The sequence below is a fragment of the Vicia villosa genome, linkage group LG1 (genome assembly GCF_029867415.1).
Source record: "Vicia villosa cultivar HV-30 ecotype Madison, WI linkage group LG1, Vvil1.0, whole genome shotgun sequence".
NCBI classification, from domain to species: domain Eukaryota; kingdom Viridiplantae; phylum Streptophyta; class Magnoliopsida; order Fabales; family Fabaceae; genus Vicia; species Vicia villosa.
Window position 1 is genome coordinate 111,796,044 of NC_081180.1, and position 68,976 is coordinate 111,865,019.

Genomic DNA, 68,976 nt, shown 5'->3' on the forward strand with positions numbered 1-68,976 from the left:
AGTCTAGTCCACCCTACCAAGGTGATTTCTCCTTGAACTGAAGGACTTAATCCACTATAACCAAATTAATTTCAATCTGCACAAATAACTTCTGTGACTAACCACCACTATGACTACCACCTTAGTCTTCCTAAAGCTTTTGACCTAGCCGGTCCTTTGAGGAATATAATACCTTCCTAAAGCTTCTGACCAACTGGTCCTTTAGAAGAATTGTTGAGAACCTTCCTAAAGCTTCTGACTAACTAGTCCTTTAGAAAGAACAAACAACTGTTTGTTTTTTACAAGGTTTATTTACCATATAATGCTTCTACACAAGCATGTGTAAACTCAATTAAGTACATCAAAAGATCCTAATACACACAAAGAATATTACACTGTGTTGTAACTTTCAATGCATGGTCTTCTTTTCTTCAAGTAGGTTCTTCACAGACAACAACTCAAAGCACTTGAAAATAGAAGAACTTATTCATCTTGATTCACCTTAGAGTATTCTGGACAGCAGCCCTTGTTCTATTTAATTCAATGATCACTTCAGAGCACAACATTTATGTTGTGGATTTGTAATTGAAGCCTCCATGATCATCTTCATTATCTTCAACAGCTTAGCAAGCTTTTTGAAGTGTATGATATTAAGCTCATTGTGAGCTAGTGACTTAATTTTTATCTTATAACTATCAACAACTTGATTCAAGAGCCATTTGAACAACAGTTGTTTTTGTTGTTGTTATACTGGTTGATGGTTAGGTTGTGTTCCAACAGTGACAACTTCCATTTTGACATTGAACACAACACGACAGCCACTTTAAGCATGTGATTCTCTCCTTATATAGACAAGGAAAATAGAGCCATTGAAGAACAACTGGCTATTGAAAAAGAGTCATTACACAAGGATTGAGAGTAGTATTGTCCCGTCTTTCCTTTTCCACAATTCAAACTAGTGGAGAGGTAGTGGGATAAAGCTTTTTCGTACTGTGTACTTATCATTGCTAATGATAACATTTGTCTTCTAAACTTCAGAGGCTTCTGATGGTAAAAGATTGAAGCATGAGTTTTTAGAACTTGTTTGCTCCGAACCTTGTCTTCGAAACTTCAGAACCTTAAGTCTTCAGAACTTCAATCTTTAGGACCCTTAAGTCTTCAGAGTCTTTCTGCACTTGGTTCTTCTGAATATTATACCTTCAAAATCTTTGTTGGCTTTAGAATCAGAACCACTCTCAGAACGGAATTCACAGGAGCATTGCAACACCAATATCAGACATCCTTGAATATTTTTGATTATGATCATATACAAAGGCATACTCGCTTCTTCAATATGCTCCCGACTTGTGTTACACAAAGTAACTCAAATAAGATTTTCAACGCACATCTTGATAATGTTTGTTTGATCTGGTAATTGTAATAATCACGGAAACGAACATCAGAACATAAAATAGTTCTTTCACAAATACTCCATTGTTATCACCAAAACCTAGGGATTATTTACTAATACAATTCCTGTTCTTACAGGGCCAATTAACAAGAAGGCTTGTCTGATAGCAAGAGACTTCCTACAATCTATCTAGTACATAAATGATAGTGATAATTACACTTGATATGCAATCAGAGGTGTAAACAAAATACAACACAGAAAACTCTAAGACTTAAGAACTTCTAAGAACGTAAATTGGCAAGAAGTTTTAAGCTAACTTGTGCTCTTTGTTTTGACAGAGTAACTTCTCTTTTCTTGTCAAGGCGCAGTGTTATGTGTTTCTCCAAATCTTCAGCTCCTTTTATAGAGTTCCATGAAAGATTCGTTGGAGAGAACTGCAAGCACAAGAGTGTCTTTGAGAGAAGCATTAACATATCCGTTGCAAAGCTTCATGATATGGTTAATATCATTGCAATCCCATTTGAAACTCCTTTTCTACAAATGGAATTATTGGTTGAAAATATTCAGGCTTCTGCTGTAACACCCCGTAAATTCTTATTTATTAATTTAATTAAGTTTTAAATTAATTATTCGAAATTAGCATTTTATTGGAATTATTGGGAAATTATAAAACGTTAGTCGTTGGGCCGAATGGTGATGTTAGTAATGTAGGGGTGCTAAGTGAGTGAGCCCATTACTAATTTATTTTATGTTTTCATAAAATAAAGGAAATTAAGAAAAAGAGTTAGAACGTGAAAAGAAGGGAAGCTGAAGGAGAGAACTGAAGAACGTGAAAAAGGAACCAAAGAGGAAGAGGACCAAATCAAGAACTTGGCTAAGGTAAGGGGGGACTCTCCGATTAACTTCTCTTATCGTATCTTAAGTGATGATATTGAGTAGGCATATTAGTTAGATCAATTGGATTGTATGTTTAGGTTTTGGGGTTTTGGGAGATTTAAGTTGTTTTGGTAGAATTGATGAAATTGATGAATGATTTTAGAGTTAGATGACCTCTAAAATGTGTTATAATTGTATTATGTTATGTTATTTGATGATATTTTGGTGTGGGAAATGTTATGGTGCGATTGGATTGAGATTGGGGGAAGAAAGATGTCAAAATCACAGAAAAAATTCTGTATCAACGCAGCGTGCGTCGACCTATGAGATGTATGCGTCGACCTACAGGTTCCCAAAAGACCAACATGAGTCGACTCACGGGTCGACCTGAGCAAACCCGAGGGGAGAATACAATTCTATGCGTCGACCTATGGGATTTGTGCGTCGACTCACAGCATACAAAATTTTTATAAATTTTCCGAAGGCCATAACTTTCAAACCGTATGTCCGTTTTTAGTGTCGTTTCGAGCACGACGAACCTTATGAGAGAACCTATGTGTTTAAATGATGGGATGAGGTGTAACTTCAATTATTTTGAAACATGATTTTATTTCTTGTTGAATGATGTATTGTACATATATGTGATGTGTTAATACATGCTATGTTTGAAGTAATAATCATGTGATGATTTATGAGTTGTATAATGATGATAATTGGATGATATTCGAATGATGCTAATATATATTTAAACATACTTGATGATGATGATGATGATGATGGTATAAGTATGTTATATATGTTGCATTCATTCATAATCATTTGTTGAGGGCTGAATCCTGATGATGTGGGGATTCAGTGAAGGGCATAATTCCCATTGTGTGGAATTTGTGCTGGCAGGGCCGTATCTTAATGATGGTGGACCGGTCGGTGGGTTATTCCCATTGATGATGTTTGGTACCACATGTATAGTGTCAGTTCATTCATATGCATGATTTTCATAATATGATTGGATGTGTTTCAGTGTTATGAATTGATGATGTGTTGGTTGTATAGTTGTTGAATTGTCTAAATATGATACAATTGGGTGATTAATATAACTATGATGTGTTATTATTTATGATGCTATAATATTTGTTAATTGCGATGAGACTCACCCTTACTGTTGTCATTTTCAGATTGAGGATAGCGGCTTTCGACTTGGTGAGGATTAGCTCATGAGTCAGTGCATTTAGTTTAGCGTCAGGTGTCATGCTCTGATATTGTAACACTGGGGACGCGATGTTTTTGAGTTTATGTTTTATAACTCTAGTTGTTTATTTTGATGTTTAAAGGATAAAGTTTTAAATATCTTGAACTTATCCGTGCGATTTAATTTCCGCTGTGTTAACATGAAGTGTTATAATTTTGTGATGAATTTCCCTCAGTGAATGCATGACATAGACGTATGATGTTTGTTTTTAAAATTTGAATTGTGGCACCCTTGTTTTCATGTACTCTGAATAATTTATTTAATTGCAGCGAGGTTTAGAAGGGTGTTACATCTGCAACTTTCTACTAAGTCTTCACGTGACCAAAACTGAAGATTTGGAGTCTATTAGCGACCTGTCAGGAATCATCGGTTCTTGATCTTTGACTGAGTTTAGGCTCTGTTCCTTCAGAGTCTGAGTCTTAGCATATGATCCTCCAGACTCTAAATCTTTAGAGGCTGACTTGATCATTAGAAGCTGACTTGATCAGAGTCTGAAGTCTTCAGTTTCTGATCATCAGAAGATGACTTGATCAAAAGTTGATTCTTCAAAGTCTGGTCTTAAGAATCTTTCTCTTAATAACTTCTCTTTGAATTTCCAGTATAATTTCAAAACTGACTTTCAATCAATATATTAACCTTTGTACTTGCACACTTGAACACACATTAGTCTTTCTAATTTTGTTTCAGCAAAATTCATTCTCACTATCACATTACTTCTTATTCTCTCACTTACTTGGATGTTGGAGTGCTAACTTTGCAAGTCAGACATCTTTGTGTCGCACCAAAAACTTGCTCATTGATCCCAAATCTCATATCATCATTTCACTTAACATTTTGGTTCTATAACAGAATATATCACATTATATATTTTTCATGTTTATTCCTATATTCATATTTTAATATAGTTTTGATTTTTGAAATTTTAAACTTCTAAATTGAAACAATTGACTTTGATTCTTAAAAATGTTTAAAACTTAAAACTAAAACCTATCATTTTAATATCTTAAAATTCCAAAACATAAAACAAAAAATCAATCTGAACTTAAACTAATTTTTTTATTAGTTTTATTTGTAAATAAAAAATAATAAAATTTTAAAATGAACATTTGTACACATTTTTTTAAAACAATAAAAATACCAAATATTATTTTCTCTATTTGTAAAATTCGATTATTTCTAACTAATATTTGTTGGATCTTGTGTCGTAGATCTGTTACAAAACATACACAAAAAGAAAATAAAAATTGCACAGAATAAATTACAAAGTGTTTATTACACTAACTTTATGTTCGATTCATCCCCTACCAATTTAGACAATTTAATTGTAAATGGATAATCCGACGAATCCCTTTCAAAATATTTTGAAAACTTTAACATGAATCTCACATTCGCATCTCACATTTGCCTGTCTCTATGCCTCAAAAGAATCTCTATTTATTGAGAAAGTCATAACAATTGGTGAAAGGGTACGGCTCTTTGATATGAAGTAATATACACTTCTAATACTTAAGAGATATAACATAGGTTGCAATAGTTCAATGGTAACCATTTACGATTCTTTTATTTCCTATTGACGAGGTTTTTCCTATTTGTCGTAAGGCGTGTTTCAATATATTTGGAGAACACGTGATTTATTGTAGGGAGCTTCCAGACTTCAAACACCAACATGAATCTGTTAGGAATGTCCTATTTGATATATTTCAACCGATCGAAGTATCTGTGAAGAAAGATGCACCAATGGGTTTCTTGAATAATCTACACGAGAGGAGGTCGACACTTAAGCCAACAGATGTTCTAGTGTATGGCTGGGTAGGAAAGAAACATGCTTGTGTGAACTTGACTCAAGTTTATCCGCTGAAGGGTCTGAGGATTGGAGGTTTTACTATGAAACAATCAACTCCAAAAGCTGCTTAAAGTAAAGTGATTAAACATGAGAAAAAATGTTCCGACAATCAACATACTTATATATCATTTGTTTTTGACATTTTTGGTTTTTTAACACCAAAAACAGTTGATCTTTTACAGAGAGTTCAAAGACTTATAAATAACAATGTTATATCTCATAGGTCTATTAATGTAATTTTTAAAAAAATCGATTTTGTCATCTAAAAATAAATAGCGATGCAACTTATTACCTGCCATTTTTTTTTGATATTATGGAGGACCTAAGCCCGAAAAACAAAAAGACTACAACAAATCAAGCAAAAAGCTACTGATCCCTAGAGAATCCGCCGCCAAAATGGGACTTAAGAAAACAGGCGCCTCCTTATGAACAATGAAGGCCTTATCACTATAGCTGCACTTAGCAAGTGCATCCGCACACATATTAGTGGATCTGTAAGCATGAGAAATGACAACTATCTCATGTAAAGCCATGATATCCTTTATCTTACGAAGGATAGCGACACACTCAACGACTCCTGTTGTCCCTTCATCAATGGTGTTAACCACCTCCTTCGAGTCAATGTTCACCTCAACCCTCCTAACTCCCAAAGCCAAAGTGAGTTTTAAACCTTCATAGACTCCCCAAAATTCTGCAAGGATAGCGCTGCATCTCCCCAAGTACTTGTAAAAACTTCCCTTCCAGTCACCATTATGATCTCTAATAATACCTCCACAACCAGCTTCCAAACCTCCTTTGCTAGTCCCATCTGTATTAAACTTTAACATATTTAAAATAGGCGGTTTCCATCCTATGTATTCAGTGCCCGTCTCCTCATACCGACACCTCTTTGTAAACCGAACAGCCTCCTCATACTCCTTACATCTTCTCATTATATGCCAAATAGGATAAGAAGGTCTAACATAGTGTTCTTCATGCTCCTCCATATTTCAGGGCTAAGTCACACACTTTAGCTCCCCTGCCATTTTTTTCTCTTTATAAACTTTATTATAAATCAATAAATACAATATTAAAATTATCTAAACTGAAAAATGTCAAAGCCAGAATTTTGAATAAACAATTCAATCATTAATCCATTTACTTCCCCAATATAAAAAATGTATGTATATTTACTATATTTTATTCACTTCTAAAAAAATATTTTTTTAAATGTTATATTTTAGAAATTCTCCAACAATATTTTTGTCTTCTTTCTATCACAATTGTTTACTTTATAAATATAAATAATAAAAAAAAGGATTAACTTAACTTAAAGTCATTTTCATGAATTCATATCCCTTGGTCGACTCATATGCAACACACAAAGATAAGTCTATAGGCAAATAGCATTAAACTAATATTAAATTATTATTTTTTTAATAACCTAAACTTAACTAAGGGAGTTATAGTACTAGGAAATAAATTGTGAAAAAGACTATAAACATTGACTTCGGAATTAATTATAATAGAGGACCATATAACTAACAACTTTCCAAACCAAATCCATTTCCAAATTTTCATCGAGACGATGAACAACAATAACAGCACCTCACAACCCCAAAACAACAGTTTTAACGCAAATGGATTCCCATATATCCTAACATTTGTATTTAGTCTTGTATTCTTGATTCTTACAATAGTTATTGCTTGTGTTCGACTTCGTATGTCACAAAATCGAAGCATGCTCAATATTTTGTCTGGTTTTCCACTACATCAGGAAGACTCAACCATGGAACAAGGACTTGGTGGTAATAGGGACAGAAATTTTGAAGGACACCCGAAGCTATTATACTCTCAAATTCAGAAGAATATTGGTGGCTCTTCAACTTCAAGTTGCTCTATTTGTTTAGGGGATTACGAAGAAAGTGACATGTTGAGGTTGCTTCCTAATTGTGATCATCTTTATCATGCTTCTTGTATTGATCCATGGCTTAGGCTACACTCCAATTGTCCCATTTGTAGAAAATCTTTGCTACCTTCAACCTAGTGTTTCTCTGCAATATTAGGAGTTTGTAAAGTAAATCAAATTACTCTTAAATTTTCTGTGTATATATCCATGTCTTAATTGATAGATTTAATGTGTTCTTTTCCATTTCAAATAACAATTAAGTGTATAGTGTGCAATGCTTTTGTAAGGGATATGACATTCTAAATGCATATTGTTCTGTGCGGGAATCAAAATTCATGTTGATTGACCATGTTGGATTTTTGTAGCGGTGATGTTGGTCTCCGAAACAAAAGTGTAGAGTGGACTTGCAAGGTTAACACTGTAACGCCCTGTTAGTTATAGAGTTTGAGATGAATAAAGTGAAAAAGTAAAAATTAGAAAATGTGTTTTGAATCTCATGCGTCCTTGATTATATGTGATGAATCACTTTTCGTGGGCTTTGTATGGTTGGGCTGGATACATAGATCTCACCCGTCTTGGATCATTGACTAGCCCATAACAGTTGCCTCCATGGCTTTTCGGGTGTTTTATCACTCAGGTAGTCTTTCCAAGCTGGGGTCAGTGTCTTGTCACCGAAGCCAATTGTTGAGGGAAGTGGAAAAGCCACGAGGAAGTTGCAAAAGTGATGGGGGCATGTACATATTTAACTTTTTTCACATCATTGAGATGTTTCACTGATTTCTAGACACATATGTCTTATAGGTTCGCAAGCTAGGGTGTGGCACTCCTTTCAAGGGCACTAGAATGCATCTAAATCGTTTATACTTCTAAGAAATGATCGAGTCGTCAACTTTGAATACCCCATCTACTTCTGCTATGGGTCATTGATTATCTACTAGTTTTGAATGTTCCGTTTACTTCGCTTCCCACTCGAAATCTACTCCTTTTTCCTAAGTTCATTGTATCCTTCGCGAGTTCCGGCAATTCTAGTCACTTAACGTCTTTTTGCAGAAAGACATTTTTTTCTCGCCAAGATATTACTCTATCTCCCTTTTCTTATCATTGTGGTTAACCCATGGGATGTACTTGCAAATGCGGCTCTTAAACCTGATAGTGACGAGTCTTCATCATTTGCTAAAGTCGAGAATCTAGATCTTGTGGACACTTTTTACAGGGTAAATTCTCCTATTTCTGTCCAGAATGCGCCCAGCGGTAGCTCATGGTCAGGGTTAAACTCTTTAGGTAATGAGGTTGAACCCCTAACGTGATAAGTCTCAATTTGTGTCGCCTCTCTCACCCGTGCCAAAATTTAATTTGGGTTTTACTTTATATAGGGTGACGAAGCATGAAACTGGTTGATTCATCTAGTCTCTCGAAAAAGATTCTCCTTGTAGGCATTTTAAGGCTTGTGATTCCTTTAAAAAAAATCAATTGTCGGTTATCAGGATGGCTATGGTTCGACATGAAAGCTTGTTGGAGTTGATTGATGCATATGAGTATCGTTGGGTATATCATGTATATCTTGGGACGATTTCCTCCTACATTTAAGAAGGTGTCGTTCAAAATGTCTTCGTGGAGGTATGGTGATCTTATGATTGGTCTATCTCCCCCCTCCCTTCCGACAAAATAATCTGCAACATGTTTGAGAGGTGATCTATTTCCTTATACGATTGCATCTTTTAGAAATTGCGCGTAAGGTTGCCTCTAATAACTTTCGAGAAGGAGGTGTTGGATCACCTACACATTTTCTCCTCTCAACCCCGTCCAGTTGCTTGGGCTTTCATAAGAGTATTTCAATATTGGTATAAGTATAAGGGGAAAATGTGTTTTGCTTCAAAAAAAATATATTTTTTCCCCTTTTTTCAGTCAACCGTACTGTGGCGAAAAAAGACGCGTGGCCATGGACTAGTTTCCCTCTGTTAAAATAGTTACAACAAAGTATTCTTTATCTACATCGAGAGCTGGAAGAATTTCAAACCTCATTATTTCCTGGTAACTCCCACCTATTCGGTGGATCATTCAAAATTGTGAGTTTTCAATTTCTACTTTGGGGCCTATAGCTTGCACGGACAGAGCTTGAAGGTTTTTAATTTTTAATCTCTCCTTTATGGATTCTTTACTGCTGACGAGAGAGATATAAAGGCATATTTGCTTTCGTTTTTGTCAGGACCTTGTATATGCAGGTTCCATTGAGGATAGGAATAAACTCTTTGGTAATTGACCCGACTCTGATGTGTTTTATAAGTGTTAAGTTGTGTTATCATGGATTTACCAATCTCTTTGTTTTCTTTTTAAATGATATTAAAGGAGATGGAGAGGACAAATTGTCGTCCTCGACTGAATGTACACCTTCTCTCGTTAATACGCCAGTGGAGATACCCATTGTGCGTGCATGAGAGGGCGAAGCTTCACCGTTGAATCAAGATGAGTGTTCTTAGGATTGACATAACAGTCCTATGAGCAGAAAAGCAAGAAGAATAACAAGATGTATGCCTCCTTGGTCGGGACTAGGAGAAATTATGGTAAAGATCTTGTCCGATAGAAAACCTTGTCATACCCGAAAATTTCCCCTCCATATTTCAAAATATTTTGGCTCAAGCAGTCTCCTCAAGCTCCAACTGCTCAAGAATACACAAGAATTAGGCACACCTATCTTTCTCCTAAGCAACAAATCTCTAATTAGGGTTTTGATGCTTTCAAAGAAATTGAACTTATGAGATCTCAAGTGGACTTCATAGTTTCTCACATGTCTCAAGGTATCTCCATGCCAAGTTTTAAGCCTTACAGCACAAGATTGCTCAATGAATTGCTCAAATGACCAGCAATCGACTAGGTTGACCTAATAGTCAAATATGGTTAAAATACAGTCAAACTTCAAGGTTTTTGGTCAATATCAAGTATTGGAGGTTACATTCATCATTTGATCATGTTTCATCCAAAAAAGCTCAAAGATCATCAAAAACCAAAGTTTCTAAATTAGGATTTTTGAACTAAAACTCAACTAAACTTTGACCAGACATAACTTTCACATGGTTCATTAAAAACTGTCCAACCAGATCTCATTATGAAGGAAATTTCATTCTCTACAATTTTGTCTCTCTAAGGACTTGGCCAAAAATGCTTCATTTGAGAGATATGGGCCAAAACATTACAGGTCCTTTTGAAAGTCCACAAAAAGTCACTTTTTCGCAAAGAGTGGTACATGAATATGGTAAACTCAATTTAGATGAAACCAAAAGGATATTGCAGAGAACATCTTAAGCTTTCCAAAAATTCCTATAACCTCTTCATATGATAAAAATTGAGCAAGTTATGGCTTGAGCAAGTTTGGAAATTTTGAAGAAGTGCATGAAGAAAACATTGATCAAGCTTGAATTTCTTCCAAATGGGCCCATGTTTCTTTAATCTAAACTTGTTTCTAACATTTATCCATGACCCCTAAGCCCAACTACACTCCCTTCTTCTAGTTATTTTATTTATTTTTGAATTAATTTATTTAAATTCAATTTTAATTAAAATAAAATGATAAGACAAGATACAAGGCGTGTGGGCTTGATGTCCAAGTTTCTTAAGGTCCAAGATAGTCATAGCAAGCTGGAAAAACAGTGCAAGGAAAGATTGGCATGAGATTGAGCAATTTTGGAAAGATTGCATTTGATTTCCAATCAAATATTTTCTCCATCAATGCAATATATTCTTGGCACAATTCTTAACCTAATTCAGTCTACTATATATGTACAAGGATTATAATGCTTAAGAGGAATTTTTTTGCAGGATAAAGAACCCTAACCAAGTTACAAAAAACTGTGGCATTCAAGCAACTTGCAGACCAAGAATTCGATTGATTCAAGCTATTTAAGGTTTCCAATCAACTCATCGGTGTTCTCTGAGTCACTCCAGACCATCACCTTCGATCGAGGCATCCAGAATCAGCAGAACACGATTACGGTTTAGTAACTTTTTTTCAAATTCGATTTTAATGATTCATGCATGTTTAACATAATTCGATTGCATATTTGTGTTCATGATGATGTTTGCAAGCTAGTTGGATAGTGTAATTCGAGTTTAAGTACAGGTATTACGATCTACCATTGTTAGGGTTCCAAGCTTCAAATTAGGGTTCTTCAAAATAGCCAAAATTGGCCCAAATTAATAATATCATTGGACTCAGAGGACGATTTCTAGTCGATCCATACTTTGATTTAAAATTTATATATTATATTTTATGAGATGGATGATTGCAGGGGCTTGGCTACGAACGAGATCGTAGCAAAACTATAGCAAAATCGTGGGTGAAGGTTTTGATTCTGATGGGGCTAGTGGATTTTTTTGAAATTTTGATTTTTTTTCAATCTTTTATTATACTGATTGTTGTTAAATTCATAAATAGCGAAACACAAGTGGCCCAGTGGAAGGAGGATGCATCCTACTACTTTGATGCGCAAGGGCACGGGTTCGATCCCTGCCTCTTGCGTTTATTTTGTTTCTAATTTCTTTGATTAACAATGTTTGCAGATTCGATGCATTAGGTCAGCTCATGCACATGGTGCATCCTCATATATCTGTCATTGATTCTTCATAGACCCAGATCCAAGGATTCAGAAGGCGCTCTCCATGGTGCACACTCAGGAATTCTCCACACGGGATCAAACATGGCACTTTCGGCCCTTTCCTTTTGGGCCTAACCTTTTTCTGACTCATGCCCTTATTTAAAATTGCACCCCCAGGCCTATTTGTTTCTCTTCTTATTTTCACTAACTTATTTTAATTACGTGTTAACCAATTAAAAATCACTAAGAAATATTTTAATTTTAGAATTAGGTTTTAAAAAAATGTTTAATTAATTTTAAACACAAAGATTTTTACTTTTCTTTTCATTTAAATTATTTTTATGATTAACTCGCAATTAATTTAGAATTTGTTTTTTTTCTTAATTAAAATTAACCACAAAAATACCAACAGATGTGTTTTTTTAATATTAGGATTTAGAATATTATTTTCATTAAACATTTTCCTTTTCCTTCTATTTATACTTTTGTTTTATTTTTTAAAATACTAGAAATTGATGTATAGGTTGCATGGATATTTTTTTGTAATAGCGTAGATTTACCTTTCTCGCACTTTTACTTTTCGCACCTTTACTTTCCTGCATCCCTGTGTTTGATTATGTATCTCTCCCAAAGCTATGTAATAGCTTAGGACTCTTTTATTTTGCGCATTTACTTTCCGCACCTATAAACTTCTATATATTGCTTAGATGTATGCCTTAGGATTGTATGGAAAGATAAAAGCAACAGTTAGATCACTAAATCCAGGATAAAAATAATTGAATCTAACACACTCTTCACACACTCACCTTTAGGGTAACCCTCTCTTATTTCCTTCGATTATATGGTCATGTCCCTCGAGTGTAGGGGTATATTTAGCAATGTTGCCTATGATTTAAATCATCATCGTCCCTCCGATAAAAGATTATAGTCCCTTCGAGTTGCCTACGATTAAAATGATCTTGTCCCTCGATGACGCTTCGATTAAATGATGATAGTCCCTTCGAATGCTAAGGTATCCCTACAATGTTGCCTTCTATGACCATCCGATGACCCTACGATGTCCCTTTACATCCAATGAAAGGACTTTCCACTAACTAATGGTGTGGATAGTCTCTTTCCCTTAAACAAAAGACTTTATGAATAAGAAAGAACTTTCGAACTTAGGGTAGGTAACTCCTGATTGCTTTCTCAACTCAAAACATTAAAAATGCTTTTCACACCTCGCATTTCAAAACACTTTCAAAGACTACACTTTGTATACATTCACACGAGAATCATTACAAAGTTAAATTTCTTTTACAAAACATTTTTTTCTAAACACACACTACACTCTTTCAAACAATTCAAACAAAAACAAGTGAGCTACGCAATTAAGAGTCAATGGATAACCATGGATACAAATGATGCTAATACCTTCCCTTTGTATAACCTACCCCCCGAACTCAAAATCTTAAAAAGGTATTTCTTGTTCTTTTTGCCTTTCCTAATTGGATAAAATAAAAGTCGATGGCGACTCTTAGTTACCGCAACATGTTTTGCGAAATAACAAAATAAAAAGTAAGTTCTCCCACCGTGTTACAAACCCCATCTAAAATATTGAGGCTATTTGGACAAGCTCTCGCCATGATTTCGATGGACGATCATGACAGGGTCCCTACAATTTAGCTACCTCATATTTTTGATCGTTGGATGCCTCGTATCGCCTTGGATGTAAAGATGTGTGTTCCCGCTAATGATTATGCTTATTTACATTAGCTTTTTGAAACTACGAAATCTAGGGTAATTCGCGGAGTCAATTTCTAGATATTGAAGGAATCCTCCATCACGACTTTAGTCGTGAATGGACACGAAGAACTCTGGATCCTAGGTGCTCTCCCTCAGGAGGTTGAGTCATTACGCACGTGGAATTATCTCATCAAGTAAGAAGTTTTTCATTTCCAGGAAGAGTCGTCCAGACTTCATCATAGGTTAGATCAAATTTTTCCTTTCCTAGACGAGGTAAACCCGCATGGAACTCCCGCAGAACAGGTTGGTCGGGTGGCTGTTCTAGAGATTGTGTTTGAAGAGGATAAGAAAGCTTCCCAAGATATTTGTCCCCTTTTTTTATAATAATCTGTAATAAATTGTTTTACAACGTGAAAATAATTCTTTTTCATTATGTAACTTTTTTCTTAAAATTAATTAGATGAGAGAAAAGATAATACACTAAAAATATTTTACTTTGTCAACCAATCACCAACATGTATCTAATTAAAACATGATTTACACTGACAGTAGACTACCATTACACTCTAATTAGATTATAATTAAATGAGATTAATTAGAATACACTGTCAATTAAAACAACTTTACACCATCATCCAATTAGAATTAATTATTTTCACATATAAATATGGAATTAAAAATAAAAATAAATAAATTATAACTAAATCATTTAAATAACTATTTTTTCCATAATTCTCTTTCTATGTGTTAAAATACTTCATTCTTTTACACTGACAGTATATTCCAATTAATCTTTAATTAAATTATTAAGGTGTAAATATTATATTTATTTAGAAGAAACAAACTAATTATAAATTTAAATAACTAACCGATACAAATTTGTTTTATGGCTTAATTGTATATTTCAACCGCTTCTCAAATGATTTGTTTTTAGAAATAACAATTTGAATAAAATAAAATATAAAAATATACTGTTAATATACTATTTTTTTTATTTTTTATTTAAAAAAAAAAAAACTCTAACTTTAAATAATTCTTTTTTTTTTCAAGAAGTATTTTAAGTAATTCCCTTAATCACAAAGTTTTATCTTTAGGTATTTTTATTCATTAAAATTAAATAAATAAATTATAATTTCTATTATATGATAAATAAAAATAAATAAGTATATTTAGTATAACCCAATTTAGTGACTTATTTAAAAAAAATACATACCTAAACAAATAAGTTGATATATATATATATATATATATATATATATATATATATATATATATATATATATATATATATATATATATATATATATATATATATATATATATATATAGAGGGCATATCATATGAGAATATATTTATATGAGAATGTGAGAATGAATCTGAACCGTTGGATTTTAAAATAAATGGTGGAGATTATGAGTGAATCTTTTTTTTCTTTCTCCTACTTCATTTATTTCAAGATGCAGGAGAGAGAAAAAAAAGATTCACTCATAATCTCCACCATTTATTTTAAAATCCAACGGTTCAGATTCATTCTCACATTCTCATATAAATATGGCATTCTCATATGATATGCCCTATATATATATATATATATATATATATATATATATATATATATATATATATATATATATATATATATATATATATATATAGGGCATATCATATGAGAATGACATATTTATATGAGAATGTGAGAATGAATCTGAACCATTGGATTTTAAAATAAATGGTGGAGATTATAAGTGAATCTTTTTTTTCTCTCTCCTACTTCATTTATTTCAAGATGTATGAGAGAGAAAAAAAAGATTCATATATGTAAATTTTATTGTAAATTTTATTGTTTCAATAATTATAAAATTATTCTAAAGAAAAGACATGTGACATAAAGTAAAAGTGTACGTAGAAAGGTTGTTTTGAGCTTTTGGTAGTAGTTATATTCTAAAAGAAGTATGTGTGTCTTTTAAAGTAATATGTGGAACTGTGGAAGGATTCTTTTAGGTTTTTGATAGTATTTTGTTTTCTTATATAGTTATGTTTAATGTTTAATGTTTAATGTTTAATGTTTTAAATGTTTAACATGGAGATCTAGTGAGCTGATAAACTCGGCATGCCAACTTTATGTGTTAGCCACTGAAAAAATAGTATATTTTCTCGTGATTAGACTGCTGATCACATAGGTGTGTGTGGTGGCATGTTCCTTGCAATTAAGCCACACACAAAAATGTTATGATGTGGAATATTAAATCATTGTCAGCATAGTATGATGCTCAAGGTTCGGGTTTTGAAGAAATTGAGTTAAATGTAAAAGGTATGGGTCATGAGTGACCAAATTTAATTCATTTTTAACTCAAGACATTCAGGTCTCATCCAAATTAGGACAGAGAATCTATATTGGTCAAGAAGCCAAGTTAATTCCATCCGAAACTTTATATTTTTGTGCTGACGTGCTGTCTCCGGTGGTGGACCTTTATAGATCACTCAAAGTGCGATATTTCCTTTTTTTTTGTTTCAAAATGATTTTCTTAATTAATAGGAATAAATAGATTTGTTGGATAAGTTCTAATTTAAAAGTAATGCTAACTTATGTTTTTGGATAGGGATGAAAATAGGTTAGACCGATATCCAGGAGCGAAGTTAAGATCTGGTTAAGGTGGGTCATTGTCTAAATAGTGGATAGAACGCAGAAAAGTAAAAAGGAAAAGGGAACCACGACCATGACGGCATGCACGACCCATCGGCCACCTCTCCCTTCGAGTCCGAAGACGCCCCCACCCCTCCTATTCTGATTGTCCGCCATCCGCCCCACTACCCACTCGCCTCCAAGCTCCAGCCAGTCTGAGCCCGACGCAAATTGCCACTCGCAACCTCCTAAAAAACTCTGATATTCTCTTGTTTTTCCTTTTTCTTATTTCATGATTGTCAGTGTTCTGTTATTATGCTTGTTGGTTTGTGGTTGGAAAAGAAATTTTTTATTTTTGATTTAAGGAAGAAGAAAATAATGCAACTTATTTTGGACTTGTAGAGAGATATATTTTTGATTTATTTCATGTTTGATTTTTCTGCAAAAATTATTATCAATATTGGGTTTATTGTTATTAATTCTGCAGCTTATTGAGTTTGTTGATTTACTACTTGTTTACATTGTCTTAAAATATGGAGGTTTTAGATTTTTGTGTTGCAATTTATGTTTCAAATGGAGATGGTAGGAGTACTGTTTTTCATGTTCGGAAAATAAGAATATGAAGAAGATAAAGAGTAAACATAAGTTGTTTCTATTTTTTTTTTCATTTTTATTTTACTAATAATTTGTATAAATTGTATATTGATATAATATTGATAATAATATTAATATATTCTATAAATGTGTTTCTATTCTTTTCTTTATTTATTTAAACATGAGAGAGATAATTTGTTTATATTGTTTTCTTTATTTATTTTTAAAAAATATTGAAAATAATATCAGATATATTGTATAAATTGTTGACCGGTTGTTATTGATTGTTTGATTCATTTTATTCAATGATAGGGATGAGGAGATTTTTCATTGGTTTACAAATTTATTGAGTTAGCTTTTATATTGTTGTTGTCGACAAACATTCGTTGAAACAGCTTTTTGAGCAATGAAAATTATCAAGTCTAAATTGCGCAATAAGATCAACGATGTGTGGTTCAATGACTTGATGGTGTGTTACACCGAGCGAAAGATATTCAAATCACTTAATGATATTGATATTACTTGAACATTCACCAGAAAGAAGTATCTGAAAGGACATTTTCCTCGTGACTTTATATAACACGGCATTGTAAGGTTTTGTTTCATCTTTTTTTATTTCAAACTATATTTTTGTTAACAAAATGAAATGTCTATTTTATTTTACCCAGACTTTATAATTTTTCTAGCTTCGCCACTGCCGATAACAGGGGCCTACATGCTAGCTTATACAGGCCCAGGCCAGGGCACACATTTTTTTAAAATAGAAAAGGTCAAGACTTTTTTATAAGCCTATTTAGTTAAAAATGTTAGGCCTCAGGCCAAAAAAAGTCTTTTAAGCCTATCAGGTTGGCCTATTTAAATAAATATGAATAATTTTTTTATTATTATGTAATGTTTTGTATTTTGAATTAAAATACATAAATAAAACTTGAGTATCTTGAAGAACTTGTGAAAATAAGATGAAAACACCTGATAAACATAGTTTTCATAAGTTCTCATAAACAAATAGTCTTACAGGACCTATGCTAATAGGTAAGTTAAAATAAGTCAATGCAAATAAATTTGTAGTCTCTTGGTCTTTTAGTTAGTTAGTCTATTTAAACATTATTTTAATTGCTTATTTACATATGTCTAAAATAAATAGGCTTTTATGTAGGCTAAAGGCTACCTAGACCTTCGAAAAGGTCAGACTCAGGCCTAAAAATAAGCCTACTACAGGCCAGACTTAGGCTTTAGTTTTTTTTACAGGCCAGACTCAGACTTGGCAAAGCCTAACTCGGCCCAACCTATTTTCATCCCTATCCTTGGGGCACAAGTTAAGAACTAATTCGAGAAAAAATATTTTGGAAATTGTATATTAATTTTAATGAAAGTATAAAATTAATTTTTTATTGCTTTAACAAAATTTCAAAAAGTGAATTTCTTAACTTGTTCCCCTTGGGGCACAAGTTAGCATTACCCATAATTTAACTAAACAAGATTAATTGAATGCAATAAATATTGATTTTAAAAAATATTAAATATTATTATCTTCGGATAAGATTAACAGGTAACTCAATATTACCCTCCCCTAGCACTCTAAAGCTAAGTCACTTATGCTTTCTATTCCTACTGCTAACTTTAAGGACTCAATTGGCTCTCAGCAACAACAACCATTGGTACACCTAATTCACATCCTGACTCATTCACGCCTTCATCTTTACCTATACATGGCCAACAGTTAAACTTGGTACCTAGTAAATCTGAGCCCTTGTCATCTGTCACATCACAATAATAACATGGATACTCCAACACCAAATGTGTCACACGTGTCGGATATTGATGTGTCTCACTCAAGTTCTGATGTATCTTTTTCAGCTAGATCAACCATTGACACTTCACCTATCTCCTCGAGCCTTAACATTATGAGTAATAACACATCTGAATCTTGGTCACCTTCCATTCATCATACCTTAAGTCATACCATTTTCCCTCTAGTCTCTGATGCTCACCTAATGTTGACTAGAAGAAAAATAAGCAAGTTTAAACCAAAAGGTCTACATGGTGCACTCTACACCTACCACGTATAAATAAGTTATGACTAGTCCTTTGACTTCCAACAAGAAGGCTTTGACTTCCATGAAACGTTCTCCATTTTGGTCAAGCCTACAACCATTCGTGTTATCTTAACTTTGGCCATCACACAAATGGAACATTCAGTAGATAGACATCAATAACGTGTTTTTTAATGGAGACTTTTATGAAAAAGTTTACACGCAACAACCACCAACAAGGTAATTTGGCTCATATCGTCTTGGCTAGGTAAAAGCCTCGCGCTCCAAAAGAGCATCATCCATCTACTTCATAAGACAATTGCTCTTGGCTTGCCAATCTCACCAACAAGGCTCTCGAGGAGCAGTTATAGAACCTGGAGTATTACACTCGCCCAACTTCTTCCATCTTGACCATTGATGTGGTCAGTCATTGGTTTCATACCCTAATGTTTACCCCTAAGATCCCATATCATTTGCATCCTTGCATTGCATCAAGATCACAAACTTGATTGTCTCCTAACCTTCTCATCTTTAGGTTTTTCTTTATGCAGATCATCAAACACCTCTTTTGTGTATCTTTTACATTTGTGTTTATATGTTTTGTGTTTCACTAACCATAATACATATGCTTTGTTTCTCTTGTTTGTTTTGTAAAAGATAGGGATTTGGATCAAAAGATCAAGTGTGGCTCCCTCAATTTGTGTTTTGGGTTACTAAAGTCAAGAGTTGGTCAACCATTGATTCTCAAGAGCTTATTCATCAAAGCTTGACCGATAATCTTAGGTAACATTCTCTTCAAGCATCATTCAACATCATTTGATCAAAGATAACTCAAAGTTTGGTTGCTTATTTCTCAAGGTATTTTAATAGGTTCACGTGTTTATTTCTAGGGATGTACATGGGTTGGGTTGGACCGGGTTTGGCCTAACCCGTTACCCAATCCGTTCAAACTTCAATGGGTTGTGTATGTCATCCAACCCGTAATTTTATGATCAAAATCGACCCGAACCGACCCGTTCATTTATGGGTTGGGTGGGATTTGGTTCGTGGATTGTGTTTCAAATTTAAAAAAACAAATCAATTTAAAAATATCATAACACAATTTAATACATTTATACTCATTTCTAACATACAAAATGGATGAACCACATCATATAATATCTAATAATATTCATCAACATGACATAATACTTGATAATAGTATAAAATTCCACAAAACACATTATTTTTATAAAATACGTAAAGAAATTAAGAAACAACATTTAGTCTTAGAACTAGGTAAGCTTATTAATTTAGTAGTATTATTGGTGGAGAATAAAGCTTTTTTGGAAAAATTATGGTTAGTACTGAGATAATAATTTTATATTTTTATTTAAAATAATAATAATAAACAAAAAATTACTAATGTAACATCAATGGATTGGGTCAACGGGTCCGTGGGTTGCAAAACTCAAAACTAATATCCGAGCCAAAACTTTATGGGTTGTTGCGGGTTAGGTTGAGTATACCCGTAAATGAACGGGTTCGGGTAATTTAGGGGTTGGTTCGGTTTGGGTTAACAGGTTCGTGGGTCGACCTACACCCATGAACACCCATATTTAGTTCCATGCCTTTTCGTTAAGTTTTCCTAAGCTTTTGCCAAGAACAATCAAGAATCAATCATTTGAAGTTCATATGATCATCATTGTGCCTTGAAATGCAAGAAAATTCCAAAGTTGCAAGTGGCTAGAATTAAAAAGTTAACTTTTTCAAGCTTAAGTTTAAAATATCATAAATTCTTCATTATTCAACATTTTTGAGTGATTCTTTAGGTAAATGGTCCCTTTTGACATCATCTATAACTTCTCTTCATAAGTTAAAGGCCAATTATGCTTCTAAGGTCATCAAAGTTTTGGATCAATTAGAGGTCATTTTGTGGACTTAGAAAATTTTGACTTAAATTCAAGTGTGACGTGTTTGTGTTCCAAAGATCATAACTTCTTCAATTTTCACAATTTATGAGCGCTTCTTTTTGCAAAATGTCATAAATGAGGTCCTCTGCAACTTTCATTTTAAGGTCAAACATTGATTTAAGCTCTAAGTAACTCAAAAGTTGAAGGCCACTTATGCATAAAACTATGTTCATTACATGGTTGACCTAATGCCTTTCAGTGGTTTTTCTTCAACTTTCAACTCATGCCATTTTAAAATCAAGCATCCATTCAAGTTCATTCTTTTTGCATTCAATTCTTTTCCATGAGAGGATCATTTGGCAAAAAGAAAATTACAAAACGCACGAGCCAATTCCATTTGGCCTTGGGTTGAACATGACACCATGAATTTTGCTTTGTATCGTGAACTGTAAATTGAAAAATAACCTGAAATTCACTTGGGACTACATTGATGCACCAAGAGAGATGATTGATTTTCATGATAACTTAGATCAATATTATGGTTTAATTTGGTTTCTTATCTCTTCATTTCTTTCTTTTTGTTTTGATCAAGTGGATGATTATGGATTCATCTTGTTCATTTAGGTTTAGATTGATGCTTCATGAACTTTCATCATTTCAAATCTACCTTTCAATGATCATTTGATCACTTGAGGTACTTTGGATTGATGATAATTTTGTCTCAAAGTATCTTGAAAAAACTAATTAAAGTAATGGACCAATCTCCTTGCCTTGTGTTTGATCCCTTTTGTTTTGGTTTTGACTTGTGCTACATGTTTTAGAAGAATGATCTCTATCATTTCTCTAACTTGTATAGTACATAAATTGTTATTGATTAGCCTCATAGATGCTATTTCTATATAAGTACATAGATGATTGCTTAACATAGCGCTAAATTTGTCCCGAATCGGATCATTAATTCTAACTTTAATACTAACATTATTATTGTACTAACTTTACTTTTATGCAATTTACTTTTATATCATTTAATTTTATACAATTTACATTTCAAGAATTTATCATTCATATCACTTACATTCCTTGCAATTTATCTTTGTGTCTTTTCCTTTTTCCCCGTGGGATTTTATTTTCTTTTCAGAGACATTAATAAAAGAAAAACCCTAAAAAAACGTTAATGTGTTTTTAAGGACTATTGGCTACTATCATATGCTTGGAGATTTTGGACTATTGGACTTAGATCTAGGGTTTTTATCCCATGCTTGAAATTATTCATCTGATACCTTCAGCTTCATCTGACACATCATAGCTCATCTGAGACATCTGGGATTTCATCTGATACATTGGAACTTATCTTAGGCATTATGATTCATTTGATACATGTTGTTCCATCTGATACTTTGAGATTCATCTAATGTTTGGATTTCATATGAGACTTTGATTGTCCATCTAATACCTTAGTTTATTTGATGCTTTGGCTTTTCATCTGCTTATGGTCTTGCTATTGTCTGATGCTTTACTTTTGGCTTAATCCAAAGGAAAAGGAAGGCTCATTTTGACTTATTGTCAAATGCTTGCTTCTTGTGTGGTTAGATATTTCTTTACCTACATTTTAATTTGTGCTTTAGGATAGCCTCTTCATCTCCTCCCCTTCTTAAATTTTCAAAATCTTCTTGTTTTCAAGCTTAAAACCTTTTCATGATAAACTTTGACTTTGTCAAGTGATCTTCAAATCTTTTTCACAATAAATGCTGAAACACTTAAGCATATTCAAACTCTTTCAAAAAACTAAAAAATACAAACATCATCAAACTTTTTTTTTATGCCTTTGTGCACTTTTCTTTTAAAATCTTTTCAGAAAGGAAAAATATTAGTCCAATTCTCGTAGTGATGCAAACCCAAAGTCCTTAAGAGTTGAGGTTGCAGTTGTTGATATTTTTCGCTTAAGTGTGAGACATGCTTGTTAATTAAATCTAAGTAAAGCTCTCGATATCAAGATGATGAAAATACACACTCCCTCATAATTGTGGATGGCAATTGGTGTTTTTCCACTCGAATGCGCCAAAATGTCTTTTCCATTAAAATCAAACAAAACCAGTTTTTGTATTTCTTTTGTAACATAACTACAAATGCTCTTACTTCCCTATTTCATAGAAGGGGTGTGTAGGAACAAGAAGCGACGTCTTGTCGAGCATAATAAAAAAATAATTCTCTTCTCACCTCTCTAATCTTTTTGCAAATGACCCGGTTTTAAGATAACTCAGATTTTCCAAGAGGTTCCCATGGAGTACCATGGATGTGAGGGGTGCTAACACATTCCCCTTGTATAACCAACCCCCATACTTAGATCCTTTCTTTTGTTGGGTTTTATCGATATTTTTCCTTTCCTTTGGAAATAATAAATTTTGATGGTGACTCTTGCTTTGTGGGTTAAGTTAATCAATAGCTTAATCTTAAATTTTTCACCGCGATAGTTTTGCACGTTCTTTTATCCGATCAACATTGTAAGGAGATACGACTACTAGAGGAGAGTGTCTGTAACCTGATGCTTCAGCGAGAGACGTACCTGCAAGAAGTTCGAAAGAAATCTGTTTCTCCTACTCAAATAGGTGATGCCTTAAATGCTTTCAATCTCCCCATCTCGTTAATTAACTAGGTAAAACTCTTGGTGGTGGAAGCAATAAAGAAGGATAAAACTCTAGCCTATTCTCGGGTCACTATATATGCTATGAAGGTATCTCTCTCTGTTGTTTAGGAAGACCTTGAACACTTGTACTGGGAGAATGTCACTCTGGCCCAAAAACAAGATGAATTATCCAATGTTAGTCTCCCTGTTGTTTGTGAGTTTTTTTATAATGCTTTACTGCAAGTAGATTATTTTTAATCTCCTTTACATATTTCGAGGGAGCAAGTACGGTTGGACCGAATAATTAATGGTTGAAAATTCATTTCACTGAGAGATTAGATGTTTCATTCTCCAACTCTTTTTTGTTTTGTTATGCAAATGTAATACCCTGCATTGGGAAGCGTAAGCATATGGATTTGATATTAATATATTTCTTTTACCTTATTAAGGTGTATGCTTTGGTTCCCGAGTTAATTACTCTAGGCTTTGAGTTATCTTACGAGATTTTTTCTTGAAGTTTATTGGACATCCCTGAGGTTGTGCCCGGTCAATGGTTGGTACCCTTTCCCCCTAGGTGAAAACCTGGTCCGAGCATGACGTGGGATAGACCCTGTAACACCCCAAACTCTAGACTACTAATTAAAGCATACATTTGCGTAATTCAGAGTATTTAAGCATGCATCACATGAGGGCATTACACACATTTTCAACAAACAATCACTTTAACATGCAATGGTCACATTCAAGTAACACGGAATTTAAAGATTCAAAACAAAACATGCAAAGCCACAGCAGAATAATTGTCTCATCAATAAAATGGTAAACTCGGATGATTCCCATACATCAGCCACGATGTCACAATATCTTGGCTCAAATCCGCACATCAACATATAACATATCCAAAATAGGAAATACATATGAGTAAAACAATATCTCATATCATCAATTCGAAGAGAATAAACCCAAAACCCCAAGTGTTACATTGACCAGAGCACAATATGACTACCTAGTCAAGACACATTATAAGAGTTCTATACTCCCAAGCTAAAACTCCTTCGAAGCACCACTACTCTTCGGAACCTGCGCGATGTCGCAATGAACATCATTCAAACAGAAGGGTGAGAATTCAAATCATTATAGATACACATAATAATAGGAAATGCATCAATACAACAACAATACATTCCAAGAATTCATCACTCTTCACATAAATATACCTCATATTTATTTTATCAAGAATCACATGTTCGTCTCATACAACATAGCTCCTCAAATCAAGTAATCACGTTCAATTATCACAATCATCAAATGTATAATCAAAACATCATTACCAAAATTCACACGTATGAATTTTCACCAAAATTATATTCACATAATCATATCACATAAATCACATAACATTTAACAATTCACATTGACACGTGCGACTCAAGTGTGACTCATGCGATATGCATGTGGATCCCTCCGTTACCACTTTCGGCAAGCCGATTGTCCATCTCTCGAACTAGATAACCACCTCTAAAGCTCCATTTGGTGTTAAGCTTTCAAACTCCATTCGGCTTTAGGTTTGGGACAAGCAAATAATCTTCACAAGATTACCTGACATTGCCTCTTTCAAGACTCATGCTAGTGTAAGTGAGCAATAAAACAAGACTCATACAAATAAGACGATCGCAACCTCTTTAACTACGTAATCACATCTCTTCCAACATTGCACAACATACACAACATGACTTCAATCCCAAACAATGCATCAATTAGCACACCACAATTCAATCACATGTATTCAAGCATAGCATAACATGTATTGCATCATTATTCATCAATTCACATCATAACACATATAATTACTCTAAGTATCATGTTTATCTTATAAATTCAACCATATACCATCCAATACATACTAAATAATTAATCAAAACTCACGATAATTATTTATAAATCAATAGCAAGCAATTCTACAAGTTAATTCAAGAAAATAAAATATTCATTTTTCAACTACAGGCCGCGCTACGCGCCCTAGTTTCCCGCGACGCGCGCTACCTTCTGCCAAGAGGGTCTGCGCAGTTTTCAACAGCGCGCGATGCGCCCTCTGCAAAAAAAAGTCATGTTGCATCGACAACAATCCTCCTTCCCCCATTTTCACCCAAAATCAATTCCAGTTCAGATTTTACCATGAATTTCATGCTTATATCATATACTTAACATATATAATCAATGATAAGCATCAAAACATAACTCATAAATCAAATTCATAGATTCTATCATAATCTCCAAATTTAGGGTTTCACAAAATCAACATACATCAATCAAATCATATGTTACTTCATACCCAATCATAGAATCATACATAAAATCATTATAACAAGTTAGATTTCACACAATTTATGAATTAACATACCAATTCCAAGACAACATTCATGAAATAGTAAACTACAAATCCTAAATCATGCATTTTCTAACCCCACATACATTACCCAATTATATCTACTCATAATCACTTGGATTCACACCCTTACCTTGGCTTAGATGGAATGTCTAGTTCTTCTTCAAGAATCTCCTCTCTTTCTCTTCTTTTCTCTTCTCTTCTCCTCTAGCCTCTTTTTTTTTTTCTATTTCTCTAATTTAGGGTTTTCTAACATAACACCTTTATTAACTCTATTTTGTTATTTGGGCTTAACCCACCCAACTTCACATTCTAACTAATTAGGCCCATTAGATAATTACTAATCTTAACACATCTACGGAAATATTCAAATACCACATATATTCAAATAATTACAAAACACACTAAATAATTAATTATCACATAAATAATAATTAATAAAAATAAACACCTAATAAATAAATACAGAAATAAAATCGGGCTGTTACAGACCCACCGAAGCCTTTGGAATGTTTAGCTATCAAGAGGGGGCAGGCTAGTTATTGTTATTTTAGTGGTTTTGTCACTTTCTTTATGTGTGTGTGTGTGTGTGTGTGTATTTTGCATATTAAGGTTTTGATTGCTTTAGTCGCACACTTGTGGCATTTATGACAACGCCCCTAAGTCTTTGTGTTGGGGCCTCGATCTCTTCGATTATACCCCAGACTCGTTATTACATTTTCCGGTCACAAAGATAATAGATATTTCATGAGGAAATTTTGTTCATTAAAATGGAAATATCGTAGTACATTATGGTGAGGTATTTAATTATATAAAGAAACGATAACATAATGAGGTTGTAAACATAACAAGGTGGGATCGCCACATTTTATTCGCCCGTCTTTATATTTTTTTTTTAATCAACCATTCTTGTTCACTTGGCCGACGTGATATGTTCTACTTGTGGGAGGCCAAATGTTCATGTTCCTCAACTAATTGATGACGGAAGCTACATTGATCTCCATGGCTTTACACTCTCCCTCCTTTTGATCTTGTTGCAATGCATGGTAGATCCCCTTGGATCCTACAAGGTTAGCATTGACTGTAAGTGGTTTTCCATGAAGATTATGGAATTTTAGCTTAACAAGAATCGGTGAAGCTACATTGTTGAAGGCCTCTGTGAAGGGTCTTCTAAGAATGCAGTTTTAGATGCTCTTTTAGGGAAATACGAGGAACTGCAAAGAGACAATCCCTACATCTTTCCCCTCCCCTACAGAAATTATCAATTTGATGTACCCTCAAGGGAGGTTCGTTATGTCATTGAATACCTATAAGTCAGACCCCTTGTGTGGTCATAAATTATCCTTCTTTAAGCCTATTTTCTCAACCAGCCCTGAGTACATTATATCGCAAGAGTTGCCTCCATCAATCTATATCCAGGATACCTGGAATTGGCTGATAGTCAAGGTGATAACCAAAGGGAATATATCATTGTAGATTCCCTTTACTTTCTCGGTATCCTTTAATTTGAGTATCAGTGTGTTCGAGGTCTTGGCCAAGGTGCTTCCGACTTTCTAATTGACGTTCATTAACTGTGTTTCTTTGTCTTTATTTTCCCTTTTCACAGGGTGTTTGCATTAGAGGAAACTCTTGTAATGGCTATAATTTGCTTGTGCTTCCCCTTATGTGCCCCCTCTCCCTCACTACTCACCTTTTTTTGGGTTGTCATGGCATAAACTATTTTTGTCAGGGATTTATTTATCGAAAACTCTTCTTGATCTCTATTACAACCCTTTTATATTCATACAATAGGCCTTTCTTTATTAGACCTTCAATCGCATCCTTTAGTTAGATGCAATCGTTGGTGGTGTAGTTATGGCTCTTGTGAAACCGGCAGTACTTCGACCTGTCTGTTTAGGAGGATTCTCTAACTAGAAAGCAATTTTTGATCCAGGGCTTCCGAAATTCGGTGTTGGCACACTCCTGAAAGATCTTCTCCCAAGATGTTTTAAGGGGGTATACTTGTCATACTTGTTGTGGGTCTCGCGATCAGATTCCTCATTTTGCCAATTGGATCCATCCCTGATGATCGACTATTTACATCTGTAGTTGTTTGGCTGTCTTCTCGGGCGATAAGTTTTTCTTCAAGATTAATGAAGGGTTGTGCCTTGTTTAATAGCTCCTTCAGACTATGGCTTCCTTGTGTCCTAATTTCTTCCTAAATAAGCTATCTTTCTTCAACCGTTCTAAAAAATCCAGCATTTAAAGTTCTCGTCGGAGCCTCCCACTTTCCCAACCACTTGTGTGAAGCGGTCAAGGGAAAATTGCAGGCTCTCCTTCTTCCCCCATGTTATCCTACTAAAGGTAGCTATCATCATAAGATGCATTTTCCGAGCCGTGAAATGACTAGTGAAATTTTCATAGAGGTCCGTCCATGAATCGACGCCCTCGTCAAGCAGATATTCGTACTAGAGGATTGCACTTCGCCGCCACATTAGCATGGTAATAATTCAAGTGGTTAACATGTTGTACATATTCGTCGGGGTCTCCTTTTCCGTCGTAATCATGCAACTTCAAAGTTTATTCCAATGATTTTGGTATCTGACTGTCCAGAATGTGGGCGGAAAGAGGATTCTTCTGTTGGTTTTTTGCCAAAGGCTTCTTCACTTGTTCCTCGAGGGTAGCATACCTACCTCGACCTCCTTCAGGGCTACAGGGATGATTTTGATGCCTCTGACTTCTTTGACGGTTTTGAGATCTCGGGGATGATGGTGCAACTCCTTCTAGATGCAGCTTTCTGCACCATAGTTCCTCTTGGATTGGTGTTATACATGTTTTCTTCGAGACGAAGTAACCTCTCTTCCATCGCATGTGAGTTTGGTTATCGAACCATGTTGTATATGTTATTTAACAGTTCGTTCGTGCCTTGCACATCGAGGTTGGCTTGCAGCAAATGGAATCCCTGTAGTGATTCTAGTCCTGGTACTACTGGAGGCTTGAACGATAGTTCACCTTGTTGAATCTATGGAGCAGAACTTACGAATGTAGGAGGTAGAACGAGATCTTGATGTAGCGGATTGATCACAGTGGCTTAATTGCCTTTGTTTTGTGAAGGAGGCGGTGAATTTCTAGCGCCTTGAGTAGTTGTGGCGGCCTCACGCAACAGAGCGCAGTGAGTGGCTCTAGAACATGGAATTATTGGAAGATCTGGAAATCAGAGATCTGAGAAACTAATAATCATAGTTGATCTACGATCGGAGTACATCGAGAACAGAGATTTGATGCTCGATTTCAAGGAATCCGATTTGCTAGGTGGAAGAAGCTTCAGTTCAATGAATCGAGAGATGAATGTTAGAAAGTGGAAAATACAGGAATCAAATGTCGATTCTCACAGACAATGTTATTGTTCCGCTGGAGAATCAGAATTGATCAGAGATTGAAGATTGTAAATTGCAACTTTGGACTTGAGCTTCCGGTACAGGGGGACAACTTCTCTACCCATCACAAAAAGTTGGATAGTATATATTCAACCAATCACAAGATCCCATTTATTTTAACATATTTAATTAATTCTAAAATAGTACAATTGTTTGTTGTTTCCAAGACATTTTACACAGAATGTAACTTTACCCAACTTTTTGAGTTGGGTAGATAAGAATTTACCAAATTTATAAACGAAAAGAAGTTTCTTCATATTTTATCCTAGTGTTCATGAGAGGATGAGAGAGCATAAATTGATTAAGAAAAAGATACAGATAAATTTATAATCACCTAAATTAATTAATTAATTCTAAGTAGACAGTAGATTCTTGATCCTCACGGTACGCAGCAGCAGTATATAACTAGAATATTTTTCTTACAATAGGACAGATTAAAGCTCCAACATTAGATAAATTATAGGACATATAGATTTGCCATTACGGTAAACAAAACAAATAATTAAAAAAACGTCACTTCACAGTAGATTTTCCATAACGTAAATTAACATATATAAACAAAACCATGCTTAAAATTATCTCATGAAATATAGCCACTAGACATGAACATTCATGATGCAGAGTTTAGAAAAATGGGTTATTTCATTTTATTTCTTGTATGCTTAATAATTGTAACCCTTATAGTTACAATTGCCTCTTATCTATGCACTCTACCAACTTTTTCACCTCTACCTCCACAGCATGCACGTGAAACAAACCACGCCACAATAACTGTAGTAGTGGATCAACCAGCTGATCAAAATACTGCAAATGTGTGTAGAAGCTATGATCAAATTAGTACTCTTCCACGTTTATCTGAAGTTAAGATGTGTAACAGCAATAATATTAATTCTGTTAGTAGTTGTTGCTGTTCCATATGTTTGATGGATTATAGAGAAGCTGATTTGTTGAGAATGCTTCCTGGTTGTGGACATTTCTTTCATGTGGCTTGTGTTGATCCTTGGTTGAGAATGAATTTGACTTGTCCGGTTTGTAGGAAGATATATCGATCTGTATAATCCAGACCAATGTCTTTCTGTGGATATGTGTCGATGATAATTATATATGTATTTGCAGTTATCGTGCGAAATTTGGTACCTAGTTGACTAGACGTGTGATCAGCTGATTAGTCATTTGCTTGTTTGACTTGTCGTTTGTTTGGTTGAAAATATGTACGATAAATTGCACTTGTGACAACGATTTTTTTTAAGTCTGTTTTGGTATTGGTAGCATCTTTAGACTATGTATTTGAAAAACAAAAAAACGACAAGTGTTACAGAATAAAACATTATCAGCTAATCAAAGAGAGCATTAAAAATTTGGTGATAACTTGTACAACAAGAAAGCATTAAAATGATGGGTTTATTTTTTAAGTTTATGTGATGTTTTTATTACCAGCTCTGTATCAACTTTTGAGTATGTTACTTGGAGTTTGGGAAGCATAAAATGATGGGTTCTATATAAAGTTCTTCTAAACAATAACATTCAGAATTGCCTTATTATGAAAGTGGATACAAGAAACACACGAAAAACGTGAGAAACATATGACTAAACATAAGAACTAATTTCGAAAAGCTACAAATGTCAATAATTCTTGGCTTGATACTTTTCTCATTATTATTTCTCGTATATATAAAGGTTACAGGGCTATATCGGTAATTACACTAAATAAATACATTTAAACTAATTCCTATTCACATCCCCCCTCAAATTGATGCTGCTTGTCAATGAGCATCAATTTGCTAACAAGAAACTGATGACGTGGACGCGGAACAGCCTTGGTAAGAATATCCGCAATCTGCAACTGAGTACTGACATGAGGAAGTGATATTATTCTGTCATCATAAGCGTCACGGATTGAGTGACAATCAACTTCAATATGTTTGGTGCGTTCATGAAAAACAGGATTCGCAACAATTTGGATGGCACTTGTATTGTCAGCATAAAGTGAAGTTGGCTCTATTTGAGGAAATCCAAGTTCAGCCAAAAGACCACGAAGCCAAATTATTTCAGAACAAGCAGCAGACATGGCACGATACTCAGATTCAGTAGAAGATTTAGAGACTCTCGCTTGTTTCTTACTTTTCCATGAGATCAATGAAGAGCCAAGAAACATGCACCAACCAGTGACAGATCGTCGAGTATCAGGGCACCCTGCCCAATCGGCATCACTATAAGCACTCAATTTAAGAGGAACGCCAGTAGGAAAGAATAAACCACGATGAGAGCTTCCCTTCAAGTAACGAATTATACGTCGAACTGCTGCCAGGTGTAGGTGGCGAGGAGAGTGCATGAATTGACTTACTTGTTGAACAGCAAATGATATGTCAGGGCGAGTAATAGTCAAGTAATTAAGGCTACCCACGAGTTGACGATACAATAAGGGATCATGCAACAGATCACCATCATCACGATGATATTTAACATTAACCTCAAGAGGAGTATCTACTGGATTAGCCGATTGCAGACCAGCCATAGAAATTAAATCTGTGGCATACTTGTGTTGATGGAGGAATATGCCCTTGGATGTAGAATGAACCTCAAGACCAAGAAAATAATGCAAATTACCAAGATCTTTCATATGAAACGCTGCTTGTAACTGCTGTTTAAGGCTTTGAATGGAAGCATGATCAGAACCAGTAATAATCATATCATCAACATACAGAAGAAGTAGGACAATTCCAGTAGATGTTCTATGAATAAATAGAGAAGAATCGTACTGACTCTGAGTAAAGGAAAACCCAAGTAGAGTGGAGCGAAATTTTTCATACCATGCTCTAGGCGCTTGTTTCAAACCGTATAAGGAGCGTTTGAGCTTGCACACACCCTTAGATGACGGAAATAAACCTTGAGGAGGAGTCATATAAATATCTTCCGCCAGGTCACCATGAAGAAAAGCATTTTTCACATCTAATTGATGAAGAGTCCACCCGTTAGAAGCAGCTATAGAGAGTAGCGTACGGACAGATGTCATTTTGGCAACCGGTGCAAATGTCTCATCATAATCAATTCCATATTCCTGCTTGTTTCCTAAGGCAACCAAGCGAGCCTTGAAACGGTTAAGGGACCCATCAGAATTCAATTTCACAGAATACACCCATTTGCAGCCAATGGGTTTAACATGAGGAGGACAGGAGACAATATCCCATGTGAAATTCTCTTGAAGAGCTTGAAGTTCCTCATTCATTGCTTTTATCCAGCGTACATCTTTAACAGCCTGTGAATAGCAAGTAAGAATAGATATGCTAGAGAGTGTGGCAGTCAGAGAAGTATGTGAGGAATCATACCTGTCTGGTGAATATCTATCTGGTGCTCGAGATATTCGACCAGAACGTCGTGGTTCAACCATTACAGGATCAGGTGGCGGTTCAGCGTCGGGAAGGGGTGTGGGAACCTGCTGTTTGTGTTTTCTGACATATACATGACCTGGTTTATAGCGTTCTATAGATTGATGCATAATAGAAAACTTAGGAAGAGTAACAATATCATTCATGACAGGAGAAACACATGGAAACATAAACTGATTATCAAAAAATGTCACATTCCTAGAAATACGAAAACGATGGTTAGTGACATCATAACACACAAATCCCTTATGAGAGTGACTATACCCCATAAACGCACATTGAACAGACTGCGCTCCAAGCTTATGCCTTTCAAATGGAGCTAAGTGAACAAAACAAACACATCCAAAGGTATGTAAATCATTATAATTAGGCTGAATTTTAAAAAGACGAAAAAAGGGAGAATCGAGATCAATAACCGTAGAAGGAAGACGATTGATCAAGAAGACAGCTGTGGAAAGAGCCTCCACCCAAAATCGGGGTGGTACAGAAGCTTGAAGAAGTCAAGTGCGGGTCACATCAAGCAAATGACGATTCTTGCGTTCTGCCATCCCATTTTGTTGGGGGGTATTGGGACAAGATCGTTGAGACAAAATGCCTTTTTGTTGAAGAAATTCTTGAAACTCACGAGACATGTACTCACCACCAGAATCAGAGCGAAAAATTTTAACACTTTCATGAAATTGAGTTTCAACATATGTCAGAAATTTCTTAAACATAGAAAACACTTCAGATTTAGAACGAAGAAAATATATCCAAGTAAAACGACTATAATCATCAATAAATGTGACAAAATATTTATAGCGAGCATGAGAAACTACAGGAGACATACCCCATACATCAGTATGAATCAGTTCAAAACAAGAGGAAGCCCGATAAGCACCAGACGGAAAAGGAAGTGTTTTACTTTTAGCTAATTTGCAAACAGAACATGAAAGAGAGGCATTAGAAACAACACTTTTATTTCCTAATAAACCATTTTTAAATAAATGAGATAAAACAGCAGAGTTAGGATGACCCAATTTTCTATGCCAATCCTCATAAGAATTCAAGACATTTTTACAAACAAGAGATAAATGACTAGAAATAAACTGAAGTGGAAACAGTCTTCCCACTTTAGGCCCCTTCGCAACCACCTTCCCCGACACCTGTTCCTGCACAAGGCAACCATCACGAGAAAAATTTACATTACAATTATTATCAACCAATTGACCAACAGATAATAGATTAGAAGCAAGTCCAGGTGCTACAAACACATCCCGAAAATCAGAGTTGAGGTCACCAACATTCGTGATAGAGAGAGCATTACCATCCGCAATTTGAATTTTCTGATTACCATGGTAAGAATGTAAATTGTGCAAGTATTCAGAAGAGGCGGTCATGTGATTGGATGCACCAGAATCAAGAAACCACGGGCGGGAAACATTCGAAGACTTACCCTGAATTCCCAAGGTTGATAGAGCGGAAAGTACCATCTGTTGGATTATTTCAGGTTGGAGAGCACCACCATTAGATGGATTGGTGATGGAAGGACCAACTGCAGAGCTTGTACTAGCAGAAAATGCTTGCACCGAACGTTGTGTTGATCGTAGAGGACGGGTGGGACAATCAGAGATAATATGGCCCCGCTTCTTGCAATAATTACAAAACTTCTTACTGCAACTCTGAGCAAAATGTCCAAATTGTTTGCAAGAGAAACATTGGACATGTCGAATATCACGACCTTTACCTCTACTATGAGGAGCATATGCAAACATAGCAGACTCAGAAATGACAACATCACGAGACATGGATCCTTGAGTAGCAAGACGCTGTTCCTCTCTGAGAAGTTCACCGACACATGTATCTAAAGAAGGAACGGGATTCCTATTCAACAAGGCACCTCTGACAACCTCAAATTCTGCACGAAGCTTCATGAGAAATTGATCTCGCCTACTAGTATTGTAGACCTCTTGGACATCCGCGAGAGAACTTTTGGGAACATCAACATGTATAATTGCAGAGTGTTCTGTCCACAAATTCAAAAAACCAGAATAATATTCTTGAACAGACAGATTGCCTTGTTTGTAATTGGCAATGTCTAGCTCCAACTGAAAACGTTTGGCCGCATTGTCTAGGTTATAGATACGCTTCAAGTAGTTCCACATTTCTTGGGCAGTGGAAAAAGATCGCAAATTATTAATCATGTGAGGATCAATAGTACCGAGAATCCAAGTGATAATCTGAGCATCTTCTATTTCCCATGCATCTAAGTCAGTTGTCTCTAACGGTGCCAAAGAGACATCGTCCAAGTGACTCCATAATCCTTTCCCTTTGACATACATCCGAAACTGAAATTCCCAAACAAGATAATTCTTTCCGGTAAAACGAACACAAATATGATCTATCTCTTCTTCGGAAGCCATAACATCAGAGATGACTTAAGAACAATTTTGTTAACGTAACAATTTTGTTAACGTGAAACAAGAAACACCAACGGAACACTGAAGAAAATACTTGCCGACACCAAATCAACACCCCAATTCAGGATACTCGCCGACACCAAGTCAAAACCCTAATTCAGAATAATTGCCGACACAGAGTCAAAACTCTAATTCAGAATAATTGCCGACACAGAGTCAAAACCCTAATTCAGAATAATTGCCGACACAGAGTCAAAACCCTAATTCAATATTTGCCGACACCGATACGATAACACGATCAAAGCAAACACGATTTGTAAGCACCCGAGATTAGAATCGCAATCTTGGAAGAGATTACCGAGAACCGAGATGATTTCAAGTACCGAGAAACGAGATCTACCGAGACGATTTCAAGAGCGACCCAGTGGGGTGTCGCTGAATAAAGCCAAGATTAACCTAAAACTCACAGGTTTGATCGAAAACCTACTGATACCATGTCAATAATTCTTGGCTTGATACTTTTCTCATTATTATTTCTCGTATATATAAAGGTTACAGGGCTATATCGGTAATTACACTAAATAAATACATTTAAACTAATTCCTATTCACAACAAAGTCTCTTCAAATACAGAAAAATCAAAACATCCCATTGCATAACATAACAAGTAAATGAGAATCACACTTCAAGTTAATCAAACCCAAAGTTAACCCCACCAAGTCCCTAGATAAAGCTCTGACATTACATTATCCAAAATCCTAGGAATGTACCAACCTTAACACAAACCAATAATACCACATCAACATCATATTTCACCCCTTGACTTGAAGATGGTGAAGCAGGACCTCCTAAAGGTGTAGGAGATGGTACATCTATAGATTTTGAAGGGTTAATAATCATGGCAGCACTTGGTTGAGGAGCATAACCATTTGGTAATGATCGTGAAGATATCTTTGGAGGTGATGCTGATGGTGCTGGTGTAATTTGTAAGGAAACTCCATGGACATCAATCATAATCTTTTGGCCTAAAGAACAATAATTTGAGACACTACATATGAAGTAGTAGACATCTTTCTCCTTTAATAGGAAATTGATAGGGCTAGTATTGAACACCTTCAGAGGTTCAAGTGCTGCGCAATGCTCATACTCAGATTTTGACACTTGAATTAGGTTGTAGAATTTTGTATCAAAGTTGAATTCTGTGTTAACATCACAAAAAAATATATAATGAAATGGTTCCTAGCTAGCATAATATACACATATATTAAAGCAAGATTAAGCCTTTACCTAGAGAGTCTCCTTCTCTAATGAAATGGGAATCCGTCCAACTAGTATAGTATGTTGGATATGGTGGAATAACCCAGCCTGCTGAATCCCCCACTATGAATTGAGTAGCAGAACATAGATCGAGGAATGCTAAAACTAATACTAAGAGAACATAAGGGTATTTTTGAGGTTGCAACATATTGAGATAGATTGAGAGAAAGATAGGTTTGAAATGTAGAAATGGAAGAGATGTAACTATGTATTTAAGATGAGAAGAGATTATTAATAGTTATTGATGATTCTAATTTCTAACGTTACAGAATACAAAGAGACAAGACTAAATAGTGAGAAAAAACCATCAAAGTAAAAATGCACTATAGACACAGAATCTGATATTAAAACAACTATAGACTTTAGCCAAGAAACAGTGCAAACATCCAAGGAAAAATCAGTGCTTATAGCACTTACACCAAAAAATAACTCTATCAATGTGTAATCACAAAACACAATTATAGACACTACAACCTCAAATTGAACAAACAAGTATAGTATCATGAACAACATTCTCAATCTAGCCACAATAAGCACACACAACCAATCCATTCTCATTACACTGCAAACACTCACTAGCCTCTTTCTCTTCCTTAGCAAAAATCTTATGGCTACCATTGCATTGAAAGCACATCACAAACCTTAAACCACCACAAGAATCACAAGGACCATTTGACCAATCCAATGGAACCCCTTCAAGAATTTTCTTCAACTTCCCTTGTTCATGCAAACTCATAACTTCCTCAGCTGCACCTATATATCTCCCCTTAACAAAAAGCCTAGGAGGCACAATTTTCTCACCCAAAATACTCCACAACTCATCCTTAAACTCTCTATGCATTGACACATCTCTCTCAAGATACAAAACCTTGAAACTTTGCAAAAGGAACCGAATTCTGTTGCAGTCTTCATAAGTCTTTCTGATTCCTGTAAGTGATGTTGAGTAGAAAATCACAGTTCCATCACCACCCGGTGGACATTTCTCTTCAAACAACAACAAAGGATCAACTTCAACTTCAACTTCATTATCATCTTCAACAAATTTAACTTTCTGTAATAAGTCTTCTTCAACTCTGGCCCTCCTCTGTTCCTCTGTCATTCTACAATGTTCCTTCACTGCTTCCTCGAAAGCAGCCAGTAGCTTCGGATCAAACAAGCTGCCCGAATTCAAATCTGGTCTCCGAAACTCAAAATCATCACTCTCTGAAAAAGAAATTTTCCTTTTCCTATCAGAATTACCTCTCGGCAACAGTGGTGGTTTCTTATCTCGCAAAACCTCACTCTGTTTCGACTCAATTTCCGAAACAACACCTTTATAACCAATATTCTCTTTATTCTCATCACAACCATCATCATCTAATCCCATTTCTTCATCATCTTCGAGACCTTTCATGAGCTCTGACACATCAACTATCTCAGGTTCCCCCTCCTTCAAATTCTCGCAATTCTCGACATTTTTCTTACCCTCGTTTTCTCCAGAAACAAACGGGTTCGATATATTGAAAGATGAAATCTTTGGGAGAAAATCTGCATACCCATCAATGGACTTCACCTGAAGAACTCGATCTGGCTTTAGATATCCAATCTGTTTGATTGATTTCAGCTTCTTCAGCAACTTTCCTTTCACTCCCTTCATTTTCGTGAGATTTTCCAGCGGAATTTTATGTGAAATGAGAAAGAAAAAAAACTGAGTTTTGTAAATTAGGGTTGAAAATGTGAAAGAAGTGAAGCGAGTGTTATTTTTTTGTTCTAGAAAACGGAGAAAATGATGATGATAGATAAGAGTTCTAACGGCTATAAAAATATCGAGCGCATTTTTTATTCAAAGCGTTAGAAAAATGTTTAGCCAATGAAAGATTGCCACGTGTTCAGATACATGAACAAACAGTTTATTCGGTTCAATAAAATAGATATAAAATTATTGAAAGTTTTTATTTTGACCAAAATTTACCCGGAGCTGACTAAACGAGTAACTCACTGTTCATTTTTATTGATAGTCTATTATAATTTATATTGCATAGGTAATTTAATTAAGAGGCATTATTTAAGAATTTTAAATAAAGGAAATATTATTTAAAAAAATTAATTTTTAATCTTTTTAAAAAAATTTAGCTGAATTGTTTTAATTTTTGATATATTGAATTGTTTTAAATTTATTCTTTTAAGTTTTTAAAAAATGTCCTTATAATATTCGTTACTATTTATTATTAACTACTAAATTATTTTGAAAAACTTATATTTTATTGTTTGAATATTTTCTTCCCTTTGTGTATTTTTTTATTTTATTCTTCACCTTTATAAAATATGCAATAGTTATTTTTTGTCTTTATTATTTTGTTCTAACTAGTGTAAAAAAATCATATTGAAATTGATCTATGTATAAAATACATAGTCTTTTAATCCTCAAAATAAATACTTAAATAAATATATAAATATTGGTTTAAATGTTGTTTACACTAAAAATAATTTGTGTAATTAAAATTTTACAAAATACGATTTTAGGATTAGTTGAAGATTCCTCAATTAAGTGAAGGTAAAACAAAGACAAATAAAGTCAAGTATGAATCAATTGAATCTTTTCGAAATTAATGTGGTATATTGTGATTGTCAAGACTAGAAACTTTAGTCAAAACACAATAGCATTGGATATTGGACTTTATGGTCATGTTTCATGTTAATATTGTCTCTAATCGAAGAGGACAGAGAATGTGAAACTACGAGTTGGGAAATTCACACACATAAGGATAGAATCAACATAACATTATTAGAAATAAAAGACAACAAGTCGAAAGTGGATCGCCATGTACCCCCGAAATAAAGGAACATTCATGCCTTACACGCGTAAATAGTCGAATGAGACGACATTTTTTGTAAGCCACAATTCTAAAGTTTGTACCATACTTTTCTCTATAAATGTCACCACTTATAAATTATTTTGTACATTTAATCAATCAATATATTTCACGTAATTTTTCTTCTTCTTTTTAATCTATATTACTTTTTATGTATTTATAAAGCTAATGCTTCAATATTCAAATATTTGTATTTAATGCTCTTTGGAGTTGTTTCAGGCCATTCGCAACGCCCTAAATGTTGAAGCCCAAATAGCGAAGAAGGAAGATATTTGGCGTAGAACATGTATGCTCCTTTTCTCCGCCAAGCAGGTAAAACTATCTTGTGGGTCTTATCTTAGTCGTCTAGATTAATCTGACATCTAAGTGTATCTCACGCCCCATCACATGCATTCGGTTGCCAATTATTTTGGGCCAACCAAAGATGGTCCAACGTATATAGTCAACACACATATGATTCAAGGTTCACTTTATGATCTTTTCATTATACTCATCTTGGACTATGTAACTGACTTGGACGTTAGAGGGCTAACCTTACATGTCCATTCTGCATCATCGTACCAAAGATTAACATCATTGATTCCAAATTCATGTGTCATCAATCAACACTAAATATAGTTCATATATGGAACAGCGGTGCCGCCTGTGGGAATCGACCTCTAATTCTTAGGAAATTTCACTAATAGATCATCCTTGATCCTAAATCAGATCTCTGTCGAAACCACCATGAGATGAAAAAAAATAACCTCATACATTGCACCTAAGAACTATGTTGAATTCTAAGATATTGCACCACCTCAATTCTATGTAATCGATGAGATCCATACGAAAACAGGCCTGACGGAGATCCATCACCAAAGAACTTCATCCAAGTAACAACCGACACCAAATAAAAAAAGGACATGTTAATACAAGGATTTAGATATCGCAAAAAGGTTAATGGAGTCTCAAACACAGAGTTTTAATTAGTATAACAGTCACCGTAGAGGATCATATAGTAGCAGGAGGTTGGGTACACTTGAAGTTGAGGATTATGATCCTCAATCAGTTTTTCTCCCCTTATTTCAGACATTATATTATCCGACAATTCAAGATTAAGCATTCTGGGTTCTGGATGATTTGTAGTCACAATATCATCCAGTGCAGGTAAAGTTTCCCAAAAAAAATCTTCTTTATCAACATAACAATTCTCCCCCTAAAGAGAATTTTTATTAAATAAAGGTTGATTTTCAACAAAATTGACATCCATACTTTCAAAAAAATTCTTTGTTATTGGGTTAAAACATTTATAACCCTTTTTATTTGAAGCGTAGCCAAGAAAAACACATTTTTCAACTTTAGGATCCAATTTGGAACGAAAAATATTTGGGATGTAGACATAACAAAGACAACCAAAAGCTTTAAGGGGAAGATCCGCAATGATGCGAGATGTGGGAAAATAATTTTGTAAAACTTGCACAGGAGTCTCATACTTTAAAACACGAGATGGCATTCTATTGATGAGGTAAAAAGCAGTTAATTAGGCATTTCCCCAAAGATATTTAGGTACATTCATAGAAAACATAATAGCTCTAGTAACTTCGAGGAGATGTCTATTTTTTCGTTCAGCAATACCGTTTTGTTGTGGAGTATCACAACAAGTGGATTGATGAATTATCCCCTTAGCTACACTAGGAATGTACTTAGATATTTGTTGAAATATTCAGTGTCATTGTTCGACCTTAGAATGCCAATCTTAGATTGAAATTGGTTTTCAATCATTGGAAAAAAATTTAAACCTTTGTTCCAATTCAGTTTTTTCTAATAGATAAATCCAACACACACGTGTAAAAATCTTTAAACCTTTATTCCAATTCAGTTTTTTTCTAAGAGATAAACCCAACACACACGTGTAATGTCATCAATAAATATCACAAACCAATTTTTTCCAGAAATAGTTTTAATTTTTGAAGGACACCAAACATCACTATGGATTAAATAAAATTCAGGGGCGGAGCCAAGGCCCAGCTAGCCCGGGCAGGCGCCCGGGCTCAACCCCTATTTTCTTTGTACTCTCCCCAATTTAATAGTTGATTTTTAGACAAAATTAGGGGTAAATTAATAAAAATAGCATGTGAAAATTAAAACGGATGAATAATCAATGGTGTAAAGTTTTTTCCCAAGCTGTCTAAAATTCCTGGCTCCGCCATTTATAAAAGGTTACGAAGCAGAATAAACTTTTGAAGTAAAAGACATGCGATGATCTTTAGCTAAGTGACAAGTTTCACAATGAAATTGTGAGGAATTTATTTATTTGGAAAATTTTGGAAATAAATACTTAAGATAAGGGAAACTAGGACGGCCTAATCTATTATGCCATAACTAGGGGTGGAAATAGGCTGGACCGAGCTAGGCTTTGCCAAGTCTAGGCCTGGCCTGTCAAAAAAATTGAAGCCTAAGTCTGGCCTGTGGCTTGTCGTAGGCTTATTTTTAGGTCTGAGTCTGACCTTTTCGAAGGCCTGATTAGCCTATTAGCCTACATAAAAGCCTATTTGTTTTGACATACTAACTGAAATAATGTTTGAATAGACTAACTAACTAAAATACCAAGAGACTAAAAATTTATTTGCATTGACTTATTTTAATTTACCTATTAGCATAAGTTCTGGGAGATTATTTGTTTAAGATAACTTATGAAAACAATGTTCATTAGGTATTTTCATCTTATTTTCACAAGTTCTTTAAGATAACCAAGTTTTATTTATGTATTTTAATTCAAAGTACAAAACATAACATAATGATGATAAAAAAATTATTCATATTTATTTAAATAGGTCGGCCTTATAGACTTAAAAGGCTTTTTTTTGGGCCTGAGGCCTAGGCTTTTTAACTAAATAGGCTTATAAAAAAGCCTAGGCCTTTTCTATTTATAAAAAATGTGTGGCCTGACCTGAGCCTTTATAGGCCAGCCTGTAGGCCCCTGTTACCGGCCTGGCCTATTTCCACCCCTAGCCATAACATAACTTGCTCTGAAACGGGAGGTAAAGTTGCACTTTTTAAACCAAAAACCATTGCGTTTTCCAAGAAGAGTTTCATCAAAGTAGTACAATCCATTCATCTCTCTAGCAATTCCAATCATCTTCCCCGAGTTCTAGTCCTGAAAAACACAAGTGGACGAACGAAAAATGATAGAATAATTAGTGTCCTTAGACAATTTATGAGCAGATAGAAGATTACAAGCAAATTTAGGAACGTGTAAAACAGATTGCAAAGTAATTTGGTTTGAAATTTATATGCTGCCATTGCCTGCAATACTAGAATAACTTCCATCAGCAATCCTTACTTTTTTAGACCCGGAACAAGGGAAATACGAATTGAATAAATGAGAGCAGTTGGTCATATGTTCAGATGCCCCTGAATCTATTATCCAAGGGTAGAAGTGGTTTTGGACAGATAATGCCCAAGAATTCTTACCTGTTTGTGCCACAGTTTCATCAGGAACAGTAGGTGATGAATTGAACTTTAGAAGTTTAAAAAAGTGATCAATTTTCTCCTTAGTAAATGGGAACGAGTCAGCCTCATTAGTCGTTACCGTAAGGTGGTCACCAAACCTTCCAGCCTTTTTATTATTTGGCCTACCATGTAGTTTGAAACAGTTTTGCCGAGTGTGACGATTTAGACCACATTAATTGCAAACTAAATGGTTCTTGTCACCACCTCATGGATTAGGGAAAAGTTTGCGATTGACTTGAGGAACAACCAGTGCAGATCTTTCGACTGGTGGAGGGACAATGACAACCTTTTTTCCAAGCATCACCTGCCTGCGACTGTTTTCGCGACGCACCTTAGCAAATAGTTTACCAATTTGAGGGATAGGATTCCTGCCAAGAATTCGGTCACGAACCTCATCAAAATCAATATCTAGACCTGCAAGAAACTTGAAGACACGACGAACATCCACCATCTTCTTGTAGTGCTTGCAGTCCTTGGGTGACTTCCACTCATATACATTGAACAAATCCAAATCTTGCCAAATACGCTTGAGACAATTGAAGTATTTGGTAACAGAATCTTCAGCTTGACGAATTTCTCCAAGTTGGAGAGTTAATTCATAAATTTGGGATTGGTTGTCCAAATCGAAATACATTTGAGAGACACTTTCCCAAAGATCTTTTGCAGTAGCATAACAAAGATAGTTTGCACCTATCTCTTCAGTCATGGAATTTACTAACCATGTCATGACCATGGAATTTTCAGCATCCTAACTATCATAGTTTTTACCTTCCTTGTCTGGTTGTTTCTTGTCTTCAGTGATGTAGCCAATTTTTCCTCTCCCCCTGAGATACAAACGGACAGACTGTGACCACCGAAAATAATTAGGACCGTTCAGTCGAATTGTTGTGATCTGAACAGGGTGGTTTTCATGGTATGTCCTGAAAGATTGAAGTATTTCAGTTTTAGGTGAAGAATGTTTAGGCGAATGCAGGGACTCGGTATCAGACGAGTGGTCGGATATTATGTGGGATGGAAAAATGAATAAAACGGAAGCAAAAGAAAAAAACCTAAGGAATTTTTCTAGCAACTGATACCATAAAGAAACAAATAATCTGTATTTCTTTGATATATCAGTAAGTAATACCTGAAAGGTATTTATAGAATACAAGGATATATCAATAATCCTAATTCTGGCTAGAGAATCAGATCCATTATTCTCCCTTTAAATGCTAATTCTAAACATGGTAGAAGATAACTAATCACTAATTCTTATTAGCTAATTACTGATTAGTATTTACAATGAAATTTATGCTGAGTTGTATAACATAATATGTTGATTATGTACTTATCTCTCTAATAACTTCCAACAATATGTAAAATAGTGGAAGACCAAACAAATTTTCAATGGTCTGTCAATGGATACTCAATTAAGTGCTAACAAGGACAAATATGTTGAACCAATATTAATATGGTGCATAAATCTTTCTTTCCTCATCTATTTTAAATTCTAGAATTGCATGTGGATAGATTTTAACAGCTTATAGGTTTTGTTTGGGAGTTTGAAGGAAAGAGGAAGAGAAGACTTTGAAAAACAATTTTTTTTTAAAAAAAATAGAGCAATCTTTAACATTTTTTGAAAAAAAGATTTTGAATGAAATGATAAACTATTGTTTATCATTAACATTTTTTTTAATTATTGGAATCATATAACAACCTAATTATATTTGAACAATTTGTCTAAGCTCTCCAAAACTCTCCTCCAATATAAATTTTTAGTTCCCCCAAATTAGGGGGATTTTGTTTTGTGAATAAAAATATATCCCCCAAAACCCTCCCCACCTAAATCTTTCTATTATTTACATTCAATTCTTTCCTTTTTTCAAAGCCCCCCCCCCCCCCCCCCCCCCCATTCCCCTAAAAACTCTCAAATAAAGTCATAGTGATTTATGTATAAGCGTAGGCCTGTGATAGATTTAGTCATCCAAATAGTATTTCTAATGATTATAATTGTATATACAATTAATGTTAGATTTTTTGTTCGATTTATAATATTCAATTTAGACATTGTGTGTAAATTGAATTTGTTAATTGATGCACTACTCATTTGAGCATCTTTATTTATCACATTCATTGTATTCTCTGATAGTCTGAATAAACTATGAAATCAATTCAAATGCAATTTTGTAACTATTCCACTGTCACACTTCTGCTTATAAACATTTGATTTCAAAGTTTTATGTTTGAAAATGGTTTTAGGGGAACACTATATTTAACTCCCTCCCTCTTATAGACCATTTTACATCCATATTCCACCAAACATACATAAGCCCAACTCACCAGATGTATTTGTGAAGGGGAAATTCTTAAATGATTCATGACCCCCACCTCAAACTCATTGAAAGGAAGTCTAAATATCATTCTAGCGAACTGATCGGTCACCAATTTTACTTACTTTCCATCGATTATTTGGTAAGAAATCGCTCATTCCGGTAACATCATGGTTTAGTTTTCAATCGCTTTATTTAATTTTCTTCACATTTTGCAAATGAGTTCTTGTTTATTTTTATTGCTAATTAGATGCTTTTAAGACTTGTTTTGGTAGTGTTTATTGATTTCAGGAAATAGGAAAGTTTCAAAAAGAATTAGAACAAGAGCGGAAGAAAACGTGGACAGCCAGTGTCGTTTGACGCGGCCAGTGTCATTTGACGCGACCAGTGTCATTTGACATGGGCAGGAGCTAAAGAAGAATGGCATGGGCAGAAGCTGACACGGGCAACCAGTGTCATTTGACACGGCCAGTGTCATTTGACACGGCCAGAAGCTGAAGAAGAGTACATGGGCAGAAGCTGACACGGGCAGCCCGTGTCATTTGACACGGCCGTGTCAGCGTGGACGTGAGTCATTGGAGCTTTTTGCTGATTTTTCACTTTGGACTCATTAAGGGCAATTTTGTCATTCTGCACCAGATGGAAACATAGTATCACTACTTAAACCTATTTTTCATGGGAAGAGGGCATCTTTTTGGAATTGAATTTTGATTTTTCACGTACAATTTGGGAGAAGAGCAGATACATGCAATTGTTGGGAAAACGGAGATCTCTCAACCGCGGAAGCTATTGAAGATCAAAGTCATCCTAATTCTATTGTAATGATTTTCTCTTTCACTATGTTTGTTTTTAATTTCATGAACATGAGAGGTTAAACCCCCCAATGCTAGGGGGTGTCCCTGATTTCCTATTGTAATGACAATTTGCTTATTTTATTAGTAATTTCATGACTTTTCACTATCATCTTTTTATATAGTGTTCTTAATGCAAACCATTATTGGAAAATAAGGTTTTGATTTATGGTTAATGTTAGGTTGGAAAACCAAGGTTAATGCTTTTGTATAAAAATATAAATCTGTATAATCAAGGAATTGAGATATAGATTTGTAACCGTAAGTTTTCTGTTGAAACAAAGAGATTAGTATTCTTATTATACCACGAAGGAATTTGGGTATAAAAGAAATATTAAATGATTTTCTTTAATGGAATTTTGGAAAGTCTCACTCAAAATTTGGTGATGATATGAATTAGTGATGATCTGACTAATTTTAAGAGTATTGTTATTATAAGGAATTTCATACACAATCCCCTAGCATTACTTTCTTATTTGTCTAATACAAGTTTATTTAGTTGTTATTTTTTTAATTCATATTTTATAATTTTGCAAACAACATTGAAACAAACCAAGGAGTTTTTGTTCAATTGAATTTGTTAAAACACTTAAGTTTCTGCGCAGTCCTCAAGAGATCGACACTGGGGATAACCCCAATTATTACTACATCGAGAAAATAGTGCACTTGCTATAATTTTCCGACCACGAACTAACACCCATGTAATGGTAACAAACATTCATTAGAAAGGCTGCACAATATTTTATTAAGTTTTATTATAGAGACCGACCAATCAGAAGACAAACCCACATTCCAATGAGAATTTTACATCTGACGTGCCTCATTGAAGATAAAAGTCATCTCCACGATATCCCTTTACTCCCATGGGTACTGATCTACATCAACATGAAGCTCGAAGTCATGTTATCGCCTCTGAACCATCTAATTCTCACTGTCAACAAGCCAAAAAATCACAACTCTGAGTTATGGAAAGTGATCGATACTTACGGTACCACCTAACCTCATCTTCACTAGGTTATCGACTGTTCGAATGCCTACAAGCCTTAATGTAAGAGCGGGCTCTTCGATCACCCTAATATTCCCTTACTGTCTCCAAATCTACTTTAAGTATTTCAGGGAAAGTCAAACCATGACCGACCTATCTAATGTCGATCCTAAACGAGCTTGTTGCCCCATCTCCCTCTACATTCACCTCGATCTCCTCTTCATCCTAGGGACTTTCAAACCCATTAACATTACCTTGAAAACTCCTACAACGTCAAAACTGTCACTAATCTCTATAAAATCTATGAGATGGTGTCTCATTGCTAAAGGAACCACATCTAGTATCGCAGGATCAACCACCCAAGTGCGCAAGGAAGCGACACTTATAGCATCCCCACAAGATATATCTACAAATACATTATTCGAGTTCCTATGTTGTCCATGACTAAGAAATAATAGGAACAACCACTACTATAAATATTATATTAAATTTTCACTTCAGTCAAAAATAAAATCGAGACATAATGACAATGTGCACTATAAAAAAATAAGGATAAAATTTGAATGAGTGTAAAAATTAAATTCATTGAATTTTTTTTATAAATTTTTTTATACATGATCTCGGAGGGAGTATTTGATAAGAAAAAGAAAAAAAAGACCCAATTAAATGTGAGATGTGTAGCGGGCAAAGACGTAATGAATGATTAACACGTCTAATTTGGGGATAGGTAAGATCCATACATTTACTTCATGCAGAGGATGAGGTGCACGAATCCGGTTCCTATTTTTTATGGTAACACCACTTCATTCATTCTACTACTATAATGTAACCACTTCTTTTCTTACACTCAAACTAGTAACAAACCCGTGCGTTCGCACGGGTTCTGGTACGGGACGCGCATTTGTTTCAGATATATATTTTTTAATAGAAAAATATCTAGTTACCCATGGAAAAATAATAATTGAATGTATAATTGATAAAAAAATATTTTGATCAGTAACTTCATGTCCCGTTAATAATCAATATTTTGATTTATAACTTCATGTTCTCGTGTACAAATATTAGTTTGATCAATAACTTCATGTCCCTGTGTACCTTAAAAAAATATTTTGATCAGTAATTTCATATCCCGTAATAATCAATATTTTGATCAGTAATTTCATGTCCCGTTAATAATCAATATTTTGATCAATAACTTCATGTTCTTGCAAGTATATTGTTTTTGGATCATAAATATTATCTTTCGTATATAAAAATATTTAGATCAATAATAGATTTTTTTCCCATATACAAATATTATTTATGTTTAGGTATCACTTACAAAAATATCTTAATCAATAGTAAATTTTCGTATATAAAAATATTTAGATCAATAATAGATTTTTTTCGTATACTATAATTTGGTACCATTTATAAAAAAAAATTGGATCAACGGTAAACTCTTTCTCGTATATAAAAAATTGTTGTTTATAAAAAAAATTGTATCAACAATATATTTATTTATATTTATGAAAATATTTATATCAACGGTAGATTTTTTTCTCATTTATAAAAATATTTGTATCAATAATATAATTTTTTCCATTTATAAAAATATTTGTATCAATAATATAATTTTTTCCATTTATAAAAATATTTGTATCAACAATAAAAAAAATTCATTTATAAAAATAATACTGTTTATTAAAATATTTGGATCAACTATACATTTTATCAATTAGCTCATTTCTTTCGTATTTGAATCAATAACTCACTTCCATTTATTTCATGTAGTTGTAAAATTTACACACAAAAATTAACAAAATGAATTCTTATTTAATAACTTGTATTTATATCATAAATTCTGGATGAATTTGCAAATTTGAAACAAAATAGACCAAAATAAATAAATATAATAAAAAATATGACACCCAAAATACATTTCATTCAATAAAAAATATAATAAATATAATAAAAAAATATGACACCCAAAAGAGTAATTTTACTAAAATCTTTTGCATGAGTGTATCAATACTACAATACCACTTTTTCATCCACCATAGTTTTGCTGTTAGTAAACTCTTTTACAGATGATATAAAGTGGAAAAATCAACTTTGATTATCATTATCAGACATATCATGAAAAATGTATGTTCCAGGAGAAAAGAAGAATAATTTTTAATTTTATTTTTCAAATGAATATAACTATTAGAGAAAGTAGAGTGAAATATAAAAATGAGAGAGAAGAGAAAGAAATAAAAATTATGCATGAAAAAGTGAATGGAAGAAATTAAGAGAAAAAATTGGAAATAAATTAAGAGAGAACTTTACTTTTATAAAGAAAAAGAGTGTTATAAGAAGTGTATAAGAGAAGTTTGAAATTTGATATTTAAATTTTAAATTTAAAAATTGAGTAGTAAGAGTGAAGTTTATAAAAGAGAAAAGTATGGATGCAGTAAAGATGGTCATTTATTGAAACATTATATTGCAATATAATAAAAAGACATTAAGAAAAGTAATTTGCAGACGGATTAGATAAAACAATATGTTGTTTTGGAAATGATAAAAAAGAAATTGAAAAACAGGTCAAATTAAAAAATGTTGGTATTCCAACAATATTTTTTTTTTTTGGCTTTTATACTACCGGTTTAGTCCGGTTCGGGGGCGAGTTCTGGCATCAAGTGGTTCCATCCCCCTCCCGATCGCAGTTGCGGGGGATCGAACCGTGGTTCTCCCTACCAAGTCCAGCGCCAATCACCACTGGATCAACTAACGATTGGTCTATTCCAACAATATTTATATACTATAGAACATGTCATTTTAATTTTTCCATATTTTTTTTAAATAAGTAAATATACTATATATTTAATATATTAAAGATAAAAGATATTCATCAAATTTTAAAAGATTCAGCATCAATATAATTTCAATAACAATTATTATATTACAAAAAGAAGTCTTATGTTAAAAAAAATCTTCACTCTCACAAAGAGAACTCTTCTTCCTCTCATTACAATATCATCCCAATCTACCTTCTATATTGACATAGTCTTTCTACAAAATTTATTAAGTTTTTCTCGCCATTTGTATTTTTAAAAAATGAAACAATCTAAAGAAAATAATTTAAAATTAATTTAAAAATAAATTAAACTATATCTAAAGTTAAAAATAATTTAAATTTGTTAAAATGTTTTATTTTATTAAATATTATATTAAATTTTCACTTCAGTCAAAAATAAAATCGAGACATAATGACAATGTGCACTATAAAAAAATAAGGATAAAATTTGAATGAGTGTAAAAATTAAATTCATTGAATTTTTTTTATAAATTTTTTTATACATGATCTCGGAGGGAGTATTTGATAAGAAAAAGAAAAAAAAGACCCAATTAAATGTGAGATGTGTAGCGGGCAAAGACGTAATGAATGATTAACACGTCTAATTTGGGGATAGGTAAGATCCATACATTTACTTCATGCAGAGGATGAGGTGCACGAATCCGGTTCCTATTTTTTATGGTAACACCACTTCATTCATTCTACTACTATAATGTAACCACTTCTTTTCTTACACTCAAATGAGTTTACGCCTCCATTTCCAATCCATCCTCACCCCCAATTTTCTCCATTACACACCAAGGTTCATTCTCTTCATCCCTCTTCTCTTTTATACTCCCTCCTCCTTCCCTTGCATGTCTCATTGTTGATTAATCTTGTCTTTTTCTCTAAAGGGTCTCGTTTTCTACTTTTTCTTCTGGGAAAATGGAGGCTGTCAAATCGAGTTCGGAATCGACCGTGGCTGATCCTGTTTTGCTCCACTCTAAAATTGCCGCTATTCGCTCCGCCGGTCCTCAAAAGCTTCAGGTTTTTTACCCCCTTTTCATTCATAATTGCGTTTCATGCAACCAAATTTGTCACATTTTCTATTTCATACACTCCATAGTTCTATTATTATACTCTCATTTTAGTTGCATAACACAAAATTGGGACACACTTGTATTTTCATGTTTGTAGGTGATTGCTGATTTTGATGCCACATTGACAAAGTTTTGGGTTAATGGAACTCGTGGCCAAAGTATATATATTCCCCCTTTTCTTCTCCTTACATGTCCAAAACTAGGAAATTTGCTATGTATTATATTAACCTAATCATATCATTTGTAGCTAGTCATGGCCTTTTGCAGCAGGATAATCCAGAATATAATGCTAAAAGACAACAGTTATATGAACATTACCATCCATTAGAATTTTCTCCTACTCTTGGACTTAAAGAGAAAAGGAAACTCATGGAAGAGTGGTATGTCCCTCAGTTTTAATGAGTAGAAATCGAACTCAGTATCCTAGACCAGAATTTATAATACTCACACACACACATAACACCAAAACGATTAGCGCTAGACCCTGGTGGTATAGTCATATTCGATATTGACATTAATGTTTGCTGCTGAAACTTGAAATTTGATTTATTATTAGGTGGGGAAAAACGCACGGTCTTCTTATGGAGGGAGGACTTACATATGAATCAATAAAACAATCAGTTGCTAATGCTAATATAGCTTTTAGGGAAGGTGTTTCTGAGCTTTTTGAATATTTGGAGGTATATTTCTGAGTTCTTATATCTTGATATGTTCATCTTATATCAAGCGAGTTTATGAAATCTAATATACATATGTATGTGAAGATTCTATTGCTTCTGATATTGGATCCCATTTTCCGTTTTGTTATTTTCAGGAACAAGACATTCCTGTATTAATATTCTCTGCAGGGCTTGCCGATATCATTGAAGAGGTCTGAAAAGTTAATTTTGTTTTATGTTAGCAAGGTTACTGGGCGTTTTCTCTTCACTTTCTTGTCTGTTATTAAGTGTGCCTCTCAATCTCTATTTGTCACTTTTTTCTAATAATAACAGGTTCTAAGACAGAAGCTTAAGAGATCCTTCAAAAATGTGAAGATAGTATCCAACAGGATGGTTTTTAATGATGATGGTCAACTTGTATCTTTCAAAGGTGATTCTATGCCACTAACATTTTTTATTTGTATTTGTTTGCTTTTCATATTGATGTTCATGTCTAAATACATCTTTCAGAGGCTGAGGCATTACATAATTGTTCTTAGGTATCACTATTATTAGCGAAAAGCATATTTATATTACAATGTTAATTTAGTTGTTTCCAGTTTAACCCCTAGTGAATGAGTCTGGAAAAAAAGTATGACAAGATCTATTATGTTTTTTGTTATGAGTTATAACTTCTTAACAAACAAGGAGGTTAATTGATGAAATGTCACTTAGAGTTAGGTGGAAATTTTTTAAACATGCGAAGGTTACCTGTTTACTTTCATATAGAGTTGCTTTGCCTTGGAAGAGAACAAGGTTATGTAGTTTTTCCATTTCACATTCAGAAGGTTTTCCACCTTTAATGTTTTTATGACGTTATTCTTCTTTACGGTGTTTTTGCCCTTCTGAATTACGTAGAGATGGAGATTTGTTCTGATATTCCCAACCCTACCCTATTTAGTGTAAATAAATCTATCTTATGCTAATTCCTCTGTCATTCACAGAAGTTAACGAGGTATTCAGCTACGGTAACCTCAAAAAAATTACAGATTGTCTTTGATTCCAAGAATCTTGGACCATAAAAAACTAAATAAATGTGTAACTGTTGTTATGTAATTTGATATTGCCCTTCACATATAGCTGTGTTTTGATATATCCTAACTTGGAACTTTGAAGCTTATGGATGAACTGAAAAGAAACATTTCACATGCCTGTGTTAGTTGATAAGTTGGAATGGAATTGGGGTATTTGAGATAAAGTGCATTTTTTCGAGTTGAATTTAGACATCTTGATAAGAACCGGTTATTAATTTTTTCTTCTAAATTTTAATTACAGGAAAATTGATTCACAGCTTAAATAAAAATGAGCATGCTCTTGATATGGCTGCGCCTGTTCACGAACACTTTGGTGATATCGATGGTCCAGCTGATGACAATGATTTGCTCAAGAAGAGAACCAATGTTCTCCTCCTTGGTGATCACACTGGAGACTTAGGAATGTCCGATGGTTTAAATTACGATACTCGAATTTCCGTGGGATTTTTGTAAGTAAAATATCTGCTATACTCAGAGTTAATTGCTGGGATAATACGTAAATTTGAGCTCAATAAAACATTATGAATATGACCTGATCCCTACTGCTTTTTGAGTTGTTGTAGGAACCACAGCGTTGAAAACTCACTTAGCATCTACAAAGAAGCTTTTGATGTTGTTTTAGTGGTAAGTTGAACATATCCTTGGATCCATGTTTCTTACAATTTTTGTAAAGAGCAATCCTATTACTATTGACTTTTATCAGTGTGTCTGCAATATTGAAGAATTACATCATATTAAACTAAACTAATTCATAAAACAATTTGTTAAATTGAAGTGAAATACTGGGTAAGAGATGATTGAGTAGCTAATTGTAACTTGAAAATTACTTTTCCCTGCAGAATGACGCGCCTATGTGGGAAGTTATCAAATTGGTCTCTCAAATGTGTTCGACTGAGAAGTGATTGTTTGCAGAATTCATATATTCTTAGCTGTATCATCTTTTATTTTTATCCTACACATCCCAAGGTTCCTCTTTAATTCCCCTTATGAAGAATGCTAACAAGTAACAAAACACTCCTTTGACACAATTTGGTGATTAGTTAGTTATACTAGGACAGTTTTATTTACTCCTATGCATATTTGTATGGCACACAAACTGCATTTTCAGTTGTGAGGGGTTATTTCATTCTGTTTGTCGTTTTTTTTATTTTGCTTTTCTATGCATAACCCTTTTGCTGGTTCCATAAAAATGTAGAACCATCTATAAGAATTTGAAGTTTTAAGGCATTATGAGTATTTTTTGTTGAAATAGTTATACTAAAATTGAGCTGTTTGGGGCCTATTTGTTTCCCCTGTCATTTCCTCGGCCTATGTACTTCCAGTTTATGCCACCAGCAACTTTACTGACTATCTATAGATATTGATGGGTGCGGGTTCAGACGGGCTCATGCGGGTGCGAGTTAAACTGCCATGCCTAGTTCCAACTTCCAATAGAGAGAAGTTTTAGTTATTCTAAATTCAGAATTTGAATTTTGCAATTTCAGTTCAAATTTTAAGTAGTTAAAAAAGTTGAAAAACAAACCCACTGACTATTGAATGCGTGTTCATTGAAATTTCACCATAAAAACAAATATAGACTAAACCTCAATATGGGCATGAATTACAAACATGAATAAGCAAGACACTCTCCAGAGTATTTTCATAATACAATTCTGTTTCATGGATACCAAATTAATTAGATGCAACACATTGATACCAAATTAATTGGATGCAAACTAAGTTTATTTTATTTATATAGTTTCGTTTCACTTCTCTTGGCTCTCGAGAATCCTCAAAGTGAGCTCCGAGGCTGCGGATTATGCAGATGTTCCTTGAGAGCAACTACAAATTCAGCTTGCTGAGAAATTGTAACGAGACGACAAAATTGATGCAAGAATTCTTGGCGAAGATTATCAGCCTGTTTAAAGAAGCTTAGTTGTTGAGGTACATACATCAATTGAAACCCTTTGCCATCTGCTGTTGTTGTTTCATCAAGATTTTGCTTGAGTTTTACCATGCCTTGTGCAAGAGCATATTCTGCTTGTTGGCATGATTGTCCAAGATTATAAATATCACTAAGTTGTTGCTGGGTGTACATATGTTGAAGTTGAGGCAGAATAACCTGTATATATATCCAAATTAAAGCACATATAATACATATAAAGAAGCACATATAGTACATATAAAGTATGCACATGTGTTTATGAGTGGAGGCAGTGTTCCCTTTACAAACTGGTTTTGTTAGACTTTGTTATAAACTAAAAATCTAAGATGATATGAGAGTCTATTTATTATCTATTGGATCACCTGCTAACTGATCAACGCTATCGAGCCGCTCGGATCATGCTCTAGATGTCGGTCCTGAGCTAGAGCGTTAAAAGTCTCACACTTTATAAGATAAAACATAAACATGTATCTATAAGGGAGAACAATCTTGAATCTATAAAACAGTTTGTTTCTAACTAATTCTATTAGTAAATTACCTGAAGAATTTGAGAAGGACGAAAGCCTCCAATCCACCATTGATTGCTTTCACATGTTATGGCAGAACCAACAGTCAAGACATGTTTCATGATTGTGTTTATTACTAACTGTAGCTTGTCATCCTCAATAACATGGTTGTGATCATTTAGAGTTTTATGTATCGCAGAAATAAGCTTGTTCTGTTCTTCAGACGAAAGTGCATACTTTTTCACAGAAATTGTGTTTCCTGCAGAATTCTTACTTCTGTTAGCTTTAAAGTATGTAGTATACAAGAAATAAAATAAGTGCTTACCAAACCAATTTACAGTTGAATGGTATTCTTAAGGATCAAGCTTTAATAAAGTATATAGTATACTAGATTTATCTAAACATATAGTATATTTTAACTATTTTTATGACAATACAAATTTTTATATATTCTTACTATTACCCTTGAAGAAATCTCCTAGAGCATTAGTCTCTTTCATTGGTTTGGTTACAAGAAGCCAGAACTTAGAATTGGAATTCAAGATTTCCTTTGAATGGAGAGGCAATCACAAGCACTTAATTTCATAATGCACCAATGAAAATGGGAAGAGTGTATATATAACCAAAAAGTGAAATAAGGTGACCAAAAAAGCTTTATATGCTAGATCCTATTACTTAAATAAAACACCACATCATCCCCCACTTATCTACAAAAAAAGGGTACACTACACGTATTATTAACCATTCATGTCGTCAGTCATGATACATTGCTAAGATTTACTGAATATTTGAGAATCTCCAAATCATTAACCAATATATGTATACTTTTGGCCCTTCAAACCATGATGGGATATAAGTGTCATCACTTAATGTTTTGTCATGTTACCAATTAGAGATGGTATATTCTCTTAGGTCCGAGTTCCCTTGTTAGACGACGGTAATTTATCTAGAGGGGATGAATAAATCTTTTAATTTAAAAATGATCTTTTAAAACAGTTTTTGAAAATTATAAAAGTTATGATAAGCAGAAGGTTTGACTTAGATCAAGAAAATTTCTTTATAGACCTCTCAACCTTCTAGCCCACCTCTGGTGAAAAATCCAAACTACCCCTGACTTCGGAAATGCATCTCCGAAATGCAAGAAAAAGGTGTTTTCGGAGATGCATCTCCGAAAGCGCCTTTTTTTTTTTTTTGAAAAAATTGTCTTATTTCGGAAGTTCATTTCCGAAAACAGTATTTCGGAAGTTCATTTCCGAAATACTGCGCGTTTTGCAGATTAAGCAAAACAGCCCCCTCCCCCAATTCATTTACCCTAATCTTCTTCCAAACTCAACCCCAAAGAGTTTTTTCTGCAAACCACTTCCAAGGCTACATTATATTCCACATCTAGTTGCTCTACTACATTCAAAAGCTTTTCAATCTATTCAATCGGTAAGCATTTTGATTTTAAGATCTATGATTAAAATTTATATTAGGGTGTTTACAAATAGCAAAAAATGTATTAGGTTAGGTTTGTACTGATATTTAGGATGTTTAGAACTTGTTTAGAATAGCAAAAAAGTTTGATTTTGGGGTCTGCCATGGAAGTTGCAAAAAACTTCTGCGCAAGGGTGTTTCGGAAGTTCATTTCCGAAAACACCTTCATTCCCAGTTTCGGAGATGAACTTCCGAATTGTATCAGAAGTGCAATTTTTTTTAGTTCTTTATGTTGTCTCGCATGTTAATCGATTTCAATTGTTTTCAGGAACATGTCAGACAACGTAGCACGCATCAGACAGGGTAGAGAGACCCAGACTGCGTCGGCTAGACGCGAGCGGGCGGCGCAACTGGCGTCGACACGGGGACGGGGGCAGGGCCGGGGACGACGTGTGCGAGTTCCCGTGGAGATGGACGAGGGTACCTCCACATCTGGTTCGAGGAGTCGTCTGGCTCGGGTATCTTCTTCCCGCCAGCAAGAGGAGGAGGTACCGGAGGTGGCAGTATCATACCACGAGGCGGAGGATGAAGGATAGAAAAACACTTAGAAAGGGGGGGATTGAATAAGTGTTACTTTAAATCTTGGACGATAAAAATAAATTGCACAATTATTTTTATCCTGGTTCGCTGTTAACGAAGCTACTCCAGTCCACCCCCGCAGAGATGATTTACCTCAACCTGAGGATTTAATCCACTAATCGCACGGATTACAATGGTTTTCCACTTAGTCCACGACTAAGTCTTCCAGAGTCTACAGATCACAACTTGATCACTCCAGGAACACTGCTTAGATACCCTCTAAGACTTTTCTAGAGTCTACTGATCAACCTGATCACTCTAGTTACAAACTGCTCAGCCAACTGCCAAGACTTCCTAGAGTATACTGATCACACGATCACTCTAGTTCCTTACAACTTAATGTAATCTATTCAAGAGTTTACAAATGCTTCTTAAAAGCTATAATCACAAACTGTGATATTTCTCTTATCGTTTAAGCTTAATCTCACTAAGATATTACAACAGCAATGTAGTGAGCTTTGATGAAGATTAAGATTCTGAGTTTAGATTTGAACAGAGTTTCAGCAAGTTTGATATAAGTTGTTTTGGTGCAGAATCGTTAACCTTGCTTCTCATCAGAACTTCATATTTATAGGCGTTGAGAAGATGACCGTTGAGTGCATTTAATGCTTTGCGTGTTCCGTACAGCATTGCATTTAATGTTATACGCTTTTGTCAACTACCTCGAGCCTTGTTCACGCTGTGTCTACTGACGTTGCCTTTAGTAGCTTTAACGTTCCTTTTGTCAGTCAGCGTAGTCTGCCACCTGTACTTCCTTCTGATCTGATGTTTGTGAATATAACGTTTGAATATCATCAGAGTCAAACAGCTTGGTGCATAGCATCTTCTGATCTTCTGACCTTGAAGTGCTTCTGTTGCGTGATACCATCTTCTGATCTTCAGTGCTTCTGATCTCATGTTCTTCTGATGCTTCCATAGACCCATGTTCTGATTCTGCTTCGACCATCTTCTGATGTCTTGCCAGACCATGTTCTGATGTTGCATGCTGAACCATTTGAGACACAACTTCTGAGCGCTGAATTATGCGTACTCTTTATATATTTCCTGAAAGGGAAATTGCATTGGATTAGAGTACCATATTATCTTAAGCAAAATTCATATTATTGTTATCATCAAAACTAAGATAATTGATAAGAACAAATCTTGTTCTAACAATCTCCCCCTTTTTGATGATGACAAAAACATATATAAATGATATGAATTTGCGATCAGAAAGAGTAGACGGCAAAAGACAAATTACACAGCTATAGCATAAGCATATGAATATGTCTCCCCCTGAGATTAACAATCTCCCCCTGAGATAAATAATCTCCCCCTGAAATAAATACTCGAAGAACTTTAATAAAAGACTTCCCTGATTATTTCGGTAGAGACGATCATATAAGCTTCTGCCTTCAGAGAATTCATAGCTTCTGACTTCTGCTTCCATTGGACAGCTTCAGAACTTGAATTTCTTTAGATCCTTAGAACACTCACAGCTTCTGATTCCTGCTTCCATCGTGGACAGCTTCAGAACTTGAATTTCTTTGATCTTCAGAACATTCACAGCTTCTGATTTCTGCTTCCATTCAGGACAGCTTCAGAACTTGAGTTTTCTGGATCTTCTAGAACATTCACATCTTCTGATTTCTGCTTCCCTCGGATAGCTTCAGAACTTTGAATGTCTACCAACATCACTTCATGCTAGATTTGTATCAGAACATTGTTGAATGTACCAGAGCATCATCAGAGCATCTCTACATCCTGAAATGTTACAGAACAAAAACTAAACGACAAAAGTCAGCATGAACGAGTTAGAACATAAAATGTATGTTTGAACACATTATATGTATCAGAGCCAAATGTATCAGAGCATTTAGGCTAAAAACGTGTATCAGAGCAAATAATGTATCAGAGCCATAACATTATATGTATCAGAGCAAATAGAATTTTGTCAGAACAGGATAGACAATGATATTCAAATTCTATTATCAGTGCTTCTGATTCATTCTTCTTTCTTGCTTCTGATTCCTGAAGCTTGACAGCACTCAGCTTGCTTCAGTTTCCAAGAGCTTATTCCTTTTACAGAATAACGCTTCTTATGGTTTTGCTTCTAGTGTTTGCTTCTGAAGATTCACTTTACTTCTCTGTACCTGCAAAACACTTAAACCATATAGAACTTGCAGTTCTTGTTAGTGAATGTGTGGGAGCCTCTTTACCCAGCAACTGATAGATTTAATCAAATCATTTATCATTTATCTTCTCCCCCTTTTTGTCATAACATCAAAAAGAATATTTAAAAAAAAATTCAGATGCATAATACGACAAATAGATTCACTGGAATGTAAATCAAAGAAACTTTTTCATTGATAACCAAACAAGGATTACAAGAAGTTCCTATGATTAACAAGCAGAAGCAACAAGGAAAAGAAAACTACAAAGACCAAATCCTAGGACCCTAGCTAAGACAACGTCTGTGCCAGCATGCCATGAAGGAGTGAAACACTTCATTGACTGCTTCTCGGGCTTTCAGGCGAGGAGTCAGGGAGACTTGGTTCTGATGTAGATCTTCCACCATCTTTACCAGAGACAGCATTCCCAGCAGGTGAAGATGAAGAGATTGAAGAGTATTTAAAAAGAAATAAAGTGAAATGAATGATGACTAGCATTTAATGTTACGTGACGTGAGGAGAGATAATAAAGACAAATGAGGTGACTAGCACAGTTACCTATGGTTGGTGTCCCTTCAACTGCACGCGCGTTTATCCATGAATAGTAACGACAGGTTTACCATCCCGAGATAAAACGTAACAGCTGTTTTGCTTTAAAAGAGGTTCTGAATCAACTTAGACAATGAAACGTTAGTAATAACCGAATCATAATTTCTAAAAGATTTTAATCAGAACTTCTGATAAAAAAAATAATCCATGTTCATTTCAGAAGTTACTCATACATAAGAACTTCTCATCTTCTCATTCTGGGCATAGATCCATACTGATGTTCTTCAGAATGAATTTAAACCTATCTTCAGCCAGGGGTTTTGTAAAGATATCAGCCCATTGATGGTCTGTATCCACAAAGTTTAAAGAAATAACACCCTTCTGAACATAGTCCCTTATGAAATGATGTTTAATCTCAATATGTTTAGCTTTTGAATGAAGAATAGGATTCTTAGATAAACATATAGCAGAAGTATTATCACAGAATATAGGAATGTTACTCTCAAATATCTGATAATCTTCTAACTGACTCTTCATCCAGAGCATTTGTGTACTACAACCAGCAGCAGCGACATATTCTGCTTCTGTTGTTGATAGAGCAATAGTTGCTTGCTTCTTGCTATACCAAGAGATCAAATGACTTCCAAGAAACTGGCAACTTCCTGAAGTACTTTTTCTTTCAATTCTGTCTCCAGCATAATCAGCATCGCAGAATCCTACTAAGTTGTATTCTTTAGATTTTCTGTAAACTAAACCAACATTAGTAGTACCTTTCAGATACCTTAGAATTCTCTTAACAGCAGTTAAATGAGATTCTCTAGGATCTGATTGGAATCTAGCACACAAACAAACACTGAACAGAATGTCAGGTCTAGAAGCAGTCAAATATAGAAGAGATCCAATCATACCTCTGTATAACTTCTGATCTACCTTCTTACTTACCTCATCCTTACCTAGGATGCATGTTGGATGCATAGGAGTTTTGGCTTCTTTGCAGTCCAGAAGATTAAACTTCTTCAGAAGTTCCTTCACATACTTGGTTTGGTGAACATATGTTCCTTCTGATGTTTGATTTATTTGTATTCCAAGGAAATACTTGAGTTCTCCCATCATGCTCATTTCAAACTCAGCCTGCATAGACTTAGCAAACTCCTTTCCAAGTGTAGCATTAGATGTTCCAAAAATAATATCATCTACATATATTTGACAGATTAAAATATCCTTTTCAAAGGTTTTACAAAAGAGAGTAGTGTCCACTTTTCCTCTAGTGAAACCATTATCTAGAAGGAAAGAACTTAAGCGTTCATACCAAGCTCTGGGAGCTTGCTTCAATCCATATAATGATTTCTTTAGTTTAAAAACATGATTCGGAGACATAGAGTCTTCAAAACCAGGAGGTTGATGGACATAAACTTCTTCATCTATATAACCATTTAAGAAGGCACTCTTGACATCCATCTGATAAAGAGTGATGTTATGTTGAGTGGCAAATGAAATTAATAGACGAATAGATTCTAACCTGGCCACTGGTGCAAAGGTTTCTGTATAATCAATCCCTTCTTGCTGACTATAACCCTGAGCCACCAGTCTGGCTTTGTTCCTTACCACTTCACCTTTCTCACTGAGCTTGTTTCTGAAGACCCATTTTGTACCAATTATATTGAATCCATCTGGTCTAGGAACAAGATCCCAAACATCATTCCTTGTAAACTGATTCAGTTCTTCTTGCATAGCAATTATCCAGTCTGGATCTTCTAGAGCATGATCAACAGAAGTTGGCTCGATTAAAGATACAAGACCTAATTGACAATCTGCATTGTTCTTAAGGAATGCTCTTGTTCTGATTGGATCATCCTTCTTTCCAAGAATGACATCTTCTGAATGACCAGAGATGAGTCTGGATGATCTTCTGACAGATGGTTCTTCAGAAATACTCAGATCCTCCAGAGAAGCTGATACTTGATCTTCAGATTCTTTGCTTCTGAGAAGCTCTGCTTCTGATGCGTTGCTTCTTGGCTCAACAACTTCTGATATATCAATATCACAATCTGCAAAATTATCAAACTGCTTTGGTTTTTCAGAACCAAGCTTATCATCAAACCTGATATTGATTGATTCTTCTACAATCAATGTTTCAGTATTGTATACTCTGTAGCCTTTTGAGCGTTCAGAATATCCAAGAAGGAAACATTTCTGTGCTTTGGAATCAAACTTACCAAGATAATCTTTAGTGTTCAGAATAAAGCATACACATCCAAAAGGATGGAAATATGAAATGTTGGGCTTTCTATTCTTCCACAATTCATAGGGAGTCTTATTTAGAATAGGTCTGATAGAGATTCTATTCTGAATATAGCATGCAGTGTTTATTGCTTCTGCCCAGAAATGCTTAGCCATATTGGTTTCATTGATCATGGTTCTGGCCATTTCTTGCAGAGTCCTATTCTTTCGTTCTACAACCCCATTTTGCTGTGGAGTTCTAGGACAAGAGAAATCATGGGCAATACCATTTTCTTTGAAGAACTCTTCAAAGGATCTGTTCTCAAATTCACCACCATGATCACTTCTGACCTTTATGATTTTACACTCTTTTTCAGATTGAATCTGAATGCAGAAATCAAAGAACACTGAATGAGTCTCATCCTTGTGTTTCAAGAATTTTACCCACGTCCAGCGACTATAATCATCTACGATGACTAATCCATATTTCTTTCCTCTGACAGATGCTGTTTTGACTGGTCCAAACAGATCAATGTGCAAGAGTTCTAATGGCCTTGAGGTAGAAACAACATTCTTAGACTTGAATGCAGGTTTGGAGAACTTGCCCTTCTGACATGCTTCACAAAGAGCATCTGATTTGAATTTCAGATTAGGGAGTCCTCTGACAAGATTCAGTTTGTTAATCTGAGAGATCTTTCTCAAACTAGCATGACCTAATCTCCTGTGCCAGACCCACTGCTCTTCAGAAACAGACATAAGACAAGTCACCTTCTGACTCATAAGATCTTGCAGATTTGTCTTATAAATGTTGTTCTTCCTCTTGCCTGTAAATAGGATTGAGCCATCCTTCTGATTTACAGCCTTGCAAGACTCTTGATTAAAGATAATATCATAACCATTGTCACTTAATTGACTGATAGATAAGAGGTTATGAGATAATCCTTCTACAAGAAGTACATTAGAAATGGAAGGAGAGTTACCAGACTTTATAGTTCCAGAGCCAATTATCTTGCCCTTCTGATCTCCTCCGAACTTGACTTCTCCTCCAGACTTAAGCACCAGGTCTTGGAACATAGACCTTCTTCCTGTCATGTGTCGTGAGCATCCAGAGTCCAGGTACCATGACATGTTGTGCTTTGTCCTTCTTGCAGCCAAGGATATCTGCAATAGGAATAATCTTATCCTTAGGTACCCACATTTTCTTGGGTCCTTTCTTGTTAGATTTTCTCAAGTTCTGATTGAACTTGGGTTTGACATTATAAGCAATAGGAGGAACAGCATGATAATTTTTAATATGAGTTTCATGATATTTCCTAGGTTGTGTCACATGCTTCTTGGTGTGTGTTATGTGAAAACTTTGTGCATGTGAAGTGTGCCTAATATCATGAGAGTGGCCATACTTGAACTGATCATACAATGGCTTGTATGTGAGTTTCATTTCATCAACAGGTTCAAGTTTGTATGGGGTTTCACCCTCATAACCAATGCCAACTCTTTTGTTTCCAGATACGGCATATATCATAGAAGCTAGCTGACTTCTGCCAATACTTCTAGATAAGAACTTCCTGAAACTTAAATCATATTCTTTCAGAATATGGTTTAGACTAGGAGTGGATTTTTCTGAATTAGAAGGAGATCCAACATCATTGGATAATTTTAAAAGTTTATCTTTCAATTCAGAATTTTCCAATTCAAGCCTCTTTGTTTCAAATTCAAATAGCTTTTTCAGCTTTTTGTATTTAATACAAATCTGAGACTTGGATTCCAGAAGTTCAGTTAATCCGGAAACTAACTCATCTCTAGTAAGTTCAGAAAATACCTCTTCAGAATCTGATTCTGATGTAGATTCTGATCCGTCATCTTCTGTCGCCATCAGCGCACAGTTGGCCTGCTCATCTTCTGAATCATCTTCTGACTCATCCCAGGTTGCCATAAGACCTTTCTTCTTATGAAACTTCTTTTTGGGATTTTCCTTCTGAAGATTTGGACATTCATTTCTGAAGTGTCCTGGCTCATTGCATTCATAGCACATGACCTTCTTCTTGTCAGATCTTCTGTCATCAGAAGATTCTCCATGTTCAAATCTCTTTGAACTTCTGAAGCCTCTGAACTTCCTTTGCTTGGTCTTCCAGAGTTGATTTAGCCTTCTGGAGATCAAGGACAGTTCATCTTCTTCTTCAGATTCTGATTCTTCAGGATCTTCTTCTTTGGCCTGAAAAGCGTTAGTGCATTTCTTGATATTAGATTTTAATGCAATAGATTTACCTTTCTTTTGAGGCTCATTTGCATCCAGCTCAATCTCATGGCTTCTCAAGGCACTGATCAGCTCTTCCAGAGAAACTTCATTCAGATTCTTTGCAATCTTGAATGCAGTCACCATAGGACCCCATCTTCTGGGTAAGCTTCTGATGATCTTCTTCACATGATCAGCGTTGGTGTATCCTTTGTCAAGAACTCTCAATCCAGCAGTCAGAGTTTGAAATCTCGAAAACATCTTTTCAATGTCTTCATCATCCTCCATCTTGAAGGCTTCATACTTCTGGATTAAGGCTAGAGCTTTGGTCTCCTTGACTTGAGCGTTTCCTTCATGAGTCATTTTCAAGGACTCATATATGTCATAGGCCGTTTCCCTGTTAGATATCTTCTCATACTCAGCATGAGAGATAGCATTCAGCAAAACAGTTCTGCATTTATGATGATTCCTGAAAAGCTTTTTCTGATCATCATCCATTTCTTGCCTTGTCAGCTTTACGCCTCTGGCATTTACAGGATGTTTGTAACCATCCATCAGAAGATCCCATAGATCACCATCTAGACCCAGAAAGTAACTTTCCAGTTTATCTTTCCAGTATTCAAAGTTTTCACCATCAAATACCGGCGGTCTAGTATAACCATTGTTACCGTTGTATTGCTCAGCAGAGCCAGATGTAGATGCAGGTGTAGGTGTAGACTTTTCACTTTCATCAACCATCTTTTACTGAAGCATTTTTCTCTTCCTGAATCTTTTCTAAACACGGTTAAGTGCTTGCACCTTAGAACCGGCGCTCTGATGCCAATTGAAGGATAGAAAAACACTTAGAAAGGGGGGGATTGAATAAGTGTTACTTTAAATCTTGGACGATAAAAATAAATTGCACAATTATTTTTATCCTGGTTCGCTGTTAACGAAGCTACTCCAGTCCACCCCCGCAGAGATGATTTACCTCAACCTGAGGATTTAATCCACTAATCGCACGGATTACAATGGTTTTCCACTTAGTCCACGACTAAGTCTTCCAGAGTCTACAGATCACAACTTGATCACTCCAGGAACACTGCTTAGATACCCTCTAAGACTTTTCTAGAGTCTACTGATCAACCTGATCACTCTAGTTACAAACTGCTCAGCCAACTGCCAAGACTTCCTAGAGTATACTGATCACACGATCACTCTAGTTCCTTACAACTTAATGTAATCTATTCAAGAGTTTACAAATGCTTCTTAAAAGCTATAATCACAAACTGTGATATTTCTCTTATCGTTTAAGCTTAATCTCACTAAGATATTACAACAGCAATGTAGTGAGCTTTGATGAAGATGAAGATTCTGAGTTTAGATTTGAACAGAGTTTCAGCAAGTTTGATATAAGTTGTTTTGGTGCAGAATCGTTAACCTTGCTTCTCATCAGAACTTCATATTTATAGGCGTTGAGAAGATGACCGTTGAGTGCATTTAATGCTTTGCGTGTTCCGTACAGCATTGCATTTAATGTTATACGCTTTTGTCAACTACCTCGAGCCTTGTTCACGCTGTGTCTTGTAATACGGTGAACTGACTTTTTATTAATCGGAATGTCGCGGTAAGCAAGAGTCGCCACCGACTTTTATTTTATCCAAACAAATTCGGAAAGGCAAAAAGAAACAGAAAAAACCTTTTTAAAGAAATCTAAGTTCGGGGGGTAATTTATGCAAAGGGAAGGTGTAAGGCACCCTTTGCATCCATGGTTTTCCATGGGCTCTTAATTGCTTTGCTTGCTCGTTTTCAGAAAAAGTAGATGAAAGAGATAGGGACTTTAGCTTGTGAATAAGCGTTGCCCTTTTGAAAAATTATGAGAAAGAATATAATAAAAAAGGTTTGAGCATTGCAAGGCAATTAGGGGCAATTACCTTAAACTCAGATGATAGGTCTCTTTTTGCCTTTCAGAATGAAAGGGTCTATCCTTGCCATAAGAGGGCAGGAAGCCTTTCGTTTGGAGGTTGAAGGGTCATCGAAGTATCCTTTACCATAAGACTGTCCCATGCCATAGAAGGGCAGGTATTCTAAGGCAAGGATCAGAATAAGCCATTTTCGTAGGCAGCCAGAAGATACCTCAGCCTTTTTCCGTAGGCGACATCCGAGGGTCGAGGTCATTTGTGTATCGAAGGCAGCATCATTAGGGTCGTGACCTTTTTATCGAGGCAACATGGCTGAGGTATCTTCGAATTCGAGGGACGTGGCTTATTCTGCAAAAACACAAAGGCAACAGGCAACAAGGCAACAAGGCAACAGGCAACAGGCAACAGAGAGGGTTACCCCAAAAGGGTGCGTGTGTGCAACATTCACATGATTATATTCAGATATTTATCTTTTAATTAGTTATTCTAATTCAGTTTAAGGCTTGCACTCCCTAAGATTACTAACCACGCAGTATATAAAGCAATAAAGGGAAGGGGGAAAATGAAACCAGCGGAGGAGAGGGGAATTGCAACCAGCGGATCCCTTAATAGGGTTTGATACAAGTAATAATAAAACAGAGAAAATATTAAGACAGGGTTACCAGTAACGTAGCTTTGACAATTGATAAACCTGACAAGAAAGAAGAAACAGAAAATTGAAGGTGAGTGCATAATCGATTCGAGGGCAGACTTCATTAATTAAAAAAATAAAATAATGAAATAAAGGTAAAACAGAGAGAATGTACTTAGCTTTGGTGTTTGCCTGACAGGGTTGAGGGCAAGGGTTTGTCAGAAACATTGACTCTGATCATTAGAACAGACAAGGGAACGGACAAGGCGTGAGTGTATTATTAATTCGAAGATAATCAGGGTTAACGTAAATAAAATGAAAGAGAAATAAACTAATAATGAATAAATAGGGAATACTTAGCTTCGATTCGAATTTGATCTGATATGGTTGGAGTCGGAGGAAACCTCGGAGGTAACCCTGAAAAGACATGGCAGAAAGAGAGGGTGAACGCAAGGCAAACCCTAATTTAAACTATAAATCAAATATAATTTAAATTAAATTAAATTAAATTACTTAACTTCGCATTTTGGATCAGGCGCGTAGTCGGAAGGCGTTTGAAAAGATAACCCTGAAAAAAGCACAGAAGAAGAAGATTTTTTAGTGTAGGGTAAACCCTAATTAGGATTCAAATTCTCTATAATGACAAATTGATTTAATTAATTATTGGTCTTGCGACCTAATTAATTAAATCGGAATAAAGAAATTAAATCGAGTGTAAAAATAATTTTTATGAATTTTTTGGAGTTAAAATAACATAAATATGACTTTATAAAGTGATTAAGCAATTAAATATAAATTAAAAAATAATTAACATAAAATAATAATAATTATTATGATATATAAAAAAAACAAAAGTTATTAGAAAACTAAATAAAATTTTTCTTAGTAAAAACAAATAAAACAAAACAAAACAAAATATATATATATATGTGTATATATAAATAAAAAGGATTTGTATAATTAAAAATAAAAAAAAAATAGAAAACTTAGCTGGTCTGATTCGGTGTGACGCGCGCGTGTGGTGTATGATAGACTCGCGTGCAGTAGCGCGTTGGATTGAGGACGATGATGATCAAACGGCTGGCGTGTGGAGGCGCATCACACACGTATGGGTCATGTTGCACTAGATCCCCTTTTAAACAAGAATTCTGCGCGCCACTCTCCCAGCCAATGACACGATGACACGCAGTCATCTTCATCCTTGGGAATCTGCAGAAAAGCTTTTCACAGCGCTTCTTTTGGCGACGCTATAAAAGGTCCAAACCTTTCACACCTGCAATTTTTACGAATACATGCAAACAAACATGGAAATTTGTCGCGAGGGTACTGTTGGATTCGTCCAACCCTCGTGAATTCAATTATGGCCTTGATTTGTCTTAATAGTACCTGTACAGAAAAACCCTAAACGGAACCAAGAAACCCTAATAATGGCAAAATGCTTATTCGTGCATATTAGTGCAATTAAAGATCCAGAAACATTCAATACACCAAGCCAAACAAGATTATGCATTCAAATTATGCTTATGCATTGTAAATTAGCGTAATCGAAGAAATTCAAAGTGATGCAAACCGTGGCTTATTGCTTGCGGTTCTGGACTTGTTGATCGATGGAGAAGACCTGGATAGCTTCCAAACAAACTCAGGAACGTGTTAGAATCAAAGAGAAACCCTGAAGTCGCTCCTAATTCAGAATTCGATTTTGAAAATTTTTAGGAACTTTTCACTCGGGTTTGGGGTTCCTTGAGGCAAAAATTTTCGTCCTTGATACTCTGCTATCCTTATGCCTTTATAGGGGAATATATTAGGGTTATCAAAATAGAAAGAATCCTCTTGAATCTTTGATTTGGAATCATGCAAATTTGATTTAAAAATCTTTGTAAAAGCTTCCAAATTTGGCCAATAATGACCCAATCTCCTTTAATTCTGATTTGCACGAATTTGATTTGCTTTGGAGTGTATATTGATTGAATCTTTGGCTCATAATTGAAGAGAAAAATCATATATCTTATTTTTATTATTTTTATGATTAACTTATAATTTTTAATAAATAAAAACCATAAATATCAATAAAAATAGTAAAAATATAAGAATATATATTTTAGGACGTGCATGGGCCTAAGATGGAGTTTGGATGAAGAAAATATAGGCCCATTTAGAAATTTTGAAGTTTTGGACCTTTTCTTTCACACTTTTTCCCAAAAATAGTCCAACTTTGACAAGGTGTATCTCCCTCAATTTTTGAGGTATGGAAGTGTTCTCAGACATTTTGGAAACCTTAGAGAGTCCTCTAACCAATGTCTTTGGTTCCATGTCAAAATCAATTTTCATTCTCATTTTATGACCTTTTGAAGAAAGTGTCTTTTTGTTGACTTTCGAGAAGGACCTATAATGTATGAGGCCATAATTCTTAAACCATTGACCTGTGAGCTTTGATTCTTGGACCATTGGATAGAGGAGTGAATTCCCTTCAAAATGAGCTT

At 34.8% G+C, this 68,976-nt stretch overlaps 6 protein-coding genes across 7 annotated transcripts; 3 read left to right on the forward strand and 3 right to left on the reverse strand.

Annotated features, from left to right (window-relative positions):
* Positions 1-6,896: 6,896 nt before the first annotated feature.
* On the forward strand, positions 6,897-7,543 carry LOC131614519 (RING-H2 finger protein ATL70-like). The gene has a single exon (XM_058886095.1). The coding sequence runs from the start codon at positions 6,905-6,907 to the stop codon at positions 7,361-7,363; it is 459 nt and encodes a 152-aa protein (XP_058742078.1). The 5' UTR covers positions 6,897-6,904; the 3' UTR covers positions 7,364-7,543.
* Positions 7,544-29,709: 22,166 nt separating this feature from the next.
* LOC131614525 (putative RING-H2 finger protein ATL71) lies at positions 29,710-30,165 on the forward strand. Its single transcript, XM_058886101.1, has one exon. It carries the CDS (start codon positions 29,710-29,712, stop codon positions 30,163-30,165), a length of 456 nt encoding a protein of 151 aa, XP_058742084.1.
* A 5,468-nt stretch (positions 30,166-35,633) lies between these two features.
* On the reverse strand, positions 35,634-36,357 carry LOC131614531 (cucumber peeling cupredoxin-like). Its single transcript, XM_058886107.1, has 2 exons — positions 36,180-36,357; positions 35,634-36,091 (listed from the first exon to the last, which is right to left on the reverse strand). Exons 1-2 carry the CDS (start codon positions 36,355-36,357, stop codon positions 35,634-35,636), a joined length of 636 nt encoding a protein of 211 aa, XP_058742090.1.
* A 191-nt stretch (positions 36,358-36,548) lies between these two features.
* On the reverse strand, positions 36,549-37,948 carry LOC131614540 (uncharacterized protein At3g28850-like). Its single transcript, XM_058886115.1, has one exon. It carries the CDS (start codon positions 37,843-37,845, stop codon positions 36,730-36,732), a length of 1,116 nt encoding a protein of 371 aa, XP_058742098.1. The 5' UTR covers positions 37,846-37,948; the 3' UTR covers positions 36,549-36,729.
* A 12,167-nt stretch (positions 37,949-50,115) lies between these two features.
* On the forward strand, positions 50,116-53,474 carry LOC131643860 (uncharacterized). The gene is made up of 10 exons (XM_058914196.1): positions 50,116-50,318; positions 50,410-50,542; positions 50,693-50,753; positions 50,843-50,975; positions 51,152-51,275; positions 51,410-51,466; positions 51,588-51,684; positions 52,569-52,776; positions 52,891-52,951; positions 53,167-53,474. Exons 1-10 carry the CDS (start codon positions 50,257-50,259, stop codon positions 53,227-53,229), a joined length of 999 nt encoding a protein of 332 aa, XP_058770179.1. The 5' UTR covers positions 50,116-50,256; the 3' UTR covers positions 53,230-53,474.
* Positions 53,475-53,853: 379 nt separating this feature from the next.
* Positions 53,854-55,371, reverse strand: LOC131643861 (transcription factor TGA4-like). Of its 2 annotated transcripts, none has more exons than XM_058914198.1 (3): positions 55,221-55,371; positions 54,790-55,016; positions 53,854-54,428 (listed from the first exon to the last, which is right to left on the reverse strand). In XM_058914198.1, the coding sequence occupies exons 1-3, from the start codon at positions 55,255-55,257 to the stop codon at positions 54,099-54,101; spliced, it is 594 nt and encodes a 197-aa protein (XP_058770181.1). In that variant the 5' UTR covers positions 55,258-55,371; the 3' UTR covers positions 53,854-54,098. The 2 variants fall into 2 exon arrangements, with proteins under 2 accessions (XP_058770181.1, XP_058770180.1); XM_058914197.1 differs by having other exon boundaries at positions 55,215-55,352.
* Positions 55,372-68,976: the final 13,605 nt, after the last annotated feature.

Excerpts from the sequence above, each read along its gene's own strand:
- LOC131643860 (XM_058914196.1), top strand. The coding sequence starts at position 50,257 with ATGAGTTTACGCCTCCATTTCCAATCCATCCTCACCCCCAATTTTCTC. Across the intron at positions 51,467-51,587 it reads TTGCCGATATCATTGAAGAG|GTTCTAAGACAGAAGCTTAA; the intron begins GTCTGAAAAGTT and ends TAATAATAACAG. Across the intron at positions 52,952-53,166 it reads CTTTTGATGTTGTTTTAGTG|AATGACGCGCCTATGTGGGA; the intron begins GTAAGTTGAACA and ends TTTTCCCTGCAG.
- LOC131614519 (XM_058886095.1), top strand. The coding sequence starts at position 6,905 with ATGAACAACAATAACAGCACCTCACAACCCCAAAACAACAGTTTTAAC.
- LOC131614540 (XM_058886115.1), bottom strand. The coding sequence starts at position 37,845 with ATGAAGGGAGTGAAAGGAAAGTTGCTGAAGAAGCTGAAATCAATCAAA.
- LOC131643861 (XM_058914197.1), bottom strand. The coding sequence starts at position 55,257 with ATGAAAGAGACTAATGCTCTAGGAGATTTCTTCAAGGGTAATA. Across the intron at positions 55,017-55,214 it reads AGATTTCTTCAAGGGTAATA|GAAACACAATTTCTGTGAAA; the intron begins GTAAGAATATAT and ends AGAATTCTGCAG. Across the intron at positions 54,429-54,789 it reads GTCCTTCTCAAATTCTTCAG|GTTATTCTGCCTCAACTTCA; the intron begins GTAATTTACTAA and ends ATATATATACAG.
- LOC131614525 (XM_058886101.1), top strand. The coding sequence starts at position 29,710 with ATGAACATTCATGATGCAGAGTTTAGAAAAATGGGTTATTTCATTTTA.
- LOC131614531 (XM_058886107.1), bottom strand. The coding sequence starts at position 36,357 with ATGTTGCAACCTCAAAAATACCCTTATGTTCTCTTAGTATTAGTTTTA. Across the intron at positions 36,092-36,179 it reads TAGAGAAGGAGACTCTCTAG|AATTCAACTTTGATACAAAA; the intron begins GTAAAGGCTTAA and ends ATGTTAACACAG.